General features: G+C 38.2%; 1 protein-coding gene across 4 annotated transcripts; it reads left to right on the forward strand.

The window, feature by feature from the left end:
* Positions 1–4,337: 4,337 nt before the first annotated feature.
* On the forward strand, positions 4,338–56,256 carry CUL2 (cullin 2). Of its 4 annotated transcripts, none has more exons than XM_030491648.1 (22): positions 4,338–4,422; positions 7,794–7,932; positions 14,741–14,843; positions 16,751–16,845; positions 23,535–23,640; positions 27,664–27,746; positions 30,555–30,641; positions 33,721–33,817; positions 33,912–34,022; positions 35,227–35,389; positions 36,635–36,759; positions 38,394–38,501; positions 39,693–39,752; positions 40,127–40,255; positions 40,361–40,447; positions 40,815–40,967; positions 41,357–41,434; positions 43,400–43,466; positions 44,666–44,868; positions 47,949–48,050; positions 48,856–48,972; positions 53,430–56,256. In XM_030491648.1, exons 2-22 carry the CDS (start codon positions 7,814–7,816, stop codon positions 53,559–53,561), a joined length of 2,325 nt encoding a protein of 774 aa, XP_030347508.1. In that variant the 5' UTR covers positions 4,338–4,422; positions 7,794–7,813; the 3' UTR covers positions 53,562–56,256. The 4 variants fall into 4 exon arrangements, with proteins under 4 accessions (XP_030347508.1, XP_030347499.1, XP_030347518.1 ...); XM_030491639.1 differs by lacking the exon at positions 4,338–4,422 and adding an exon at positions 4,454–4,644; XM_030491658.1 differs by lacking the exons at positions 4,338–4,422; positions 30,555–30,641 and adding an exon at positions 4,500–4,644.
* Positions 56,257–72,089: the final 15,833 nt, after the last annotated feature.

Below are 72,089 nucleotides of genomic sequence, written 5' to 3' on the forward strand. Positions count from 1 at the left end.
ATGCTCTGAGCAGGTGCGTTGGAATTATTTCTTAATGGACTGTAGGAGAACCTCTCTGTTCTTTTGGATATGGAGTCAGTGGTGTGGGAGCAACAAGCTGACTTCTGCAGCACACACAGCAGAACTCACAGCTTGCTCATCTCCAGCTCCTGCTATACCCCACTGTGTATGTTCAGGTGGTAATTCTCTGGCCAGCCTTGACAAAGAAATTTGATGAAAAGGGTGTCCAGATTTTACAAAATTTGGGGACTTAGAGATTGTTCTTTCCTAAATACTTTCAAATCTGACAACAATTTTTAAATGCCTTATGTAAAAAGTAATAATGAATATTCATGTTCTTCCTCCTAATTGTGTTTCCCTAATCGTGGTTCCTCAACTGCAGTCTTCTAGAACAGAGTGTGTAGAGGAGGTAAGGATTTGGTACCTAATGTAAAGTCAGTGGAAACTGTGAATATTCACCCTCTCAGAAAATCGGCAAATGATTCTCCCATGCCAAACACACAAAATTACTAGATTTGAAAATACCTTCCTTCCCATATCTGTGTTTCCAGTTTGCAACAGTTAACTCAGGACGATACTTCCTCATACAACAGAAATACAGAAAATATGTGCTGTGTGAAGTTTGGGTAGTGTACAGGTAAGGATGTTTTTCATCAACTGTCATCTAACTTCTGGTATCTGAGATGGTTTTGCACAATTAATACATTTGCACAGCAAGACTAAATAGCATAATTCAATTGTGCCAGCATATATCTTAATTTCTAAGAGCTTAATTTTACAAGCTTGTCACTAATGCTACCAGTAAAAAGAGCCTTCAGTCTTACAGAAAGGAAAAAGTGCCACAGATAGATACAATCTAACACTTCTTGCAGAAAATAACAAGCAATCAAAAGCTAAAAGTTACAGACACACACACCCCACAAGCAGAAGAAAGTTACAACCAGCAAAGTAGAAAAAGAAAGTTTTTATTGATTGAAAACAGAGGCAGCTGAAATGGTGTTTAAAATGTCTAGAACAAGTTAATAAAACTAATTAAAACCCAGAGAAAATTATTAACGCTTAAAGAAAAACCTGTAAGCACTGGAAATGAAATGGGCAAGGATTTGGAAAAGCAGTTACTTTGATGTGAGTTTTGCGTAATCTGAACAATGGAGAGCTTCCCAAAATAAATGTCTGTTTTCCAGAAAACTGTGTCTCCGTAGATACTTAAACTGTATACTCTAAATGGATCGGGGTTTTCAGCTTTAATAAAACATAAATATTGATGCAGAGATGTTTCTGAACAATCTCCTTAACATGCATGGGGTTTATGTAACACCTTTCACATTAACACGCTTTTAATTTTTCAGTGAAATGCTGCAGAAGCATGTGTATCATCCTTGACATTCTGTTCGTCCTGGTTAATTTTTCTGTGTCACTTAGGCACTTCCAGAAAACCTGTCCCCAATACCTCTTAAATTTGAAATGCAAATTTTCAAAGATGAAATCTAAGATTCTATTCCACTTTGACTGGAACGAAGTTGGATCAGCTATGTTTAGCAGCAGGTACTAGAGGGTCCTGAAGTCTGGCCAGTATTAAGAAATACATTCACAGCAGCCATCTGTACTCATATTTAAAGTTGATATTATTCGTGTTTTAAAACGAGACACTTAAGGTGCAGTTTATCTGAACCAGTCTCACAAGGTTTCCTTTATAACAACCCCTTGGATGCTATTTATCCCATCCTAGTGTAGAAACCTAAAATGAGGTAAATGACTTGCCTGCTTCTCTCAATATAAAAGGGGGATCTAAACTGGTTAGCTCAGCCCTAGAAAGCTACTTTGTAGATGCAGAATTATCCTATTCTAGAATGTCCTTACTGCAAAAAATACTTTTACTGAAAAAAAAATGTCACCGTAACATTGCTAACTACTTGAAGGCAAGAGTACTGAATCACCTCTGCAGTGAATGCATGGGAAAGAGATTTCTAGAAAACATTCTGGGTGTTTATCATATTTTATTTTTGCATTTTGGTGCTCTTTGGCTAAAACAGCTGTTGGTGCTGAGGACTTGATATCCACACTATATGATTTACAGAGGGTTTACTTCAGACTTGTGATCCCATGAACAGGAACAATTGATTGGCTGGAAAACCTCCTGATGTAATTGCCTGATTATTACATAATTTTGGACAACTGTCCATGTGAAGACCACTGCCAAACTGAGATCCTCAAATATTCCTATTTTTGTCAAAATTTAAGGTCAATTAGATGTGATACATTTTGAATATACATCGAATTAAGATAATTTGGAGTACCATAATTATGTAAACTTGATACCTATACATAGTTTAAAAAAGATACAGAAATATACATTAAAAAGATAGTTAAACATTTTAAGTCAGTGGTTTTATACATTAACATGCAGAAATAGATCTCTGGCTATCATCTAGGCCTGAAGAAGTTTGTTCTGGAAATTACAAGAACTCTAGAAGAATTTTGAGTCACTTTTCAGAACACAACTTAACTGTACCAGCTGTAGAGTTGCAGTGTTGCTATTTTCAGTTGGAAAGGAAAAAAAGGTGTACTTGAATAGCATGTAAAGGAGCAGAGAGGCATGAAAACTCTCGCATTGTAAGAGCAGCTGTTTGGCATTTCCATAATTAAACAAACATGTGGGCTGAAATCAAACAGAGATTTCCCTCTGGCAGGAAACATCCAAATAATAGAGGAAAAAAAAAGAAATTAGAATTATAAATGCGTTATATTTTGAGTAATGCAGCAATTATATTAGTAATAACTATACTGAATTTGGTGGGTTTTCTGAGTGACAGTTAGTTTTCCTATTGTCTCCCTTTCTCTCACATATCTGAACTTCCTAAGAGAAAAGAAAAACAAATTTAAATGGCTAAATTTATAGTGAGCTGGTTTTCAGACTTTTCTGGAAACAGATACCTTTTATGAAGGAAATAAAAAGCATGTACTTAAAAAGTAGTTTGTGTGATGTATTTGTACTCATGCACATATGGGAAAAGCAGCAAGCAGATTATATAATAGCCTAAGGAGACACTACATATTTCTTTGCAATCTAGTAGATGTCTGTCGAAGGGTCTCTGAATAGCAATCTTTACTCACAGAAGGGATACAGTTATCAAAAAGTTGTTCGGTTTGTAAGAATGGATGGGTTCAGGAGCACTAGATAATGAAGAAGCTGCCACAAGAAGATTCATGTGTGAGTTTCTGTAGCATTCCAGATGAATCCACAGTTCCTCTGGAGAGGGGGAGACGAAACAGCCTTCAGGAATCAGATGTTTCCCCTGCTCTTAGGAATCACAATAGGTACCCCTCTGCCAAACAGCTCAGAGAGCCATGGTAAATCGACAAAAAAGTTACACTTTTGCACTTAACATTTTGGGTTTACATGTTTTCTGATGTACTTCGGAACCATTCTCTCATCTGTCTGTCCCACAGTCTTTCTCCCATGAAAACTACAGACAACTTTAAAACATACACTGGGAAAAAGGCCCACATTTCCCTGCCACATGGAAGGGAGCAGACTAGGTACTGCGAGTGAGAAGTGAGCGAGCTGGGAGCGCTCCCTGAGCAGCGCATCGCTGTTAGTCGTGTCTTGGTGCAAGTCCCAAAGGCGCCCGCATCATCAGATCTAGGCCACCTCTGACACGGGAAATACGGGTGCTCAGAACACGTGAAGACACTAAACTACTTCATCTCCACAGTGATTTTACTTGGTTATTTCGAATTAAAAACTTTTTGTTGCTGTTTTCAGCCACGGAACTGAGGGCACGGCAAGGCCAGCGGCGGGACAGCGCCCCGCGGAGGCAGGTGAGCGGCCCCGGAGGGGCCGGGCTGGCCCGGCCCTGCATAGCACCGCCGCCGCCAAGAGCCCTTCCCCCTTGAGCAGGTGATGGAAGCGCGTTACTCGCAGTTGGCAGCCCGCACGGGGAGCCAGGGGCAGGCGCCGGGACGGGGACACCTCCATCTTCTGGGGAACGGGGATCTCCTCAACCGCCCCCCTGCAGACCAAGACACCCCGCGCCCGCGGAGGAGCCCCGCACAAGGCCCGGCCACCCACCGCCCGCGGCTATCTGCCCGCCGGGCCGCTGAGACTCCATTTCGGCCCGCGCGGTGCCCTGGGTTCCCCCCGCCCAGGCGGGAGGGCAGCGCGCATGCGCGGGAGGGGAACCGTCACCAGCGGAGGAGCGACGCGTGCGCGGGGACATGCGCCATGCGGCCGCGAGCCGACCCGCTGCTGGGAATTACGGCCGCCCGTGCTTGCCGTAGAGCGGGCTGTACCAAGCCCCTCTCTTCAGGCGGGGGAGCAGGGGTCGGAAAGTGACGGTGCACCGGGGCCCGTCGCCCCCCCGTCCATCGCGTCGCCGGCGGGGAGAGGGGACGGCGGCGCGCAGCGCAACAGCGCGGCGGGTGAGGAAGCGGCGCGGCCCCGCACCCTTCCCGCTGCGGCCGCACCGCACCCTGCCCCCGGCAGTGGCGGCGCCGGCGGGGAGGCGGGGCGCGAGGGGCGAGCGGCTTGGGTAATGGCAGCGCTGTGAGGACGGAGCGGGGCAGGGACCGCGGCCGCAGGGCAGGGAGCGAGGCAGGCCGGCCGGCGGGCGGGCGTCGCTGACTCGGGCCCCTTGCCGCCAGGTAACCTTTCGCGCCCGACCCGGCCGGGAGCGCCGCCGGGCCAACGGGAGGGAGCCCCGCGCCCGAGGGGGAGGCGGCGGTCTCCGTGCGCTGTGGGCGGCTGGTCCGGGTGCGCATGGGGCGCGGCGGCCCTGCCTCCTGGCCCCCTGCTCTCCGCCCCGCGGGGTCGTCCCCGCTGGGGTCCGCTGCTCCGCCCCGAGCCCCCGTCCTTCGGTGGTGCTGGTGTGGCGGCAGCGCCCTCCCCCCGCGGCGGGGCGCGGGCCGGGCCCTGCCCCGGGTCCTGCCCTGGCCCGGCGGGGAGGGCGTGGTGCGGCCTCTCCGGCGGGGCCGGTCGTCCCTCCTCGCTGCACTCTCAGCCGGTTTCGCTTTTGTTTTGGTGGGGAGGGAAGGGGGGAGCGCACGTCCCCTGCCCGCGGCTTGCGGGGGGGCCGTGGGGAGCGGGGTGCTCCCGCTGCTGCTGGGCGGACGGGGATCTGGGGGGCACGGGTGGGGCGGGCAGCGCTGTTGACATGTGAGTGCTCCTGCTTTGGGCTGTTCAACCACCACTGGCTTGTAATATTTCTCGAGATGTCTAAATAAGCTGGAAATTCGGGGTGGGTTTTGATGCTGGCCAAAACTCTGCATTTATTTGCATGAACAAATGTGTTCAGTGTGACAGCGGTGTGTTTTAAAGAACGAGGTGATGGAAGCAACATGCTTTCGTTATTCTTGTGTAAATACGTTTCAACAACGTCAGGTTACTGTAGGGCTTGTCAAACAGGTATGGTTTTCCACCCCCTGAAGAGTATAAGCCCTAAATAGGGATAGATATTTTGCTTCGCTGTAATTTTTATCACGGAGGTTGCTTGCATCAGTAGAAGACATCTAATGCTGTAAGCTGGTGAGCTTGTGCGCAACACGTGTTGAAGCACAGCAACTCCAAAACCCCACTGTCTTGCAGAAACAGTTACACTGTGGTTGGTAACATGTCTGTAAAACACATTTAGATTCATATTGGTGTGAAAGCTGTAAGAGAATGCCAAACAGCCTGCTCTGTCTTAAACTGTTTAACTCCAAAATACCTTTCTGAGTATATGGATGCATAATGATTTACATATTAATAGGTTTTGATGATACTAAGCACAGTATTACTGATTCTGTGTGATGTATGGTGGGGACGACTTTTTCTTCACCCTTCCTTCTTCCCCTCAGATATGCTTATCAGTGGCAGAATGGTTCTTTTACCTTGGAGGTACCAGGTGTGTTTAGGAGAGAATAGCCTATAACGTAACACTCAAAGAAGTATAACTTTGTTACCCAAGAATTTACAAGGATTCTTACAATTTTTGTGGACCATGATTATTTTTTTCTTGGGGTCGGCTGAAAATACTCCTGTGTTTTCCAGAAGAATAATAATATTAGAGCTTTTAGAAGACTATTGCTTGTTTTTCTTTTGCACTTCCTGGAAGTGAGCTCTACTGTTGTTTACTTCTACCGAGGTTCATGTTTCTTTGAAACATACATCAGTTTGTCTTTTTCAACTTACTTTCTTTGATGGGTATCTATTGGATTTGTCAGTTCTCACTGATTTTCTGTGTAGTAAGCTGCTACTGACATACATGGATTGAAGATTTCTTTTATTTCCAAAAGTGGTAATAACCGTGTTGCAAATATAACAGATGTTTCCACTGAGCTGTAAATGTTTATGCACCACTTTCTGAGCTTTAGTTCTCCTTAAAGAAGTTTCCTGTTCATAAAACCTGGGATAATACCACTTCCTCGATATTAGTTAGTTGCTACTCAGTTTCTTCATGAAATCAAAGCAAATGTGGCTTGGGTGATACATCCATTACATTTTAGATGGGAATTGTTGTGTTGCAGATAGAAGAAAACAACCTTCTGAATTCACAGCAGTTAAGGAGCCTGCTTAGTTAGTCAGGGTGGCATTTTGTATGCCTACAGTGTAAAAGTTGCACCTGATGTTTTTGGGGGATTTTTTTCTTCGACTGAGAAGCTATGTATCCTGCAGCTTGAGAGAACTAATCTGCCTGAGAAAATTAAAAGCCAGTAGTGGTTAACGTAGTGAGCTGGTTGCTAAATAGCGTTTTAGCATGACATTTGATCCTTTCCCTTGTAGAGGTGTGCCGCTTGTGCCTCAAGTCTGTCACTAGCTGTCTGTTTTTTGCCTTCTGACCTTGAAAACTTGGGAAGACAAATTAAAAGTCACTTGTCCATCTGTTTAAAATGGAAACATAAGTATTCTTTCAATTTTTTTATTTTATGCTTACAGTGTCGTGTTTCTGAGCAGGAATTAGACTTGCGTTGTGCATGGTATGTTGCACCATGTCCTTTCTAGATTAGGTGTATAGCACAGAGAAATAGAAACAAAGAAGAGGCCTCCACAGTTGTGTCTTTCAGGACATCTCTTTTTAAAGTACCCTTTTCCCTAGTTTTATTTCAGGAATTTAATGTTTTTCCTTCAATAAATCTCTTGCAGTATCTTTTATATGAAATTAGTAACACAGCTTCTGCATTTTCAAGCTGGGTCTTCTTCAAAAGAATTCACCATTTGTCCTGCTGCACAGTGCACTAAGCTGCACAAGCTCAGCATAATGCTCTGTGTTTAGATGTGTTTTCTTTTTGTCGTCCTGATCAAAGCTTTTGGGTTTTGTGGCTTTTTAAATATAACACCAAAAATGTCTCATGAAAGCTTGAGGTGAATGTAGGCTACAAACTGAGTGTAGTAAATTCACATACTCTGGTAATATGCTCAGTGTGTTCCTGCCCAAAGTTCTGTTGGATACAGCTGAAAGTATCTTTGTAAAAAAGTGAACAAACTACAATCTATAGGAAGGTTGTTTTCTTCACGTGACACTCTTAAATAGGCAGCTTAGTAAGGTAATGAACTTCATGGGGCATGATGTTGTTAGATTAGTCGGTGTTATAAGCTACTCGTGCAACGTTAATGTTCCATTCCATAATGTTTAAAGTAAGGGCTTGTGAGCTTGATTTTGGAGGGTGTGGAAACAGAGGTGGGTGTTCTTTGTGTTGCTGTATCATGGTGGTGCAACAGTGTGCAAAGTTTAAATTGAAAATTTCAAAGGAAACAGGTTTTTTTTTCTTTTTAAATTATTGTGCAGTGTTGTCTGACATGTTTAATTCTTCTACAGGTTAACACTAAAGCCCCACAATGTCCTTGAAACCACGAGTAGTTGACTTTGATGAAACATGGAACAAACTTCTAACAACAATTAAAGCTGTTGTTATGTTGGACTATGTTGAAAGAGCAACGTGGAATGATCGCTTCTCGTATCCTTTAAGGGAGGATCTGGCTTAATGTGTTTGCATGATGTGTTTAGCACGGAGTAGGCTTGCGTTATGTAGCAATTTCAGTGGTCTTGATCAGAAGCTCATTATAAGGTTCTATCTGTTACTAAGCTTGTGGGTCAGTGAAAACATTGAGAGGGATAGGAAATTATGTATCTTTGGGAAGTATTCTACATGAAAATCATGCTGGTAATAAAACATAAATCGGTCTGAGTTTTACTCGCTTTTAGTAGCTCTTAACCTTAGCTTTTGCTATAGCTGTTCACGTAAGTACATGCATTGAATTTCCCCAATTCTGGTGATGATTTTTTTTCTTCTATGCTTAAGTGAATGCTTAGGAGGGGAAGCATGAGAGACAGAGAATGCATACCTTTGAATTTGGGGATGTGGGGGATGGTGAGGCTGTTCTGTTGAAAGATGTCTCTCTCTGCACTTCCAAGTGTACTGTACTATATTAGCCATTTCTATAGCAAGGGTTTATAAAAAAGCCTTCTTCCTTTCCCTCCACTGTTATTGCCTCTATTCCTGACAGTTAAGCTGTGTTTAAAAATTACTACTCTTTCTAGCTGTGATCATATGTTCTTGCCGTTCAAGTCACAGCTGTACCTCTATTGTTGTAGTGAAAGGCTTGCATTTTACATGTAAAATGGACTTGTAATTTTTTACAAGATTTACGTTTCAGCGAACTACTTCTTTTAGAAGAAGTGCAACTATTTTTCCTGGGTTCAGTTGTAACAGTTACATTTCTCCTTAGTAGCTGGTGCAGTGCTGTGTTTTGGCTTTAGTCTGAGAACAACACTGATAACACACCCATGTTTTTAGTTGTCGCTAAGTAATGGTTACCCTGATCAAGGACTTTTCAGTCTCTCATACTCTGCCAGTGAGGAGAGGCACAAGAAGCCGGTAGGAAGCAGAGACAGGACACCTGACCCAAACTGGCCAAAGGGGTATTCCATACCACAGCACGTCATGCCCAGTATATGAACTGGGGGGAGTCACCCGGAAGGCCCAGATTGCTGCTCGGGTCGGGCTGGGTATCGGTTGGCGGGTGGTGAGCAATTGTGTTGTGCATCATTTGTATTTATTGTTTTCTTTTCCTTTTCTCCTCTTAGTTTTATATTCTCTCCCCTTGTTATTTCCCTTATCATTATTGTTATTGGTGGTAGCAGTAGTGGTTTTGCATTATACCTTAGTTACTGGATTGTTCTTATTTCAACCTGTGGAAGTTACATGCTTTCGATTCTCCTCCCCATCCCCCCGGGAGTGGCGGAGAGGGAAGAAAGGGGTGGAGTGAGTGAATGGCAGCGTGGTTCTGAGTTACCGGCTGGGCTTAAACCACGACACTATTCTCAGCAGTTATACTGTGCTCTGTGTCTATGCTTTCGTTAGCCATTACAGTGTGGTGAATAATTAGAGAACATTAGGAGGCTTTGCAGCTGTTCAGCAGCAATTTGACTGAGTTTGGCTTAATTGTAGGGGGAAAGAATGGTTTAGACTTATTTATTCATTTGTTAATTCTTCTGGGTGAAAAAAAGAAGCTCCTGAGAAGGTTCTTATACCTAGATTTTTACAATGTAAGCTTATTCTGTGTGCAGGAGCTAGACTTTAGGGTCTTTTCTCTTTCTGAATGTGTTACCATTTCTCTGAATTGCTTTCCTGTGTGTCTGCATTTTGTGTTTGTGCATGTGTATAAACATATAAAAGAAAAATCTAATTGCTCGTAGACCTGGTGGAGTCTTGTTCAATGGTGCAACAATCTTTAAGGAGCTATTTCGTTTTATAACCTTTTCTGGGGGCGTGGCTGTTCACCTTATCTTGGAGTGAAGTTTAAATTGCTCCAAGATTTACAGACTTTTTGAATTGTTCAGTTGTGCGCTTACGTGCTGACAAATTGTGCTGTAGTCATTCTTTCTAAGCAGTTTTTGAGGATCGCGTATTTTAGTCTTCAACAAGTGGTTAACTTTAGAGCTTAAAGCTCTAAACCTTTCATCAAGGGCACCTAAAATAGATTTAAATCTAAAAGAATAATTGAATGGGATGTTGGATTGATTCCTCTTGTCACACTGTTTCATTTAGAACTTTTTACGTGAAGGCCTTGTACACAAGTCTGCTGTTGATCCTCTTTTGGGATTTACTCCAGTTAATTGAACATCAGAAAAGGAACGCTTGTCAATAGCAGACTCGGGAAGCAGTCTTGGAAGAATCGTTTGGCATGTAATTCATAAGACCTTACTTGCTATCATCTCTAAATAATGTTCCTTGGAAAGTGGCACTATCTGTGCCTGATTTGGCACTGGCAAGAGCCTTTTAGCTTATTCTTGGTGGCTGAATGGCCTGAGGAGCTTGTGTGACTTGGAACTCCCAGCTTGAATGTTGATTGTTTGGTACTTCTGCTACCTTTAACCAAATTTATTGTTTTAACACAAGCTGTTCACTGAGTATTCAATAACTTGGTGAAACTGGCAACTCTATACAGGTTGTGAAAGCTTTTACCAGCTTAAATATATAAAGAAAACTTAATGATATGTTTTAGGAAGATGTGACATTTAAAAAATACATTGTCTTCTTCTTTGTTAGTTTTTTATTCTCTGTTAGATTCAATTTAATTGGAGTAATCAGTTTCCTAACACTACAGGGATTTTAGAGAGATGTCGTATTAACTCTGTTCTTCTTGCTGCTTAGTAAGCAGCATAAAAAGGTGACAAATTATTTGAACTGTGTGTTAATGAAATTCATAGAGGTTATTTAATTTATAGTACCACTTGTAGTCTCTCTCTAGTTGAAACAATGGTGTGGAGACAAAAGATAGGAATCCTTATTTCAGTCTGCAGCAGTGTATTCTAAAAACTGTTTGCTTTCTCTTGTGCTGCTTGAGACAGCTGAGATCATATGGTGTATGGAGACTAATAGAATTTTAGGGGTGAGAGGCTTGTGCTGGGCATGTACCATTTCTGGAACTATTTTTTGCCTCACTACTTCCCCAGAACTTGTTTGTCCGTAATACAGTGTTTTCTTTGTTACTCTGATGGTAATTTTATTGTTAAGTATAGCTTATATCTCAAACTTGAAATGCTAGAATGGCAATGAGCTGGGAACCACAACTGTGTAAGAGTTAAAATCTTCTGCAAAAGATCACTTGGAAGGCCATATGTCACTTTATTTAAACTGTGAGTCATCTTGAGCCACCTTTGTCCTTCAGGTTTCCTTTAAGTGTCTCTGCAGAAAGAAATGTTTCTGGAGTTGTTTCATTGTCTGGTAAACAAGTGACAGTTATGTCTCTCTATTTGAGATACTATTTACAATAATTTGGTTATTATGAATGCTTTGTGTAACTTTCAAGACTTTGCCTCTAAATATTCCTTAGGCTAGGGAGTGCTCTTAAAGAGGCTGATGAAGCTTGATTACAGAGTGGTAGTTCAACTGTACTTTGATAACTACCTTTTAGCGGTAGAACTTTTTTTGAGCAGATAGAACACCAGAATCTTCCTGTTGTTGTCTTGGGTTTTCCACCAACCAAATAAATAGGATGAACAGTACGCAGGGAGGAAGGTAGCCATACTGCAAAATGAAATTATCTTTGAAGTATGCAGTATTGCCACCTGCTGCTTTTTCCGTTTTTCTGGATGTTTGTTCTCCCTCCTCCAATTCCCTGTTTTACAAGGATCCAATGAGGAACCAGAAACTTATAAACATCTATCTTTAACATAAGAACCAGCCCAAAGAGAAGAAAGAGTAAATAAAATTCATGTAATCGTAATTCTTTCTGAGTCCTCAAGTGCTCTGTGAAGCAGGGGCAGAGTAACAGTCACAGAAATTTTCCAAAAGCTCTACTTTAGACTGTTAACAGAAGGTTTTGAATAGATCTTCTGTAGATACATGGTCTTAACTAGATGCTTCTTTTTCTTTTTTTCTTTTTTTTTTTTTTTTAACCCTGAGGACAATATTTGTGAGCTTTTATGGCTTGGAAGCAGTATTTTCTCATTGATGGTAATTTGCTGGTTTGGGGTTTTTTTTGTTCTTAGTTTGGAATTGCTTCAGTTTCTCATTGCTGGGTAATGCCCCTCACGTAGCAACTACTGAAGCACTTGAATCGCACAAGGCTTTTGATGTTCTCAAGACAGAGTGAAGGCCCCTAAGCAGCAGTTTGGCTTCAGCTTCCTTTGACCTTTTTCACTCTGCAAAACTATGTGCTAAACTGGAAGGACAGATGGCTTTCACCGTTAAATTACTGAGCAGTAAAGGCTGCTTCCTGATATTATTAGGGGACAGCAGCCCAGAAAAAAAAGCGCGCTTTAAGTTTATGGAGTAAAATACCAGTGATGTTTAATTCATCACTGGACAAATTCATCTTCCCTCAACAGCTTTTTTGTTTTGGTTAAGAGATTTACCGCATTTTGAACACTACACTTAAATTTGGATTCTAGACCAAAAGGTATTGTTAGATTAACAAACTAGTACAGACTGAGCAAGAATGTGAACTTTTTGTAGCAAAGCTACTTTGTAACGTGTTTTTGAGAGTCATGGTAGCTCTCTTTTGTAGACAATCCAGAGAAACTTAGTATCTAGCAAGTAGAGTCTGGAGTTGATTTTATAATTTGGTTGATACAGCAAAATGTGTCAGATGCCTGTGGAAGCGCTTCTGTGATTAAGCTGTTAGTTTAATTTCAGCAGGTGTGGAAACTAAGTGTCATATGTCAAGGAAGAATACTAGATTCGGCTTTCTTCATTTGCAAGAGTTTGACTGTTCTCTAGAGTAAGGAAAAGCAAGTTTGGAAGATGTGCATCTTCAGGAAGGAGTAGAGAGACAGTTTTAAAGTAGATTTATCACAGCTAAAACTTATTTACAGCAGTCGAGTCATCTGGACTCCTAACTGAAGGCTAGATAAACTCAGAAAAGTTTGTTTGCCGCTTTTATCGGATAAGCTGCCATTATTATTTTCTTGTGCCGTTGTGATGAAGACTGTTTCCTCTAACTTTGAAGTAAGTTGCTCTTGTAGCAGAGATCCGTAACAGTTTGGGTGATTCAGGTTGTGTAGTTGTAGATCTAAAAAGGAAAAAAAAAAAAAAAAAGTCATGTCCCCTTTGCTTGTGAGTAGCTTAAAAAAATTTCTATTTTTGGAATTTACTTTCTTACAAATACCTTATTTGCATAGTGAAGAGGCTTGCAGTCTGAATGATATTGAGGATGTATGCAACTACAGACCATCCTTAGAATGACAACATTCATTTGAGGGGGGGAATGTGTGAAAAACAATTGTTCTTTACAATCTGGTTAAGAAAACTTTTCATTCTTCACTACTAATTTAAGAGTTTGTTTTGGTATTATATTGGTCATAACTTTGTAGGTTGGTGTAATGTAATGCTAGCTACTGTTACAAAGCAGTGACTATTGCCTGTTTTATTTGTTGGGATTTCCATTTAATGCTTCTTGCCATTCCAGGGAGAACACTTGTACAGATGATATGTGTGGATGAAGAAACTGTACTTGGAATTAGACTCTGCTTGGGCTCTCTGAGATTCCAGTTGCCATGTAAAGGCTTTTTCCCATTTAGTTGTCCTACATTAGTATCTTCACTGTTTTGAATAGTACTTCTATATAAAAAATGAAACATGCTCTAGGGAGAACTGTCTGATGAAAGCTTGACACTGTTCTGTAGATGAAGCAGGTGACTTGTCAACTGTCCTTATGTCTTCTATCTCCTTTTACACAGGCATATGCTTTTTTAAGGTAGACTAGAGGAAAGCAGATCTTGTGTGTTCCCTTAATTGAAGAGCTTACCTTAAAAAGTAATCCATACTAAATCATTATTTCTAGTGTGGCTGGTTTTATAAAGTGCTTAAACTTAGTGGATAAGCATGATGTTTTAAAGTGATTTTTGGAGAACTATTTTATTTCCCACAGTTGTTCACCTCGAGCTTGACTTAATCCTTGCTTGACTTTTCTGAAAGCAAAGTTCTTAATCATAAATTCTTTTCCTGACAAAGTATCAAGTAACTTTTTTAGAACTTGATATAAGCCTTACAAACCAAAGGTGTAGCTCTGAAGATACTTCAGGGACAAAACCACCTTAAAGGCTAAAGCTGCTTCCTATTTAAGTGGGCAGGTACAACTGTTTTTCGTGGCTGTGATCTAAACAGGATTACTGAAATGGTAATTATGGTTAAAAATAAAACAAAGGTTTTATATCCACACCAGCATTGCGATGACTTAATTTCCAGTGTCCCACAAAATTGTTTTACCTGTGGAACTGGGGAGGAAATGCAGGAACACTAAATTATTTTAGACTTGGGGGAGGAAAACCTGAAGTCAGTTTCACTTTAGGTTTGTTCTGCTCCATAGCTGACTAATCACACTCAACCTAATTAGTGCTCTTTCCATTATCCAAAAAGAGTCTCAGTTTCACACTGGCTGCAGATTGAGAGGAAGAATTTTGGATGAAAACTGTTTTTTTCACTTTGAGGTAATCATATTCATAGATGGCAAATAAGTGGTAGAAGCCATGTCAACGTGGGGCTGCCAGAAGTTCCAGGATTCTAGCTCTAACATTCCTTTGCCTTCCACTACTTAAAAATTATTATCGATGCTGAAAACTTAGGAACCTGGATTCTTCACAAATCAGGACTTACACTAATTTCAGAAAATAATCCATTTTATCTTTTGTGCTCAAATGTTAAAAAAATAAAAAAATCTAAAATGAGCGTATGGAAGGAAAAAAGGTTCTGTAAATCTTAAATTTCATTGATCACTTTTCACACTTCAAGTGGATACAAACCTTGACTTCGAGCCCAGAGACATTTATGCTTTGTGTGTGGCCTATCCTGAACCTCTCGGAGAGAGACTTTATACTGAGACTAAAATTTTTTTGGAAAATCATGTACGCCATTTGCACAAGGTAATGTATACACTTAATGATGTACGTATAGGTATTGTTTGTTCTCTTCTGACTTGAGTAAGGGGTTTTGTTTGTTTTGTATGTATGAAGGTGTGCAGATTTTATGTGATTAAATTGCAAGTGACAGAGTTACAGAGATGGAATATATGTGTATCCGATATCTCAACACACGTCACACAACACAATGTAGACAATGTCTGTATGCGACACGGAAGAACTTTCTTTTTAAACCAATAATTATGGTTTATATAAAATATTAATGGGCTTGTAAAGTAAGTTCTTTTGCGCTGAAGGCTTATAATTAAACAAGTTACAGAAATGTCCTCATTTTCCAAATGTGCTGTAGTTCGTCATTAGCCTTCTGTTACAATGTAAAAGTATCTACTGTAGTAGATACCAATTGTATGTAGTCTACCAAAGAAAACTTCTGAAATATGTGGGAAATAAAATGACAAAAATGCTTGGAAGGGGAGGAAGTAATGTCAAATTATTTATTATGGCAAATAACAATACTTATATACCTGTATAGCTGTGAATTAACTTCTGTCTCATCAGCTAAGACAGCCAATTTCAACAGAATTATGATTCATTATCTGGAGTATATAGGATGGATGAACAGTGTCTCCTTGTATTTCAGTAAAAAGAGAAGTAGATTTAAACAAGATGTCCACCTGTCTCTGGTGTCTTTATAGGGAATGAAGAATTGCAGATGCTTGATAGTACTGCTGAATGGCTTGATGCTATTTTTTGAGCTTAGTTGCCTGTGTATTTTACAAGACAGACTGGATATTTTAATGTTTTGTTCCACTGGTTGAAAAGAGGATACCTCTGACACTTTGCTAGACTAAATCAGTTCACTAAAATGACAGCTTGGCCAAAAAAATCTTTTTCCTCATTTATTTAGTGAGCTGAATGAGCTCACTTAGGATAATTAGGCAGGTGTCAGCATAGTAGAAGCTGTGGGACGCAGCAGAAAGCATACATCCAGGCATCTTTTTTTTTTTTTTTTTTTTTTTTTAACTGACTGTCTACCATTTGTCTTTGAAATAATTTTGGAAAACCTTTCCAAAATTCCTACTGCAGAGGAAAGCACTCTTGAATCTGTGTTGTCTACTAGATTTCCTCTTTTACATTATTTTTTGCATAGGATTCTTTGCTGCTTGAGCCAGAGCATACTCTAGAGAGAATTCTAGTTGAATTCCTAGGATCTCATCCTCCTTCACAAATTGTACTAGTTTAAGTTGTTGAACTTATTCCTTTGAAGTAGGAATATAATTTGAGAAGTTCAGTACATCAGCAGCTTTTTAGATGATGATTTGCTTAAATTCCGAAGGATTTGGGCCTAGATTTACAGAACTTAAGACATGATTTAAGTTTGTAAATATCTGCACTTTGTTAAACTTACTTTATTCCAGGATTCTTGTTAAGTATAAGAGCTTGTCTAACCAGTAAAGCTGATTTTAAGTGGTTACACTTAGGCAACTCCTTCAGAGTGCATGTGGCTGCATGAATTTAAAATTGATCTGCATCAGAGCGGGAATAGTTATTTGAGTTGTCCCACCAGCATGAGAGTATGAACCATGCTTATTCAAGCAAGTACTTCTGTAAAGATCAATAGAAAACAATACATTATAGGGTTTGTTCTTTTTAAATGTAAAATAAAGCTGTTGTAGCTGGCTTACCAAAACTTTCGTAGTTGGTACTTCATACTACAAAATTTGTAGTATGAAGATTTGTTAGTTTCCTGGTCATTGCGACAATGTTATTTTTAAACTGCTTAAAGCTCGGGTGTGGTTTGAATTTTGAATACGTGTTTGTTATTCTAAAATGATAATCCTGTTACAACTCTATGTATGTATGCTATTTTCATACTAATTTTGGGGGGGGGTGTGTGCCTTCCTTCGCAGAGAGTTCTGGAAGCTGAAGAGCAAGTACTGGTTATGTATCACAGATATTGGGAGGAATATAGCAAAGGGGCAGACTATATGGACTGTTTATACAGGTAAGCTTTTCAAATGAGTTATTAAGCTTTTCAAATTATTACAGTGATGTGCAGCTTAAGTTGAAGAATGTTTATTAGAGAGCAGTAGCTGAATATGGGTCAGTTTTGAAGAGAACATAGTTATGGTGACAGAACACAAGAAAAAAGGAATAATGCCTCAAGCTCTTATACAGGTTTTTCTGTGCACTGCACCTTGCCACTGAAGGAATTATATAAGATGATTCCTACTGTTCTTCCATTACTAATATGTTCTACCTCTGTTTCTGATGTTGCAGTGCCAAATATGTTGGTGCTAATCAACCTGCAGTGAAGTAGCTCATAATCGTAGGTGTTCTACAAGGATGGCATTGTACTGAAGTGTCCAGTTGAACCAGCATGGTTTGTTTCAAAGCTTAGCCATGTACCTTGGCAAAAACACAGACTTCCCTTCTAGAAGAGCCTTTCAGACAAGTTTATGTGCTCTTCGGGTCCTTTCTTTTCAGGTGAATGTCTGAACTACAGGGATTGCACAGGGCATAAAAATTACTCCTTATTTCTTTTCTGAGAACTTCAGAAACTAATAGACTACAGGCGATCAGTTTTACTCATTGTTTGGTTTTGGTTTTTTTGTTTTAGAAGATTTGAGCCAAGTCTATAAATAAGAGCATAACTAACCCATGTTGTTTTTGTACTTCTACTGTTTCCTGCATCACAAATGTGTTTTGTTGCGACTAGTAATAGCTTGAGCAGATGAAACTTACCTATTCAGGAGCTGCTAGAATTATAACTGTATTGAGATGGCTTCGGATTTACTAGGATTTGAATTTTAATTCCACTCTGACTGTAGGTTGAACATTCAAGTCCCCATTATGCATGTGATACTCAGTAGGTAAATATAACTTACAAGGCACTGTTAATATTGTACTTATTTGATGGCATGATGTGAGGATTTACAAAGGATTTGAAGACCTTTACTATTATGTTAGGGAGATGTATGTGTGGTCTTGTAGAATCTATTAAATTATCACTAGCAGACTGGGAATAAATGTGATGGAATCCATCCTGGGCTTGCAAACTTTAGTTCCATAGTGTGTCACTGACTTAACTGGGAAGCTGATACAGGGCGAAAAGAAAAATCCTATTTAATGCATATGACTCTTGCTGATTCTGCTTTCTGCAACAGTTTTGCTGAGTGCTTGAGTGCTTCTGGTCATAGATCAGCAAATTAAAATATTTCTCCAGCAGTGTGAACCTGACTTTTTGTTTTATTTTTAAACAAGCTAGGGCAGTTTTTTTCCCCGCAGACAGCTATTATGCACACAAACCAACCTGTCCATAGATATAAGCTCAGTAGAGTGTCATTCATATCCGTGAAGCCAAGCTCTTAAACTCTGAAGTTATTTCATGCCAGCTCTGCCCATTGTAGCTCTTCTTCCTGCTCTGCATATGGTGTTTTGGTTCAGAAAACATACTTGTTAGGTGTTCTGTTGGAAATAATTTTACCTCAATACTATATGTTTTTCCTTTGTGTTGAAATTCCAAGTTTTGTCATATACGATCATTTACAAGTTTCTAAAGGTTTTGACTTTGTGAAAGTATGATTTTTTTTTTCCTCTTCAGTAATAAAACGTACATTGTAATGGGAACTAAAAGACCCTCTCACATGAAGGTAAGAAATAATCCAGTGCTTGGTTAGGAGGGTCATAATGACTTTCATGCACTGGACACACTTCATTAAGTGTTATGTCACTTTTTTGTTTTCTGAGAGAATGTTTTGGGTGAAAGTACTTCTGAAGACTTTTTTATAAAACAGTTCTAGTTCTTTTCTTACTTGCACACCTGCTCTCAAAAAAGTACCATAGATTAGTCGACTCTGTTGCATCCCAGGATCTAATTTGTATAATTCTTCTAGCAATGAAAACTGATTAATCTTTACAGCAAGTAATCTTAATGTTGTTTTTAAATAGACTCCTTTAAAATTTAAATAGACTCACAGCTGTGCTTCTACCTTGATAGGTAATATTTGCAATGCTACTAGAATGTGACATGCTTTCCTTTTGAGCAAAATGTATAAAATTCAAGACCAATTGTGACTGGCAATAGAGTCAATGTTTTCTTTCTTTCGTGTTGATTTTAGTTTGGGGTTTTTTTACCCACCCCCGCACTTGCATTTTACTAGGAAAACAAGTTTGGATTAATTTTGAAAACTTAAATCCTATACATGCTTGACTAAACCAGGGTGATAAAACTGATGGACTAAGGAACACTTCATATTAAAAAAACTTCTTCAGTTTTTGTTAGTTCTGATAATAAAAGCAATAGATAAAAACAATGCAGGACATGGAGGCTTATCAGTGTCTTGGTGCTGTAGGTGTTTTAATGGGTAATTGTACTTGTAAAACATCTGGTTTGTGTACCTTTATTTCAAATAACCTGGAGAGTTTTCTTTTTTTTTTTTGTTTTTTTAACAGCTGAAGTTTTAAAATCTGCTCATAATAAAATCCAGAAAAGTAAACACACAGTGCAACTTTTGCTTTGTTCCATTTTGTGTGGGTTTTTTTTTTTTTTTCCCAAAACACTTGTAATAATGCTAACATATTAATGTATAGTAATTTTTAGTCCTTTCGGCTAATTTTACTTCCCTTTATTTTTGTACTTTTTATGTGAGACATCTTCCTTCTCTTTCAGGATTAAACTTCAGCCAGTTTTGTCATGATTGGAGTAAATTGTATTCTGATTCTAATAATATCAACAGTAAACTGTAACACAGTTCAAACTGATAATAGTTCCAGTCCTCTTCTCCACTTCCCTTTTTTCTAAGTGTTAAGAAGCTCCGGGTCTTAATCTTGTGTACTAATTATGTAACAATAAATGTGGTGAAGATTTAAACAAGAAGTGCCATCAACGTTTGAGATCCAACGTTAACAATATTTTCTACTGAAACTTCTTCCATGGATAGAACTGTCTTCATTTTAGGCTACAGTATTTGGTAGCTGTGGGAGATTTACTTCCATATCAGCTATTTTTTATTGGTCTCATCATTTTGATACAGCTGTTGGGTTAATAAGGTTTTAGTATCTGCAGTGCTTCATAATGAAATGTCTTTCATTTATTAGCTAATCTTCAAATTGTGGTAAATTACTTTAACCCTATTTTACAGATCTGTAAACCAGTGAGTAATCTGTGTTTTAAGAGTGAATCAGAACAGATACTGAATTATGAAAACTTCCAGTGCAGAGCACTTGTGTGTGCATGCTACTAGACACGTTGAAGCATTCTGCTTGTATAAAGCACAGTGGGTTTGGTGCTTTTAATATAGCTCTTGTGAAGTTGCCATTGCATGTTTTCATGGAAACATTAGCAAAAGTAGGTGTGAACGAACTCTGAAGGGCATCCATTTCAACCTTGTGCTCAGAGTAGGGCTAGTTTCAACAGTTAAACCAGGTTGCTTAAGGTTTTGTTGAGTCAAATTCTGAACTCCTCCAAGAACAGAAGTTTTGCTGCCTTTGTGAGCAGCCTGTTTTAGTGCTTGATTACTCATTCTAAGAAATTTCCCTATATGTCTGTTTGGAATTTGTCATGCTGCAGCTTGTGTCCATTGTTTCTTGTATTTTCTCTGTGCTCCTCTGAGGAGCTTATCTTCATCTTCTGAATGTCTCATGCTTTGCACTGTAATGTACCCATTTATCTCTTCATGTAGTTGCATATGCTTTCTGTAGCTTGCAAAGCAATTTAATTGTGCGAGTTGAAGAAAATCTCAAAAACCAAACTGAATGCTGCTGAAAACTAACTCTAATAATCCTAGCTAATTAGTTACTTTTTGTAATTGCCTCCTATACATCAGTGAAGTGGATGATATTGCCACATACTGTCTATCCATTTCTTTGTCCTTGAGCACTTGCAGTGGCGTGTCAAAATCGTTAGAAGCATTCTCTCGGTGCAATTTTCAGAAAGCAATTTCCTTAGCACTTCAGGTTTATTCCTGTATACGGTTCTGCTAGACCCACGTGCCATTTTGGGGATCAGTGTAGCAGTCTGACTGTGAGTGGAGAAGTGAATGGGGGGGGACCAAAAAGGGTGGTTATGCAGAAGTTTATCTTTGGAGAGCTTTCAGAGGAGGAAAAAAATCTGAATAGAGGGTGTCAACCCTTTTTAGTTAAAGAAATATGGTACTTCTGGACATACAGATAAACACATGTTGCTTTGTGGTATCATATCATGGATGGACAAAGGCTTAAAGGACGTAAATTCTTTTGGCTTTATCATGGTGCATGTAAGAAAATAACCAGGAGCTGACTTGAGATAGATACGCTTTTAGGTTTATTACATTCAAGCTAAATTTCACAATGTCTATTTTGCTAACACTAATATTTGTTTCTTATCCAGGAGTGTGTAATTCAAACTACTGAAAACAAGTAAAACATTACAAGAAAAAAAACTCTAGTCCATCTGACAAGGCTTTTGAAATCCGACCCCTCAAGGACACTGTGGGCTATTGAGATGTGTAACATTGCTTTGGGAATGTGGTCACTGTGTCTAGAACAGTAACCTGTGGTTAAAGTCTTATTCTTGGTTGATCTAAAAGTACCGAATACTTGAAAGTTACCAAGTAACCTGTCCCAAATAATTAGCTACCCTTCTAATTCTTAACTTTTTTCTTTTTGCAGTTTTTTTCTTTGCTAAATACCTTGTAAAAGAACTTATCCTTTTATTTTGCTGCATTATCAAGTCCCTTATCCTTGAAACAAATTGCCCACAAAAATATTCATGTACCAGACATTTTCCTGATACTGTTAGTTTTAGATGGAACACTGCCTTTCAGTATTCTGCTGTAAAGTAGGTATTTGTTTTGAACGAGTATTGTAACAGTCTTCTAAATTCCAAACTTTTTAGCTTCTTTCTGGAGTGGAAGCTTGATGGGTGTGTTTTGAGGTGTAGGTACCAAAAGGTATATGGCTTTGCTAATAGCATGAAAAGAAACAAACCTCAACTTTCTTATCTTGTTGCCATTTTCCTCATCAGATAGTAAAGCATAAGCTCACACAGGTGTGCTTTCAAGTAATTGGGCCTGAGCTGTGTGATCAGACATTTCATTTTATCTCAAAAGTAGCAAGAGTCAGTGGGCAGTTTCTGGTATTATCAATTCAGGACCAACTCTTGTCTTCAGAGTAAGTTACAGATGAACCTTGTGGATTGTCTTCTAAAAGTAAGAAATACAGATAAAGTATTTGAAGTAGTTATTCAAGGTGAAAAATGGTTTATGACTTCAGTGGAGAACATGATTTGAGATTATACTGTTTGCACATGCTTCGCAGTTATTTGCTTGTGCTTCATTCTAGAAGTTGATGGTGAAAGTAGGATAAGGGGAGAGGAAATGTGGGCAAATTTGGTTTTGAGGCAGAGTGTGGTGAAGCTCTTGCCAGCAGTGTTTCTGACTGCCTACTTCTTGCCACCCCCTTTTTGCTTTGGCTACCTGATCTAGGTTAGATTTGTTTATTTACTTGTGGCTATGTTAGTTTTAAGATGAATTAGTTGCCCGATCTGGATTTGCTGAGAAGGCATGTACTGATGGAAGAGAGAGGGTGTGAATGAGGAAAGCATAGGGCTTTCCTTTTTAGTAAGCTTAACAGGGAAAAGCAGAATGGTGGCTGCTGCCTTTGTTCACTGGGGGGAGATGAGAAGTATCGTTAAGGAGCATGCCTAAGGCTTGTGTTCCAGCTATTTGGGTGTCCACGCAAGTTGGTCGTGAAATGGCAGGCCTATAGTCTTCTACACAGACTCGCATCTACAATTTATGGTGGTTATTGATGGTAGCAGAGTAGTTTAAAGTACTATGTAAGACTCTGGATCTGAAAGTAGGCTAGTCAGCTGTATTCCAGCTTGTCACCACTGCACAAGTCTTCCTTCGTTGGACTCTGTTCATTTTTAAACTGAAATTGTATTTCTTCTAAGGGAATACTGAGAATTAAGAGGGATGTTTTATCAGGTCTTGCACAGAAACCATTTTCTGTTCTTTATAAAAACTATACATGCAATAGTAAATACTAAATTAAAGCATTTATAACATTCTTTTTTATAACTGTTAATTAAAACAATTTCTCCAAATTCTTCTCTTTAAAATTTGTAATACAGCGGTTTGCTAGTTATTCTGACCTGAGTAAGGGATCCTAACTGACAAATATTGGCCCTGTAAAAATTGACACTATCTTTGTGTGTTAGTCTCAGAGAAATGCAAAACAGTAAACATTATAGGTAGAAGTAAATACATGTTTACCTAAAAATAGCTGATGCTTGGCAATATTTTTCTATCATTAAAACTAAACAAACTATTATCACTCTAGTACTAGTCAACTGTTCAGAATTTAGCAGTTACTTTGCATGTATGTGTATGAGTAATGTGGTAGTGTATGTTGAAAAGTTGAATTTTTACACAAATATATTGCACACCAAGAAAGTGCTGACAGTGGTCCCTCATGCTACTGTTGGGTATCTCAATTACTAACGTCGTACTATTTTAGTATGATGTAAGGTCTTTGAAATTGAAGCAATTTGTATTTTAAGAATTTCCTACATATAGCAATGGCATTGGTTAAAATAGGTTATCTTTTGTGACTTGGAACACATTCCATGATTCCAAATTTATTAAAAAAGGTAAAACCCTACAAGCTTAATTTTTGCCCGTTTTGATTTGAATATCTTTATTTCTATAGGTACCTCAACACACAGTTTATTAAGAAGAACAAATTGACTGAAGCTGATCTTCAGTATGGTTATGGAGGGGTGGATATGAATGAGCCATTGATGGAAATAGGAGAGGTAAGTATCTCTGAAAGTAGGAGTGGATATAAACTGTATTCAGAAGTGCTATATGTCCAGCTTTGTCCTTTTAAATTTGACTTTTCTGGGTCACAGAATCTGAATAGTTAATACAGTAGAAGATATAAGCACTGAACCCTTTGTAAAATGAGATTACAGTTTTGATGTAGAAAAATATAGTGATGGGGGCAAATATGAAAACTACTGGAGGGCTTCGGTTTAAAATGTGATAATAGATATCACTTTGCAGAAAAAGTATGGTTTATTAAGTGATGCTACTATCTAGAAAATATTTTGAAGAAGCACTGCTTTTGTTTTTGGAAACCCTTGAAATACTACTTTTAGGCTTCTGTTTCTTGATGTCACAAAATGTAACAGCTTTTTTGGAGATTAGTCTTCTGTACATCTTCTTTTCTAAGGCAAGCTGTTTTGTACTCTGTTCTAGCAACTTGGGTAGGCATTTTGAAAGAAAAACTAGACTTAAAAAGGCTGACAAGCTGGGGGGTGGACTGAAAAAAAACACCAGAAATATGATGTACTTTAAGTCAAGGCAGTTCAGGAATGAAAATTCTTCTCTCAGCTACCTGTGTCCTTTCCAAGGCTTGCTAGTCAGTGGCGTCTGTAAAGGCTTATCAGAGCTTGAAAGTACATATTGCTGCACAGTTTGTGATATCTCAAAATGGCATAAATGTTATTCCTTATTTCCTCAGACAGAGTTTTAGCCGAGCCTGTTTCCACAGTTGTCAAAGGTAGTCTTTTTAGCTCTATGTGAATCACTGTTAGTTCATCTGCTTTGGGGGCTGGGAATAGGTCTAGGCTTGTGCTTGGTGCTGTGTGATGCTGTTGTGTAATGAATTCTTCCCCTGTTTCAATGTGCTGCTCCATTCTGAGGTATCACCTGAAGGACAGTAGTGGCAGCTTTTGTCCATAGTTTTCTGCCCTACGATATATTTACCAAAGAACAGCAAAATAATTCAACTTTTTTTAGGTATTTCGTTTCCCTCATGTAGACGGAATCTTAAGGAAGGACAATGACTCGCACTTTTCTTCAAGCTTCCCAGCAGTCGTTTCTAGGATGGCGCATCCCTAGCTTATCACTTGGGCAGCTTATGGGGAGGGTCAAGGTTCTCAAACTGTAGCTGGCAGCCTTTGGGTTTTGATGAAGATGTTCAGATGATGATGTCTACGAATTCTACTAATGAGTTTTTCATTATTTCACTCACCAAGACTCCTTTTCTCTTTAACAAATACTGTCTTTGTAATTGGTAGTAGTGGGAGGTGAATTTTGGATCTTGAGAGTGTAAAGATAATCTCTCTTCATTACTGGTGTAAGATTAGGTTTATGGCAGTTACTCCTTTGCCCAGAAAAGGCATGGAGGCTTGAGTGCTACACTCAAGTAGTTTAATGCATTGAATTGCAGCACTGGTTTTGGTGAATTCATTGCCCCAGAAATAAAAGTAGTTCACATTTCTTAACCTGCAAGGCACTCACCAAGTTTATCAAGTCTTTGTTTTGAAAGCATTTTCTCTTTCATAACGGTTTCTGTTTAGGTTTCTATGTTTTATTCTTTGGATTGCACTAGCAGCTTTGATAAAGGTCTTTATAAAGCGATGAACAGTTGAAATAATGGAATTATTATTTATCCCTCTTTAGATGACTGAGATGATTTGTCCTTTATCTACCCAACAGCAAACATGTTTCTTTTATATATGAGTCTCTTTGGTCTCAGCATGAAGTTATTTCAGCAAGAAATAATGCCCAGTGTTTGTAGAAGCAGAACTGTACTCTCTATGTACTGAAGCTTGTGTCCCAGCATCACTCCTGTCTGTTAATAAAACCTCGTGAGCTTTTCAGTAATCTTAAACAAGTACATGCTTGCTTAGTTTTTCTGGGGTGTGTAATGGTAGGTATGTACAAGACGCCCGAGTTGTGTATGTGATGTATATGGGCATGGCGTCAAACAGTTTAGCATCCTGATAAGCATTCCAGACACTCAGTAATTGTTGTATTAGGAAAAATACAGGATGAGATCAGTTGATGAAAGTAGTGTGTCAGTGCTTGCAAGAGATTTAATTTTTTTTGTGTCTCTGTTACGAATGCATGGTGAAGGGTGCTGCTTTTCTGAGTTGGGCTCCTATCACCGATTTTGGACTTCTGAGTTTTCAATGACTCTGAGAGCCCTGATCTAGAAGGTAGTTAAGATGGGCTTTCTAATCCCGCACCCTCACCTGCCCCCCAACTCCCCAAACCAGATTCTGGAAAATGGAAGAAACTGTCATGTGCTTTATTGTCAATCTAGGTTGAGAAGTAAGATCAGTCCCTCTCTTCAAGGAGGAAAAGTCTCTTGAACTAGTACATCAAGTTGCTGGGTTGACCTGTCTGTAGTTTATTTGACAAGAAAATTCCAGTTGGCAGCTTGAAGCTGTTTCACATTGATCCCTCTCGTAATTGAGAGGGACCATGATGCTAGAGACTGCATTTCAGAGACCACGCTGCAAAAGAGAGTTACCTGAGGCAGTCCCCTTTACCTCATGGTCACAAGACACATCAGTCCTTTTTGTTTGTTTGTTTGTGTGGTGGTGTGTTGGTTTGGTTTCGTGGTTTGTTGTTTTTTGGGGTTTTCTCCAGAACTGTTTTATTTCAGCATTGTTTGGATGAATTCCTGTCTTAGGGAAACTGTTTTCCTCTAACTGTTCTGCTGGTGCTGTCCACAAGGCAAGACAGTGAAAATCACTCCTTTTTTGATTTGTACACAGACTTTTAGCTCTTCTTGGAACCTGCTGCTGCAGTTGGGTCAGCTTTACCTCCCAGACTTCTTTACACTGTATTACAGCATGGGTGCTGGATAGCTGTGATAGAGCAAGTTCATTTGTCTGCTCTTCGAAAGAAAGATTCATTTCACAAGGTGGATCAGCTTGGATATCTAGTTAATAGATAGATGCCTACTTTCACTTAAGACATACCTGATCAATATTTTCATCTTTACAGCTGAGGTTCTGTTAGTTGTGTCAAAGCTTTCTTAGCAGTAATATTCCCTCTGTCATTACTGGTTTTGGTAATTTCACTTTTTCCCAGTCTACTATTCACTGGTAGGTTTTTTTTATAGGTCTCAGACATGTGTGGGTATTCGCCCCATATGAGGGACCACATTATCTCCTTTGGGCTTTAAATCTGTTTTTAACTTAAGTGTAAAAACTCCTTTGAACGATTGCAGTTGTATTTTCAAAAATGGTATGTTTTGGAAGCAATTACTTCAACCACAAAAGTTTGAGATATTTCGGTCCATTTGATTGGTGAGGTGACCTATCCCTAATATGAAAGTGATTTGAATTCCATGAAAGTCAAATATTAGCTTGCAGCACTTTGCCTAAGGTGTATGCATCTTAGTTTGGAGATGCTCTCTGTTGGATATAGGAGTTCTATATCTTCTACTCTGACCTCTAACAAATCGGCTAAGAGACCCTCCCTTTTGGCAGCTGAGGTGTATTTTGCTATCATTTTTAGAAATAGTGGTGTCTGCACACATTCAAACACTTCAGGTAGAAAGGCATGTTACTTACCTATTACTGTGCAGATGTTTTGTTTATATGCACACTCAAAACCTGTCCTCATAACCAATTTGCTTATGGTCCTTATGTGCATTTGATAATCCTTGGTAGAGTGGAATCAAGGAATAAGTGAATCAGTCCTATTAGATGCATAGGAATAATGCAGATTGGGAAGCATGCATTCAGACACTGCCTGACTAGAAATTCTGTCTGATGCTGCTAATGTACCGATCTGTGCGATCTTCATCCAAATGCACTCAGATGTTCTAGAAGAAAAATGCTAAAATAATATATTGCAAATTGCGTGTGTGAGGCAAACAAAATAATTTAGAAATGAGAAAGAAGAGGATATCTAACAATTTAATTTTTGATATCCTGAATGAGAGTTATATCATCTTTGGTTTGGGTTTGGGGTTTTTTGAGGGTGTTTATTGGCATTTTTTGTTGATGTAAACTTGCGTTGTCTCCTGACAGCTAGCTCTTGATATGTGGAGAAAATTAATGATTGAGCCACTACAGGCTATCCTTATCCGAATGCTCCTCCGAGAAATAAAAAAGTGAGTACTTGTCTGTTTTTCACTTTTACACAATGTGGGGTTATTGCACTTTTTTACTTTGAAAAGCCTGGGGACTTTGAACAAATTCTTTTATGTTTTTGTTTGTTTGTTTTTCAAAGATAACTCCTCGCCCGATGATGATGTTCTATCAGCTTTTCTCATTATAGCTACATATCTGTGGTTTGCATGTGTAGAAGAAGACTCTGAAAATAGTTAATTTGCTGTAATCTAAGGGTAGTGATCTTTAATGTTTCAGCAACCCTTCTAATCGATGAAATTGAGAAGTAGTTAGAATAGTTCTTCAGGTACCATAGGATGCCTTTTGCTGTTTTCTCCACCTGTGCTGACTGCTTATGGATTCTGTGCTGTTAGTAAACCTAAGGATCAGGACTTGGAGAAAAATTTGCCAAAGCTAGAAAAGCTATGTTGCTTGGCATGGGACCCAAAATGATTCTTGCTTATCTGCCAAGAAGACTTAAGCTTCTGTGTTTCTGTGGTTCAGATGAGTGACTTCACTTAACATTGTTGGTACTTTACTGGAATGAAATTGAAATAATTTTTTTGCGCTTGGAGGGAATTTACTATTTTATTTCTGAAGACTTCTGTTACTTTAAAGCAAAGACCCTGGTAGTTACAGGGCTTGGGGCTTTGTATGGTTTGATTTAAAACTCTTATGCTATTTAACTATTCAAGGATCTTTTTATTTATGAATAAATGGAAATTTTGAAATATACTATAGACCTTGTGTGTAGTTGTAAGTTCCATCAGTTTCTACACTTTTACTGTTGCTCAGAGTAGCTGTGGAGTTGCCTAATGGCTGGAGTCTTTTTGAGTGATTGCATGCCTGACTCAGGTGACCAGACTAATGTAGGTAATTTGAGCAAGGCAATTTGGCTGACTGAGGTTCCTTGACATGCACTTGGTCAGAAAAAAAGCTGTATTTATAAGACATTCAAGAACTGATTTTATTACTACAATTTTATTTTTCCTTCCTGAATCAGAAGACATGAGTAAGACAAAGTAACTGACATGATATCTCTGTCTGATGGTATTTCTGAAGCCAGAAAGTATTTATTTGCTTGTAGTTGTTGACTCATATTTGCTTTGTAACGAATGCTAATACTGATTTATCCAGATGTTTACTATAACAATTTATTTTTATTAAATGAAGAATCTCTAATACATGGTGAAGAAAATGCTGCTTTGGTACATCAAGCACAGTGACACTGGAGACTCATTTTAGTCAATCTGTATATTTCATTGGTGGGTGGGAGTAGAAATCTGTGTTAAAGCCTTTTTCAACAGACATCTGATGCCTCTTAAAAGTAATGGTATGTATTTACCTTGAGGCTGACTGCAGATCTCAGAAGGGTATTTAGATCAAGACTGTTACTGGCTCTGTGGAGCATTAGATCTTTAGAGTGTAAGAAATTGACTTTATTTGTTATTAAACCATTTGGAAAGTTTTAAATAAAACGTGAGTCTGGATTCCATCCCCCACCACCACCCTTGGTTATTAAGGATTCTTCTGTGTGATCTCAAAGAAGTTAATTCAACTCTGTTTCTCAAAATACACATCTAACAATTCATATTGAGTTTGTTCTAGCCACTGTGATCTGCATATCATGCAACAAATTATATGAGACAGAACTTATAATAGCTGTTCTTCCTAGCGTCATGAAATGTAGGGCTTGCTATTGGTACTCTGAGGATGGCCTTTGCAGGTAATGGGTGTATGGGCTTGTTGCTGTTCTTTGCTGTGATTCTACTGGTCAATAGAGTTTGTAAGAGGCAATTTTGAAGACACTGCTGCAAATGACTGTTAAACGTATTGTAACATTGAGTTCAGCAATTCAGGAATTAAACAAGGTCTTTGAAGAGATGAGTATTGATAAGTTACATCTGGCGGAGGTGCAAGAATATGCATGGGAAGAATATTACCTAAATTTAATAAAATTACTAATACATCTATATACTTAAACTTCTCGAGTAGATGCCTTCTGAAGTGTAGTACTTAAGTGTGTGCATGGTGTAGTTTGTAAAAATGTTTAAAAAAAAAAAAAAAACCGACCAAAAAACCAAACCTTAAATAGATGGGACAGTTGAACTCCTTATGACCAGAAGATTTTTTCATAGTATGTAATGATATGTAGAATTGATAACCAACATCGTAGTCAACTGGTTGCATATAGAAGTATGTTTATTACTGTACTGGAAAAGGTAGAGGGAGCAGAGCCACAAACTTTGCTTTCGGGTTTTATTTATCAATGTATTTAAGAAGTATTTTAAAAAGACAACTTCTGACAAATCTTGAGCATATCAACTTTTTAGAAGCTATAAACTTGTGCAATACACTATACATTACAATGGAATAAAATAAATCAAACTTTCTTGGTACATAAAAATAAGTAAATACAAGTAGTGACTTGTGGTTCAGCTGAACAAGATGGCTAAACTGATCTAAGAGTTTGCTGATGCCAAAAAGGAGCAGGCTGTGCTCTTCTGCCTTTCTTGTGCTGAATTTGGTGCTCATCTAGTCCCTTAGTGAACCAGCTCAACTGCTAATATGACTGGAAACTGTCTTGAGTATTATTTCTCCCAGATTGGCATGGTGAGTCAGTTGAGCAAAGAACTAGATGAGTGCTAAAGCAGTGCAAGAGAGAGAGGGCTCTGGCTGAGAAAAAGGGAGCAGAATTAGCCCCTTTGAACAACAGAGAACTGTTAAATCCTTTAAGCCTGTCTTGTCTGACTGCACTCCTCTTAATACAGAGTTCTGAATATAACACACTTTCTTCCCCCTCCCTCTAGCCCAAGCACTCCTCCTACAAGGCAAGCTGAATCTCAACTTACGCATTTTTGTTTCAACACAACAGGAAGCCGTCAAGATCTTGAATTGTGAGAAAATTCATCTATGAAATTCTTAAACAGAAATAATTTGGAAATTATTCAGGTGCTATCTCAAATGACATGAGTGCTTAGTACAGACTAACCAGGAGAGGCTTCTTTACTAAAGATAAACTAACACGTCCTAACTAACTGAACCTGTTCCTGTCTAAGCTGATACATTATTTACACTATTTGTTTGAAAGGAAAGGTATTGGAAGTTAGCTTTTTATAAAGTGTTTGAAACAGGCTCTTCAGTTCACAGTAAATTCTATAGTTAGTTGGTCTCAATAGGCCATTGGGCTGACACAGCAGAGCAGTTCTTTTCAATGGTGGAACCTTCTTTTAATGAGTACAGTATTTATTATTGTACTTTTAAATAGGTTCTATGGGGGCTATAGCAGTGCACTGCAATACATGTTAAATTTCGACTGTTAGCTTTATTCTTGAGATAGGAACAAGGTGGAGTTAATATAAACCAGCACAACTTTCTTGACTTTGTGTTTTGTAGCTTTCTCCATTTCTTTTGAAAAAAAACCTCATCATCATCATTCAGCTTAGGGAAACTTGCATTTCTAGTGTTTTATCTGTTTGTCCAGATTCCGCACCAAACATCATCCCTCCCTTCTACCCTCTCAAGATGATCTGTGACATCCCTGCCGCAAACTGCGTGCAGCTGCTCCATAGCTGTATGCATCCAAATTGGCTTGCTCACTACTGCCAAGAAAGAATATATACCTTTAATAGACTTCCACCTTGGCAGGATCAGTTATTTCTCTCCTTTTAGTTTGGTGGATGCTTTTACTGCTACAACTTGAATGAAAATTGCTCTCAAAACTTCTTTCAAATTTTGTTGAAACTAGCCATTTACATTACAAATTCTTGGGAGCAGAGTACCATTGGTGTAAAAAAAAAAAAACCAACAACAAAACAACCCACAAACCCTGAAGATGCTGCCAGAGCAGGCAAAGCTCGTTCCATACTGTGTTTCTTCTCATTTATTGCCTTCATGCTATTAGATCTCTGGTTGGAAAGCCTGTCTCCCCCCTTGCAGCTTTTCCATGGAGCATCTACCTCCTTCACTTTTAAAGATTTTTTTCTAATGGTACGTTGACCTTTGAATCCGCTGGGCCAGACCTTTGCTGCCCTCTTTCCTCCTGCATCTGCAGGGGGAAAGTCTGTGAAGTGGCCTGTGGACCAGGCAGAGGGGATCTGGGTCTTCATCTGTTATTACAGTAATGCTTCTTGTGTTTGTGTCACCAGTATCTTTCTACATCCAAACCCCCATATACATATATCCCAACCCCAGGTGGACTGGACTGTCTCTTGACAGAGCTGTCAAGCTTTGTAATATGCTGAACTTTTGTTTACTTGGCTTTCCACACTCAAGGACATCCTGCTGTGTTCACCAGCTGCATGCATCCTGCAGCTGAATGTGCTCCTGGGCCTCCCAGGGTGGAGCTGAGTCCTGGCCCTGCTGTGGTATTTCAGTTCTTACCTTCTGTGGCATGCTGCTGCCTCTGCCGTTGTATAACCAGACCCAGCAGAGGGACATTGGCAAGAGTGCAGGGTGTGATTATATGTACGTAAACCCAGATTTAGTCCATTGGTTCAGCTACCAGAACCACAGGAAACCTTCCTGTCCCCCTGGGGGAAATCAGACCATCCCCTCTAAAGCAGTTACCCATTAGGTCAGCTCATTTGTAACAGGTGACCAGCCGTGTAAACCATACAGTAACTGCTTCTGATCTGTTTAGAGTGCTAGGTTTTTCCACCCATCATGAGTATACAGTAGTATTTAAAAGCAATGCACATTATTAACAGTGTTGTGAACACATGACTATGTTCTGGTGTGTGTAATATGCTAACTGCTGGTGTGGCTGTCCTGGTAAACCTCCCTAGCTCATGCTCTTGGGCATTCTCTAGAGGTTTTATCAATTCCAAACCAAAATGAATAAAATTTGCAAAATTATTTCTCCCCCATTCCACCCCAGCCTAGATGGGTATATGGTAATGTTTGGGTGTGAAGCATTTTTGCTGGCTTTACCTTTTTTTTTTCCTTTCAATTTTTTTAAATCATTCATATAAATGACTTTCCTATATCAACATAAGTTTCTAACAGAGAACTCATTTTGTCTTTTCAGTGCAATCTGGGTAAAATTAAAGTTCTTATTCTATATACATGTATATATGTGTACATATGTATTTTAAAAAGGAAAACCTTTGAAATTATAACTGCTGATGCTTAAGTGTAAATACACCTTTGTAAATCATATTTTAGTATTACTTAACACCTGAGGAGCTAAGGAGTATTTTTTACTTCTTTGTAAAGTGTATGTGAAAGGTGGTCATGTTTTAAGTAAGTCGCTGCTGCTGCTGCTCTAAGTCCGGGTCGATTATTTCCTGTCTTTGCAAAGGAATGAACACTAATGGTTTTAGTATGCGAAACACTTGTTTTGATTACTTTTGTTTTCAACTGAATGAGACTAAAGATAATATTTTCTTGACTTGAACTTGCTCATTTGAAGCTAAGAACTTGACTGAAAAATGTAAGGTTTTCCTTTTCAAATGTATGATTAACAATTGCGATGATGCTCCAAGTACGTTATTTGTTCCACTTGACAACTATGTGTTGAATAGTAGATATTCAGAAAACAAAATAGCATGCTGCTTGCTGTGATGCTGGCAAAAATTATTATTGGTTGGTTGGTTTGGTTTTTTTTTGGCAGGGGCAGGAGTGTGAAGGTAGTCTATTTTATAAATGCTACAAATACAAGATAGAACTTAATGTAACTTTTAAAGTACTTGCTTAGAGTATGTCATTTGGAATACTTCTATCCAGAGCAAAGACTTGGAAATTTCATGACCTGCAAATGCTTTTGAACAGTTTATGAATTGCTATCTCAACAATTTAGATGTATAGGAGAAAAATGAGTGCTTTTTCTTTTAAGATTAATCTTCTTCAATTTTGCCAATTTAAGCAGAGGAATTTACTGGAAAAATGCGTTCATCCAATTTTATTTCATTTGGCTATCAGATAAGTTGCACTAGATACCCGCATTCTCATGAGTGTTCGCTTTACCTATTTCAGTGATCGCTGTGGAGAAGACCCAAACCAGAAAGTAATCCATGGGGTTATTAACTCCTTTGTTCATGTTGAACAGTATAAGAAAAAATTCCCCCTAAAGGTAGATATAAATTTCTGATTTATGTTTTTAATTTTGAATTTTAACCTAGTATATGCATTATTTGTCCTTTAAAAAAAAAAAATCTCCCTTTTAGTTTTATCAGGAAATTTTTGAGTGTCCTTTTCTGAATGAAACAGGGGAGTATTATAAACAAGAAGCTTCAAATTTATTGCAAGAGTCAAATTGCTCACAATACATGGAGAAGGTAAGAGATTCTTCTGTACACATGCAATAACTAAAATCTAATGTTATCAACTTACTGATTATACATGTTTTCCTATACAGTTCCCATAGTTCTTTGTTGTATGCTTTCATGCAGTTTAAACTGTACTTTTTAGTGGCATGGTTAACCTGAGTATAAACTACAAACCTTGCCTATGGATGGACTGTCAGTTTTAAAATATTTCAGAATAAATTATAAATCAATATCATGAAAAGTAAAAAAAAAAACAAAACCAAAGCAAAACCCAAAGCATGTATCAGGTTGATGAGTATTGTTTCCTCACTTCCTTGTTTTCCTTCTGTTTGTAGTAGCATGAGTTCTAGCAATATAATGGTTAGAGAAAATTACATGATAGAGTTGTTATAGAGCATTGTTAAAAATTACATACTCTGAGGTGGATTTTCTTTTGTTTCGCTTTGTGGTGTATGAAGTCAGGTTGTGGTTAAATTGCTTGTAATTCTTATACCTTGCTCGTGAAAGCAAAGATTAATGCAAGACTAGGAGTCAGTCCTCAGTGCTGTGCTGTCCACACTAACAAGATAAGAAGAGAAGGCTGTGAGATTGCTTTCAACCACAAAGAACATAAGCTAATAGTTGCACACCTGAGGTGAAATTCAGGAACAGGCTAAGACTTCAGCTAAACCAAAAGAAATGCAGATTCAGTTTATCTGTCATTAGCAGCTGCCCTTCTCTCCCTAGGCTTCCCTCACCTTCACTGGATATAAGTACTTTTATGTCGATATTCATATGACTTTTTTTATGTTAATGCCTATTTCCTTCATTGAAGATATGAAGAAAGCTTTTATTAATAGCTCAGGTGGACTCCTACACCTTTTGAGTAGATGTTTACATACAAGCACTTGAGTTTGGAACAGTGAAGTGACTCTTACAATCATATAATTAGGTGTTGTGGTAAAACTTTCTCAGGAGGAGTAGGAAGTGTGTTAGGAGAAACTGGGAAGGACAAAGTTGAAGGGAAAAAGAAGTTTTGAGAACTACTGAGTGCTGTGTTAGACAGCCTGATTCAAAAGAGCAAATTTAATTTTTCAGCATCCTGGACAAGTTCTTCTTTAAAGTGCGTTACTTATTTGTGTGATCATTCTACGTACGTGTATTGCTGTATATTCATGGTTCTATATGGGTTGTTAGTCTTTCATCAGCTCTCAGTTTACAAACTTTTTTGTAGGTTTTAGGTAGATTAAAAGATGAAGAAATGCGGTGTCGGAAATACTTGCATCCCAGCTCATATGGCAAAGTAATTCATGAATGCCAACAGAGAATGGTAGCTGATCACTTGCAGTTTCTACATGCAGAATGTCACAATATTATCAGACAAGAGAAAAGAAGTGGTAAGTCTCAATGGTCACAAAAAGTGTGAAATGGTTTTTGTTTTCTTCTTTTAGCATTGCTTTTTGCTATCTTTATGCAGTGACCTTCGGTGTGCTGAAGCATTTTCAACTAGTACTAGTACTGTTACTTGTGTAGAAAGCCCAGTTAAAGCCTGAGTGACATTTTTCTTTTACCATATAATACATTCTCATTCTTCCAAATACCTAATCAATACCTTCTTTTTACTGTTAACAACCCTTCTTTCGGCCGATACTCTTTCTCTTTCCTTGTCTTAGTTGGCTTAAAAACACATTGAAGTCCTGTGTCCTGTAGGATTGATCATATTTTATGCTTGTGTCTTCATTTGTAAAACAATGGCTCTGTCTTTACAGATTCTTCATCATCATAATCAGTCACGATTATAAAATCTTTTGGCTTCTTTTCATAGCCACTTTTTATTGTCCTAAATCTTTTGTGACCTTTCTTCCCAGTTCCTTTTTACAAAAGGAGATGCTCTTATAGTTATATTCCCTGCCTGACTAAAAAAAAATTTGCTTCTTGATGACTACATGCCTTTTATCCTTGAAAGAATGCTTATTCTTGCATGGAAGATGGTATCCATTGTGTGAAACAAGTTATTTTTCACAGTCAAACTCAATTTGTTTCCAATAATAGTGTTCAGTTTCCAGAGAGTTTGGCAAATTAGATCAGAGCTTGGATCCTTAAAAAAAAAAAAAAAAAATCATAAAAAAAGCAGTTGCTTATTTACAGCTTTTCTAACCTGAGAAAAATTTCAAGCCACACCACTGGAGGAAAACAAAATGTCAAGAAGTTACCTAAATTAATTATAGTCAGCTGCTGCTAAGGGAGATTTAGGGAAGCCAAGGATTAAAATAATCTGGCACAATACTTTTCCATGCTACCCCACTCCTCTTGAAGTTTCTCCTAAGTAAGCAGAATTGGACGAGTGAGGTTGTCACAATGGCAGTACTCAGTAGATACTGATATTAGCGCTACTATTTCCCTTTTTGCTTCTATCAGTGATCCAGTGTATGTTCATTTTTTTTCCTTTTTTCTTTTCCTTTTTTTTCCCCTTTTTTTTTTCCTTCCTTTTTTTTCCCTTTTTTTTTTTTTTTTCTTTTTTTTTCAGGACAGTTGGTCTTGTTTCAGTCTTTGGAAAGTTCTATGTGAAATGATGGTACTATATTAAGTGTTGATTTTTAGTGTTTCTAAGCATATACTGTAAAAATGTATCTCTGTTACAGACATGGCAAATATGTATACTCTACTTCGTGCTGTGTCAAGTGGTTTACCTCATATGATTCAGGAACTACAAAACCATATCCATGATGAGGGCCTTAGAGCAACCAGCAATCTTTCTCAGGAAAATGTGAGTTTCCTCAGGCAGCTGAAATGATCTGTTTGATTAACATTCCTGATGAAATGTTTACCCTTTTCTTTTTAGTCTATTCTGTTTTGATTTTTTTAATTTTATCTATATGAAATTGGTTTGGAACATGATGGATAAATTGTAACTTCTAATCAGCACGCTTAGCTGTGCGACACATACCTATCCTGGGAGTTGGTTGTTGCGATCTAACCAGAAGCAACTACAGCTAGAGATATCTCACTGTTGTTTGTTTAATGCTCTCATGGCAAGTAGGTCCTTTTGTTCTGTGTATGTTGGTTTTTGTTTTGGTTTTTTTTTTTTTTCCCTGAATTTCTCTAAGTCAGTGGCATTTGCTGTTCTGGTATGTTAGGAACCAATGATTCCTTTTAGTTTAATTACATGTTATTTATAAAGACTTGACATCATTTCCTCGTTTCAGTTTGGTGTTTTTCACTAATAGCTTTTTAGTCTCATATTTTCATGTAATTTCTGAAAATACTGTAGCTTAATTATTTTACTAAAGCGTGTTACACTTTTTTCAGTTCATATGTATTTAAATTACTCTATTCCATTTTTGTTCCTCCAGCATTGCTGCTCAGAAACAAACAAGCTTTCATCTGGCATTATGTTTGTACATGTGTACATCTTGCTGTCTAGATCTGTGCTCACTTTCAGATGCTGACTTTAGCCGCCCAGTGTTTTTGTCTATAATAATAAATAGATACAAACTGTTGTAAATTCACTCTTTTATTGAGTGCACAGGAGTTCTTACTCTTCCGTGACTCCTGTGTGCATACTGAAAATGGGCTGAAGTCTTCAGTAGTATATTTTGCTTTCAAATGATTTGTAAGTTTATTGAGTTTATTCTTTCAAACTAAAAGTATCTACATAGGGAAATGAATGCAGAGCCATAAGGGCAATGCAGATTCATAGCCTTATGTAGATAAATTTAAAATATGAAATACTTGCTGCACTGTGTGGATTAAGTACTTCGTCACCAAAACATTTTTCAGGTGTGACCTGAGAATGCACTTGGGCAGTCATGTGATACAGCCAGTGCATTGCACCCTGTTGGTTTGCTGCCTGCCAGCTTGTCTGCATAGGGGCTTCTCTGAGTCATATTGGTCATTTTTATACAAAAGGTTATGCTGAAATGTGACACACTAAATTTGATCGGTAACTATCCTACATAAGAAAATTCAAAGGGTTCATCCAGATTTTCGGACTCTGAAGTTAGTGTGTAGGAGAAGCAGCAGTTTACTTATTTCAGAAGCTTTTTGGCTTGATTGCTGTATTTCACAGAATCACAGACTCATTAGTTACATGTTAGTGTTAATGATTTTTGAAAGGGCTAATAAAAGGATTTTGGGGTATGATGGCAAAGATTAGGCAGCATGAGAACAGTATAGACTCAAATGTCTATACTAAAGAGCCGTAGACTATTTCCAAAACGTGCTCAATCACATAGTGTAAGAGGACAATGCAGAATCAATCCTCTCAAATGCTTAATCACTATGATTTTACTTTTATCAAAAGAAATAATTAGGAAAAAATGTACAACTAATGTAGATATATTTGTGTGTAGATAATACTTTTCACATTAACTTGCTTTCTGTTTTCTCTACCTTTTTTAGATGCCAACTCAGTTTGTGGAGTCAGTTTTGGAAGTACATAGTAAATTTGTTCAACTCATCAACACTGTTTTGAATGGTGATCAGCACTTTATGAGTGCCCTTGACAAGGTAAATTACATAAAAAAAACATTGGAAAACAAAATGTGGGACCCTGTTTTAGCCTAACCAAAATTCTTCAGGGCATCAACACATGTTCAAACATGGAGTTCTAATGCAGTTTTTCTAGTTTTGAAATTTAATGGAACAAAAGACAAGCCAGTGTTAGGGGAAAAAATATGTACAAAGGAAACCACTTTAATACTTAAATATGTTCTGAACAAAAGACCTTTCTTTTCATCATAATTCAAAACACAGAAATGGAGCTGAACCTTTTAATGTAAATGTAAGTGCTGGTAATAAATAGACAAACTGAGTGTTTTGGCCAGTTTGATAACACTTCCATGCGTTTGAACTTGAATTTACTTGCTGCCATAATGTTCTAAGTCTGAATGCTGTTAGTATTACTTACATAGAGGCTTTGTTCAGACTTTTCAAGTTGACTACAAAGAATATCTGGAGACTTACATTACTTCAGTCACTATCACAGTAGTATAACTTCTTCCAGGAGAGGTCTGCACTTGAAGTTAAGTAAGCCTGTTTAGGGAAAGAGGCTTGCTGCTCTTTTCTGTGAAATGCATACCCATGAAGGTATTTAATATAACACTTCTAATTGTTATTATCATCTGCATAGCATGCCTAATAATAACTATTATTATTTTGAGGGATTGAGTGGCTCCTCCTTAAAAAAACATACATTGTATCTAATCCATTTATTTCATTTTCCACTCTTTCCCATATATCCTTGCATCTTTTTCCTAGCAAGTGCACTTACTTTCCTACCTATAATTTCCTGTCTAAGGATGCGTGCATACATTTCATTGTTCCTTTGTGGTGTTTACAGTAATTGGAGTTTGTAGGTAGGGTCATAGTCTAAGATTTGATAATTTTCAGCCAAGGTCGGTCTGGAAAGACATGGTGATGAAGACGCCAGTAATAATATCAATAGTGGTTATCCATCTGTATTTGTGATTTTGAGAAGATAATTGTTTATTATTTTAAAACAAATACTTACTTCAGTACCCTAATAGTTTTGCATCTCAATTGCAATTAATGTCATGTACCAGAAGGTGGAGTAACATGAGATTGCCAACGACATTTGCTGGCACATATGGAATGTACTTTTCCCTTGAATACATCAATTCTTCATTTCTTTCTTTTTTTTTTTTTTCCCCCCCCTCTTTTCTCTGTCTTTCTATATAGGCTTTGACATCAGTAGTTAACTATAGGGAGCCCAAGTCGATCTGCAAAGCACCTGAGTTGGTAAGTGATACATAGTGGAAAGTAATACATTTTAATACTGTCAAATGGATTGGCATAGAGTCCATCACGAGTATCCATTTCTCACGCTAGTTAACCTCAGGTGTGTATTTCAGTAGTAAGGAATAATTAACACGCACACACTTGTGGGTGTGCGGAATTGGTGCAGTTGTAATTTTTGGTACAGAATTTGTATTTTCTGTGGTTGTAGTATGTATTGTTCTATGAATACAGCCCTTGTAATAGAACATGAGGCTGTAGACTGTGACTTACTTCATGTTTTAACTGTTGTGTAAAGCTTGGAATACCTTGGCATACATTTCTTCTCAGGCTTGACAAGTAGGTTTGTGTTTGTTTTTTCTTTTTTTTAACTTGAGCTGGCCAAGTACTGTGACAACTTGTTGAAGAAATCAGCAAAGGGAATGACAGAGAATGAAGTAGAAGACAAACTTACAAGTTTCATTACTGTTTTCAAATACATTGATGACAAAGATGTATTCCAAAAGGTAACGTTTAATACTCAATAAACATTAAAATGTTACATTTAAAGTATACTTGAAGAATGTGGTTATGATTTTAAAAATCTTCATGTCTGATTTCTTTTTATCTAGTTCTATGCCAGAATGTTGGCAAAAAGATTAATTCATGGTTTGTCTATGTCCATGGATTCTGAAGAAGCCATGATTAACAAACTAAAGGTAATGTAATATTCTAATGCAGAATAAACTAACGTAGCAGCATGTAATGTTGAGAGGAAGCAGCAGAGGGTGCCAGAGATAATTGAGCAGTTAATAGATCTTGTTTCCAATAGCTGAAAGGAAAAATTAATTTCTTAGTAGTCTGTGAAAGATATACAGCTAAGTATCAGCAAGGCATTTGAGATTTTTATGAGGTTTCAGGTATTTTTAAGTGTGTTCAAATAATTGATAGTTATGTTTAAAGAAGTACCAAGGACCTTCATAAACTATCTCTATCTTTCGATTTTATAAAGTTGTTCACATAAGTGTATAGAAAGCCAAACTGAACAGTTTTCAGTGTAAAACCTGTTACAATGTTTCTTCACAGCAAGCCTGCGGTTATGAATTTACCAGCAAGCTCCATCGAATGTATACAGACATGAGTGTTAGTGCTGATCTCAACAATAAATTCAACAACTTTATCAAAAACCAGGACACGATTATAGATTTGGGAATTAGTTTTCAGATATACGTTCTACAGGTACTAATGTATGTTTATTACTATTGAGTTATTTGTACTTAATTTTTATATTTTGATAACAAGTGAACCATTTTCCATGAAATATACTTCTATACTTCTCTTATGGAAACTGACACTTTGTGATTTTTGTGGCATAATTAATTTTCCTAGTGTTTCTTATTAGAATCAACCCAATGGTACACTAAAGAGTAATGACATAAAATGCCTTGTGTTCTTGTCTTGAATTAATACCTCAGTGGGGCACGCATAATGAGCAGTAAAAATTCTGGTGTAAATTGATAGTCCTATGCCATAACATATACTATAGAACTGTTTACTAGTGTTATTTTTTTTGTAGTGTATATATTGTATGGAAATGTTAATACTTTTATTTTTCCTGGTACCTTTAGGCTGGTGCATGGCCTCTAACTCAGGCTCCTTCTTCTACGTTTGCAATTCCTCAGGAACTGGAAAAAAGTGTACAGATGGTAGGTTAGTAGGAGGCTTCTTGTAAACATGTGGAAAATGTAAAATAACTCTAAATAAAAGATCATCAGTCTAACAGAGAAAAACCTGAACTGCTTCATTTTGTTTGTAAATCGTGGCTATCTTGTTTCCAGTCCATATGAAGTCTGGAAGGGTCGTCCAAATGATACACTGAATTTATGTATGTATTTGCATAGCTTTTCTTTATTTTTCACATCTGTCTTCTACACTTCATGATTGTTGAGGGAGATACTATTAAATACAATCAAATGAACTGGTTGATTCTTACTTTTGAAACCAATTCCTAATATTTAGGTGAAAGAAGATTTTGTTTCTAATACTAAATTGGAACAGATTTAATAGCAGATGAAAATGCAGATACTGGTTTCTTGTCTTGTATTTCGTAGGAGCCATTCAAAATTGAGCTTTGTGCAAAACTTCTTTAAAGCTAATGTCACAAATTCTGAAAGTAGTAAAGGTTTTACTTTGGCCAAATGTTCTCTTTTTATGTGATGATTACTGCTTTGTGGAGGTGGAATATTTTATTACTTTTCGTTATTGTGCTCTAAATGTTACTTCTGCAATGTTTGTGTTAAAATACAGAATGTGTGTTGATCTTTGCTGAAGTGTATTCAATAGTGAAATACATTTTAGGTAATTAAAAATTTATATTATTTGATATAACAGATTTTTAAAGCAGTTTTTATAACTGAAATTGATCTCTAATGTAAATTAGAATGAGAAATGTCTGTTTCTGCAGTGAAGGAGCTTTTTAATGCATTGCTACTAAATATTCGAATTATTTATTCTGCTTTTATTTCCACTGTATTAAGTGGCACTTGGTTTTAGCAATATAATGTTTTCCAAGCCATACTGTGGGACCCACAGAAGGTGATTGATTGTATTTTGCTGTTCTTTGTGAGCTTAAAGTAGGAGCATTGTCAGTCATGCCTCAGTTGGAAAATTGTTACAGACTTGCATACCAGAAGCAGCTCAGAGTCTGGGTTGTTTGCCTAACTTTACTGTTTGTTTAAAGGAGCAATTCATGTGTCGCCTATCTAGAATTAATGCTCTAAATTATACTTCTAATTCCCTAAGGAAACAGAACATGACCTTAGGGAGTCTTTGAAAAATTGACAATGTCTGTCTGCTGTCAAATTTGATCATTTGACCCATGAAGAGAGAGTTCTCTCAGTATTCTGGCCACGATATACAAAGAGGAAAAAAATATTTTGCAGTTGCACTGGAAAGCACCTCTGTATCTGGGCAAATTGTTCAGCAGCTTTTTCAGGCTCCAAGACTACTGGAGCTTCCTGTAAATGTGGATTTATTTGAATGGTATACAAATACTTGTTTTCATACTATGTAAGCTTGTGGGTGGAGAAACACCTGAATTTTCAGGAGGTCAGAAGTCCCCCTTTTTGGATTTTTCTTCAATGTTCAATTTGCCAGACCAAATCAGAGTAAACCAAATTGATGTGTACACAGGAATTTCTGGATTGATTTTAAATAAGATATCAAAGCCATGGAATATAGAATGATTTCACCAAGGTGAAAAAATAAAAATACACTTGTTTTTAAGTGGAGTTGGAAGGAACAGAATAATAAAACCCTACAAGATTGATTGCTAAAACCTCTTAGAAATTCTTTGAAGTTCAGGAGAGTTGATACTTCTTGGAACACTGTTTAACTACAGTATTTTATACTTTGAAAGTATGAGTGTGTCAACAATCTTTTTGATTTAGTGATCAAGTGATATGTTAATATGTTTGAGCATTTCAGTAAATGACTGATGTTTAGTCATCACCCATCTTCTAAAGGAAAATGCTGTCAAGAATTGATCTGCAATGTTTGCATCCAGTATGGTGAACATAAAACCAGTATTTCTTCCCTTGGGTGGTAGTGTGATAATAAGCTGTTGTAAGTAGTTATATGTGTGACTAATTGAAGTTCATTTTGTTTTGCAGTTTGAATTATTTTACAGTCAGCATTTTAGTGGAAGGAAGCTTACTTGGTTACATTATCTTTGTACAGGTAAAAATAAGTGCTTTGCTAAACTTACGCTCAATACAGGTGGCAGTTGTTTGTTAAAAGTCCCTTTCAAATGGCAGCAGACTTTGGAATTGGAACATTATGTTGCATATAAAGTCAACTGACTTATTTTGCATTAGAAATTATTATTTGCTGCTTAGTATTTCCAAAATTTGTTTTTTTGTAAACTTGCATATGTAATCTGTGATTTATTAAGTCCAAGTAAAACTAGAATTGTACATTCTTAACTACAAAACACTACTGAAAAACTGCTGAGTTAATAATAATTGCCTTGGAATTGTTTTCTGTAGCATCAGATGTCCTTTAGCTGAATATTAAATAATTTTAAGAATGCATATTATGCTATTTTACTCAGATATGTAAGTAAAGTACATATATATTTAGTTATGTTTATATTTGCTATATAGAAATACGTGTTTAAAAACATCATAGAAGAGATATATAAAATTGTAGCTTAGTTTAGTAAGTATCAGTCAATTATATTTTATTTCAGGTGCTTTCAATATCAGGTTTTAACGACTGATCACCACAACATATTACATGAAGGAGAAAACCAGGATAGCATACAACCATATAATGTAATGAAAATTTAGTTCTGAGAATAGAAGTTTGCTATTAACTCACACTCACCTTCACACAGAAAATATAAATCTGCTTTCAGGCAGATTTCTTCAGAGCTTTTTGCTTTTTCTGTTTTTCTTTTTTTCTTTTTTTTAGGAATGGACATAATATAAGAATATTGTGGGAGAAAAATGTAGTGGACACGTCTTTTATTTTGTTTTAAATCTTAGGTTGGAACAACTTCTGTGTAATCACTATTCTGTGATTCTGTGTAAGCTATTACTAATTGAAGTTGATGTGTTGAGGCTATTTGGAATTTCCTTTTTTTTTCTCTACTGTAAATTATATTGCATTATTAAAATTCAACACTGTAGGTTTCTTTTTTTATTGAAAACACTTTTGTTCTAGTATTCATAAAAAAAGAGGAGTTTTTGTTACAGACCACATTCTATACATCTGAATTCACAACATCAGTTTGCATTGTCCCATTCTAAGTGTTCAGTGCATACTTAGGTGTGAATTGAATGTTTGGAAATGTAGGAGGAGCTCTCATAGTTGGGCTTCAGATGACTTTTCAGCACATTCCATCAGTTTATAAAATACTATTTGTATCATTACAGGTGAAGTAAAAATGAATTATTTGTGCAAACCTTATGTAGCCATGGTCACAACATACCAAATGGCAGTGTTGCTTGCCTTCAACAACAGTGAAACTGTCAGTTACAAGGAGCTTCAGGACAGTACACAAATGAATGAGAAGGAACTGACAAAAACCATCAAATCCTTGCTTGATGTCAAAATGATCAACCATGACTCAGACAAGGTATGCAGTAATGAAAAGTTTAAACTTTTCGATCTTGTGATTCTAATACTTGTTGAGGTTGGTTTTTGGGGGGTTTTTTTAGTATAAAAGAATCTATTGTTTGCTTTTTTTTTCCTAAACTGTATTATTGATCCTTATGTACATCCTTATGAACAATTATAAATCTGTATTTATGAGGAAGTAGACTTACCTGTAACATGTAGGTTTTCTATGCCTGTGACAGCATGGTATGCTGAAAAGGTAATAATTCTAGGAGTGGTAATTGTTTCTGTTGCATTTCATCCGTATGGCTTTAAACTCACTGCTGTTGGAGGGGAATACTCTTTGAATACACCACTTTCAAAGTTGTACTGCATCATGGAAAGGAGCCTGAGTAGTGAACCAAAGAGTCTTAGAGACATCCTAAAAAAAAAATGCTGTGGGATTAAGAGACTGAAAGTAAATGGCAACCATGTTCTTCTGTGCTGACAGATTAACAGGGGGAGGAAGGAGGAGGAAAGAGAGAAAGGAGGGTTTGTGTGAGAGGATTTTTGCTGCAATTTGCCAAACTCATCCCATGAGTTTCATGGAATTCCAGTAATATCTGAGCTTTGTTTGTGGTTAAGGCAATGGTTGATACAGGTTCTGTTTCTGGCTCTGCCTCATGCTTCTGTATGACCTACATGAAACCACTTACCCTTTTTCTCATACAGCGGAGGGCACACATGTCTGTCATGTAAGAAACGCTGCGGAAGTGCCCGCGCATGCCACAAATTTTAGCATGAGTTTCCAGCTAGCCCAGCATGCATGTTACCCAGACAGCATCAGGCAGAAGAAGCTGAGATAAGCTGTTCACTTACGAGAAGAAATCCAAAGCTGCTCTGATAGCTGCTTTTTTTTTTAACCAGGAAAATATTAGAAAATGAAAAGTGAGATCACAAGGAAGATCTGATGCTTGGCTGAAGCATAGGACAGGCTTCCAATATCTAGAAATGAGCTCAGGTTGGAACAGTGGCTGGGAAGATGTCTGTTAAACCATGGGTGAAATATAGAACTGGGAGCTATTACAGAAAACAGTGAGGTTTTTTCATAATCTTAGAAAGTTGCCCATTATTTAAAGGCTTTGCATTTATTTATGTCTGTTGTAAAAGTTTCTTTAAGCTTATGTCATTGAAGCGTGAATGGCATGGCTTTCCAATACTTTTACCTTTTAGTGTTTACCACTGCATTTTCTGGTTCTTTAACTTCCAGGCTATTGTATTCAAAAATCTCTGCTAATTCTGTTTGCTTTGCACTCTGTCCAGCAATGTGAAAGCAGATCTGTAGACAGTCTATCAGCTTACTTGCTGAATAAGCCAGTGAACTTCAGTGGCTTAAGCAGTGAAATTAAATATGCTAACTTCTCTTTACCTGTATCTGAGCCACACAGAAAAGTACAGTTTATTAGATGTTGTAGTTTGCTTTTGGTTGGTGGTTGTTTTTTTGGTTTTGGTTTTTTGGTTTTTTTGGGTTTTTTTTTCCAAAAGAGGGAAAAGAAAAGAAAACATTAGAGTCATGCTTTTTGAGTTCATGCACACCACAATTTATTTTGGTTTATATTCAACCATGTCAGCAGAAAAATGCTAAAATTAATGTTGGTTTGTGTTTTTTTTAAAGCTGTTGATCTTTGCCCTCTCATGTTAAATTTTCTGTACCATGCTTGGATATTATAAAATATTATAATACAGAATATAAAATTAGAATTAATATTGGTTTGAATATATATTTAGATAAATATTGACTGTGTTTACTAAAGTATTTGCACTTGAGTTTTGGCAAGATTCCAGAGTCTGAGAAGACCACTAACTTTATTCTGCTGGAAACTGGATTTACTTGTCGTGGTTTAAGGCCAGCCAGTAACTCAGCACCACACAGCCATTCGCTCACATCCTCCCTTCCCCCCTCCCCCAGTCAGGATGAGGAGAATCGAAAGAATATAAACCCCATGGGTTAAGATAAGAACAGTCCAGTAACTAAAGTATAATATAAACCTACTACCACTAATGATAAGGGAAACAACATGGGGAGAGAATAGAAAACTGAAAGGGGAAAAGGAAAAGAAAACAATAAACACAAGTGATGCCCAATACAATTGCTCGCCAACCGATACCCAGCCCAACCCGAGCAGCGATCTGGGCCTTCCAGGTGACTCCCCCCAGTTCATATACTGGGCATGACGTGCTGTGGTATGGAATACCGCTTTGGCTACTTTGGGTCAGGTGTCCTGTCTCTGCTTCCTACCGGCTTCTTGTGCCCCTTGTCACTGGTGGAGCATGAGACTGAAAAGTCCTTGGTCAGCGTAAGCATTACTTAGCGACAACTAAAACATCAGTGTGTTATCATTGTTGTCAGACTAAAGCCAAAACCCAGCACTGCACCAGCTACTAGGAAGGAGGAAAAAAATAACTGCTACAGCTGAAACCAGGACACTTGGTAGAGATTCTTGCTTGGAAACTGCAAAGATTGGTTGAATGTAAAGCTGTTTGGGCTTCAGGGAATAGTTGCCATTTATTGAAAGAATTGGACTTTTACATGTGGAAAAGAGTTGAGATAGGAAAAAGAAATAGAAATGTAGAGATAGGTGCAGAACTGTACAAGTTGCAGTTTATCAACTGTATCTGCTATAACATAATAAAATGCTTAGATGTTTTTCTTTAAGTTCTGGAAGGCAACATTAGTAATAGTTATGAAAGCAACAGCTCTCTCTTGAGGTTCTGCTGTAAATAAATGCAAATCCTACTTTCTTTGCAGGAAGAAAATGAGTTTAAATGGAAACCGAATGCAACTAAGCTGTTGAAGTATTAAAACAGAAATTGCTTTAATCATATTGTTTAACAAAATTCACATATGTCAGAGTTCTTTATAGTTAAAATAGACTTGATTTCTAGGTTAGTTAAACCGTAGCTTAAAAAACTGACCTGGTTCAAGTGGCATTTTAGAATTTCCAGCTACAGATCTGAAATCGTTTATGTGTATGCAATCCCCTAACTGTGATTTTTCAAAGTAAGTTGTTATTGTTTTCTGGTTCCATTCCTGATTTTTAAAAAGATTCTTTATTGCAGGAAGACATAGAGGCAGAGTCTACTTTTTCATTAAATATGAGCTTCAGCAGTAAACGAACAAAATTTAAAATCACTACATCGATGCAGAAAGACACGCCACAGGCAAGTGTTCTTTGGTGTTCTGAGTTTGAACAGCTTAGGGAAGGTATCGAATTTATTCTATTGGTTTGGTGTAAGCAGATGTAAGAATTCCTGTGTAAGATTTCAATTTAAAGCTTAAGCAGTGTTTGGTCTTTTTTTTTTTTTGTACTTAAAATATAGGCAGGAGAAGATAGTATAGGAAATAAAAAAGGGGAAGAAAAAGTTAAACAAGAACTGTTCTTCTTGTACCAAGTAGGATTGACATTTAGTTTGTCTTATCTAATTAGACTTTTTTTGTTGGTTGTGTTTATAAAAGCAACTTATTCCAGGAACAGCAGAACCAATCAACTCTGTTTTCCTATGGTTTTGTGTCCTTTGGCAACTAAAATTAACTCTAATTTTAATAATCTGCGTTACCTCTGTATCTCATAAGACAAAGGATTTTGTACAAGAGGTGTACGTGCTGCCAAACTCAATACTTTATAATAAATTCTGCCTGCCTTTCTCCCGAGCAAAAACACTGGTTTGGATGTATCTCTCCTACCTCCCTGACTTTCATGAAACCTGGTATTCTTCATATATGGAAGTACTTTACTTGGAATTGAACTTCACCTAGATTTTTATATTAATTCACCACTTTTAATAAAGTAAAAAGTATACATTCAAGATATTTTTATGAAGTGTTTATTGATTTAGTGTGAGGTGTCCCTGCCCATGGTAGGGGGGTTGGAACTAGACTCATCTTAAAGTCCTTTCCAACCCTAACTATTCTCTGATTCTATGATCTTACTGTATTTTAAGCATTACTGTTGTTCCTATATTGCAGGAGATGGAGCAGACCAGAAGTGCTGTAGATGAAGACAGAAAAATGTATCTTCAAGCTGCTATAGTCCGTATCATGAAAGCACGTAAAGTGTTGCGGCATAATGCTCTTATTCAGGAGGTAAGATAAAATGTTCTTTTTAAGCATGATGTCATTAAAATCTTCAGGATAGTTGTGTAGAACATGTGACCAGAAAACATTCCCATGACAGAACTGGTACCCCAGTGAAATTAGTGAGAATTTTATTGGAGTCTGCTTTGAACTGGAGCACTACCTGTGATCCCCCAGTCTTGTAAACGTGTCTTAGCACTGAAGCAGCAAGTGCCCCTGCGCTTGCTCTTTCCTGTTGGCTGGTTCTATGCCGACAGATGTTCTATCCTGTAAGAATCATTGCCAGAGCCGTAGGTTTGATTGAAAACCTGAGTATGGATAGTCTACATATGGAATTTCCACACAAGAATGTAGGCGATTTTGAGCTCTAATTGTGATTATTTTTTATTTTTTTTTCTAATTCATGTCTTAAATTTTAAAAGTTATCTGAATATGGAGACATGCACTTCTTAATCTCCCTTTTCCATTAAGCAGTAGGGTTATCTAGATTTTTTAGATTCTAGGTTAATGATCTGTGAACTATCACAGATTGGCTGGGAAGGAAGTGCTATTTCTTTCGGTTTTCTCCCACTTTCCCATCTGTGCTAGTTGCCTGCCTAACTGTATTTCTTATTCCAACCTAACCTTTGCTCCTACCAACCAGTTCCCAGTTTTAGTTTTCTCAGTGTTGCAAGACATTCATTCTCCAGTTTAATTCATTCTTATGTTTCCTGAGCCTTGCTTGGAGAGCCTCAGAGTGTGCTGGTGAGAGGGGGAATAAAGATTCCTGCTGTATTCAACCATTTTGAGCATGTAGGTGGAGAAGCATTCAGTCATTCTGAGATCTGCTGTGTGCTTTCTGTCTTGTGGGGATGGAGGAAAGAGTTTACCACACCCGCCACTTAATTTTTATTTCCTAAGAAAAAGGCAGCTGCAGAGAGCTAGGCCCGGAACTTGCAATGTGAGGCATCTTAAAGGTTTTGGATATTGAAATACTGCTTGTACACAGATACCCTGAAAGCTTAATTTAAGAAATCTGATTTTGAATATCTAAAAGATGAGGCAGTGTAGGTCCCAATTATTCTCAAAATCTTTGGTTATTTTGGTTTCCTGTTTCTGAAATCATCCATGCAATTATGATGAAATCCTGTAGAGTTTACAGCTAGAAGATGGTAGGCAAGACCTGTTTCATCCTTGAAAATACTTTTTTCTCCCTACTCTCGAATTCTTAGAAAAAGTTTTCAAAGTGTACTTTGCTTGAGATCAGTTTATAAGGGTGGAATGTTTAGAAACAATCCTTTCTGGTTACTACTTCCTTTGTTTAACTCAAGGGGCACTATCTGACATGCCTCTGCTGCATTTTTCTCTTGCACAATAATATCATCTAGTAACATCAGGAGCTTTTTGTTGTTTTGCAGGAAAGGTGGAAATTTTGGTTGTTACTTGGTTAAAAACTAAGTAGAGAGTAAAACTAGTGCTTCATTTATCTATTACCAGCCACATCCACCTTTTTTTTTTTTTTTTTACCTTTGCTGTTAACTAAATTTCTAACACTTTTGAAAAATCATATCCTTTATCATTTAGTCTTTAGCTCTCAATTTTGAATACTACTTACATTTTAGATGGATTAGAGAATTTAAAACTGAAGGCTAGGCTTCTAAATAATTGATATCTATTCTGCAGTGTAGTGTGGGGACCTGATGTAGCCTTAAATGAGCAATTGTGAAACCTCAAGCAATAAGAAGCAGTACAAAAATCCAATAGCATTAATTTTCTCTTCTTTTTTGCACTCTGAATTAATTTGTGCCAGTCTTCATGCTGCCTCAGCTAAACTGCTACTGGAACCTGAGCTTGATTCTTTAAAATGTTAGATGTCTTCTCTACAGTTTGTGATACAGATATACTTCTTAGGCACTTCAGAAATTATTGCCAGATTTTAGAGCAATTTGTGGGGACACAAGTTTTTGTATAATCTATGCTTAAATACAAAGATGAAAATCCCAGGTTAAGTGGAAGTTTATGTCTGCACTGAGCTCAGTAACTTGTTTTGCTTCATGTTGTATGAATAACGCCAAACTGCCATGTGCTTCTGAGTTGAACATGGTCAGTTTTCTTACTAGACTGACCTTTATTAAAAAAATTAGGTACTATCACTTCCTTTTTCTACCCTGTTAACCTTGTAGTAAGATTTGATTTACTGTCAAGAGCCTTTTTATTTCTTAGTGATTATTAGTGATATTGTTACTAATTATGGTGAGATCGATACTTTTATCATGATGTTTATATACTTATATATAATGTATTCACTTAAAATTTCTAGTCTTATTTCTTGAAGATTAGGAATGAATCTTTTGAAAGGAAGTCTGGTTACTATGAATGGTTAATGTTTTCTCACCTCATTAAGATTTCTTTCTGACATATAAAGGCAGTATTATATTGTTGTTATAGATATGATTAAAAGACTCCTAGCCTTAATGTAGTTAGCTCTAATTCTAGCAGTTAGACTACAGAACCACACATTTCATTTAGGGTAAAGTGTCCAAGAAAATACTCAAGGCTCTTGGTAGACCTGTATATGTCAGCATGTTGTCTTTGCTGAATTGTTAATTGTGTTAGATATGCCCTGTTAGTTTTACTTTTAGCTCCATGCTGTAGTATTTTGCAGGACAAGGTAGCTTTTCCCTTAAGATGAGTAAGGTCAGTGGGAGTAGTGGAGGGGAAAGTTCAATGCAGTCATTCCCAGAAAATGTTTTATTCTGACCATCAGGTATTTGTATCTTTCTTATTTGTATTATCTTTGATAAAACAAAACAAAACCTTACCAATACAAAATTCTATCTTTTGTTCTCTCTGTCCTAAGTAAATACATGAAGTATGATGATGACAATCAGTATGAGTGTAGGGCTGAAGTTAAGTGAAATCTGAGCAGATCTATTAGCTTGTTAGCAGCAAGTTTCTTCTCATTTGTACTGCTGTGGAACATACCAGACTCTTGGCTGCTAGCCCAACAAAACTCGCTCGTTTGAGCTTTTTGTTTGCTTTGTTGGGTGAGCTCTACCTGGTGAGTGCTGTTGGCTCACAGAGGGCTCCCGCAAGCTGGGACAGCTGGGACAAAGCCAACCATGAAAAGTGGTAAAGAAAACACGGAATCTAGCTGAAATAAAAATCACTTCCTATACAGAACAAATGAGAAACTACAAGCAAAATATATTCTGACACTTGATTAGTAAGATCTTTGGTTTGAAAAATTGTCTAAGTTAATAGAAATGCATATTCTGTTACTACACATCATTTCCTCCTTGTCTCTACAAGAGAACAGGCAAAACTGAAAACTATGAAGAGACATCTGAAGTTTTGCCTGCAGTGGCAGTTTCTTCCACAATGCATATGTAGATTTTTATTCCCCCCCCCCCAACTTTTTCCTGTATGTATTACAAAGTTCCAGCCAGATGAAACTCGCCAAATCACAGGTCTGTCTTCAGTGAACAGCAAGAAGTTTGTCTTGATTGTCTCAAATTGTCTAGGAAAGGAGGTCAGTGGTAGGGAACTCCATTTACTCCTTCTGGGCAGCTGAGCAATTCAAGTGACTTCCAGGACCAGGTATAGAGCACTTCATGGGCTGGAACTTCAACAAAACACAGCAAATCCAGCTCACATCTCATATCCTGGCAGCTGCAGAAGCAATGAAGTAGTGTAATTTTACAAAAATAATTACTACTTGAGCTGTGTCTTCTGTGATGAAAAGTGTTGTTAGGGCTTTTCAGCAAATTTCCTGAGAAAGTGTTAGTTTTTTTCCTTGCGAATTTGATTGTCTAGTGCAGTAGAATCTCAGAGGATAGGTTGCATTTTTAATATCTTTAAACTGTGCTATTCAGGATAAGCTCTTATAGTCAGATTTTAGGGTAATTTGCTATGTACCTGCTTTATATGTCTCCCAAACATGTTTTTTTAATGATATAAAGAAAACACAGGTTTCACAAATCTTTATTAAATGAAAATGTCTTCTCTAACTTTTTATAATAACAAAAGTGGTGATGGACGAGGAGAAAATTGTGTTCAACTTTAGAGGTAGTTTTGAAAAATACAATCAAATGAAATTTAACCATTCAGAATTTTAAAAAATTATGAAAACTAAAATGAACACATTCTCCAGGCATTCAATTTCCAAGTAAGACTGCCGTGACCCAAACAAAATTTGCAAGTCTGTAAATGCTCCAGAACAATGAAAGTACATAAACAGAAGTAAAAGGGACCAAGTCTAGGAAAAGAAGTCAGTTACCAAAGCCAGCATGGAAAGGCACATACAGTTTTACAAAATTTTCACTTTGCTTAAACTGTGATAATAGTGAAGTGTGTTAATATTAGATTAATTTTTAACCTGAATATCTATCTATAAATGTATCAAATTTGCCTTTAGTGAATATTTCTATAGCATTTATAACTGTCAGAAATAAAAATAACAGAAACCCTATGTCTTTCTCTTGCAGGTAATTAGCCAATCAAGGGCTAGGTTTAACCCAAGTATCAGCATGATTAAGAAGTGTATTGAAGTTCTGATAGACAAACAGTACATAGAGCGAAGCCAGGCCTCTGCAGACGAATACAGTTATGTAGCATGATGTTGCTATCCTGCAGGTATGATTGTAAGGAGATCATTGCTGTCACTGTTTGGTGTGTTCCTGTGGGAAGAGGCAGGCCTGTGCCTCTATATTGGTCACTTGGCAGCCCCTGTTTTTCTGCTGTTTACAACATCACCAGTGCCATGTCATGAGCGTCAATGAAAATGCCTATAGATATTTCAAGCTCATGTCATTATGACATTTCTTAAACTTTACTAAAAGAATGAGTGAAGTATTGCTGAAATGTGGAAAATTGGTTGGGTACCATGCTTTTCCCCCCCCCCCCCCCCCCTCCCCCCCCTCCTCCCTTTCACGTTTGCAGTTGATGTTTTTTAATGTATCTTAAGACAAAGTTAAAAAAAAAAAAAAAAAAGAAAAGAAAAAACCTAAATATTGTAATATGACAGATAACCTAATAATTGTATCTACATTAAAATGTAAAAAAAATGACGAACATGATACTGCTGCTTGTCAAATAAAAAAATAAAGTTATATAATGTGTCTGGAATGATTGTAGAAATGGATATAGCATTAATGTCTGTAAATATTATTCAGACTTGGACGAGTGAAAATAATGTTATGTGTTTGGGTTTTGGATAACCTCAGAAGTAGATCTGAAGTAAGAACTAATTTATATAAAACTGAATACAAGGTTTGTTATGTTTGATGTGATTATAAAAAAAAAAAAAATATTTATGGTGAAGTGCACATCTTGTTTTCTTGAGATTAGGGTAATTTACATTCTTAGCGCCTGAAGGCCTGCTCTGTGTCTGTTAATCTCACACTGTAGGAATATGTTACAAGAGAAAATAAACAGGCGTTCGGGGGGATTTCAGTAGTGTGGTGCACAAAGAGTTAGGAATGGTTATCATGAACATCAAAGATATAGTTCAGTGGCTTGTGAAACCACCCTGATAATGGGAAAGAATATAGCAGACAGGCAATTGAAAAAAGTTGTTTCACTAATGCATTGGGTAGAAACACTGTGTGGATAGGTACCTATGTTTGTTTCCTCATAAGCCCATACTGTGTTTTTCTTTTCTGTTTTTTTCACTCCTGACTTATATAGTTTTGTTTATCATATTTTGTTTTCCTCTGCCCCAATTGCATTTCTAGCTATTTGGACAGACAAGAAATTCATGGGCTGTTCCACGTCATGTGTTTCTCATCAGGGGTGGCATGGTGACTGATCACCCTCAAATAGGCGAAGTATCACTTTAAAAGGTCCTAACTCTACTAGTGAAAGTAATTGGAGTTTAAAGAGCAGTGAGAGTGTGAACACACTGAATGTCTGCTGCAGAAAAGAGCTTCCTCATGGCTATGCCTGCAATTGTCATTGACAGGATTTAAATGTTCTATTTTTGCCAAATTTTATTAGTGTGCATATAAAAATATATATATGTAGATATATATTATTTGCAATATTTTTTTAGATTGTGTGGTATTTCATCACCTACTAAAAGTCCACAGATCCCAAAGTAATTTTAAAGGAAAAAGCCCTCTGGTGGGAGCTTTTTCCTTCTTTCTTTTTCTAGCTTTTCGCTATATGAAAGGTTTCTCTCTGACTCTCAGACTGTTGCTGTCTCTTATTTCTTATGCGGCATCACATTCATATGTTATCTGGAGGGTACAGTAAACTTTCTGTGTTTATCTAGGAAATGAATCAAGAAGTGTTAATATGTTTTCCTTACGTGACTTTTGGTGAGGGTGAATAATGGGCAATAAACAATGAAGGGCACTAAACGTTTCTTCTGTATTTATGCTATTTTATCTCACAATGCTAAGATCTAGATTTTTCAAATGGATTTATGTCTTAAAGAACTGGGGTTTTTAACTGATCATAATATGGTGCAGTAGGTCATTGTCTAAAGTGGTAGTTCAGAGTTGTGTTGGGAGACATCAAAGGTGCTTGTAGTGTAAGTGTAATAAACAGGAGACACATTAGCATAGCATAGGTTTTGATGGGAGTGACTTTTAATCTATTTCAGTGTGAAGCATTTCTGTGCTTTATAAAAAGGAATTCATTACTTCTTACAACAAAAAACAAATAGAGAGAATATTCTATGACACGATAGAAAAAAATATTGCCTGAAAATTGAATCATCAAATCCTTTCTCCAGAAAACAAACTAACAGTGACACCAAAGCTTTTGGAAGCAAATGTGTTTTATCTTGTAACTTGTGTATGAGTCAACAGATTTTAAGCTTGTTTCTTCATAAAAGCATTAATAAAAGCTTTATTTAAATACAGATTGCAGTAGCAAAATTTTGAGACTGAGGTTTAACAGTCTTTTAACAGATTTAGTTTCAGAATCACTTCACAGACAAAACAAAAACTTTACTCCTCTTGCCCAAATGTGTAAGGTTTTAGCATTACCTTATCTGTGAATTTTTGCATACCTAAACCATCAAAAGTACTATTTTGCTTTTTAGATAAGCATGCTGCTGAGTTGAGACATGTTTAGCAAGTTAAAAACGTTCATATATTTCAGTGCAGTTGGCATCCCCAGACAATGTCTTTCATAATTACACACAAACTCAGTCTTTTCAGTGCCTCTTGGGAAACATGGCTATAGCTGGGGAACATTTTGCATTCTCCTTTATAACTCACACCTTCCCCCTAAGGAAAAAAAGTAGTGCAGAGATTCAGCCCTCTCCAGCTGGGTTAGGTCACTGAAGTCATTGCTGGCACACAATGATGCCGTTTATAGTGTAGTGCTACAACCTGGCAACTCAATACATCTGGCAAGTTACCATTTAAAAGTACAAAATGCTAATGGGTATTAACAGGAGGGGCAAGTTGTAAAAAGAGAAGACATCCAAAAATGCTGTGCATTTTTAATTTTTTACTAGAAGAAACTGGTATAATTGTATAGATGTTTTTATTCGTTATAAGCCCATTGACATATATGACCTGCTAGTTTCCTGGGAGCCACATGGCTGACTCTGGAAACATATGGATTTCATACATCTCATACATTTATAATATCAAAATGCGTTTTACCTCTAGTATTGTTATTGATGATTCTTATGCTAACTGAAAATATATTTCTATGATGATTTGTGTTCAGATTGCTTATCTTATTCTAGGAAACAAAAATGTGTACCTTTATTTATGCGTGTTCATACATACAGGGCTGCTGGAGCTATGAAAGGTACTCAAATCACCACACCATGAAAAACAGTCTTCAAAGTGGAGAGTATCGTTACTTTTTAAGAAACCGTTCAATGAGTATGGCACTTTTCCAAATATGGAGCAAAGTACAGAAATTGGGCAAAGGAAAAATACATTTTATAAGCTGATACCTTTCAGCTATGCTTAGAAAGCTATTTCTTATACTTAAAGTCCATTGTAAAAGCAAGTCTTGCAACATAGTATTGATTCTTGAGCAGAATAAATTCTTCGTACTTTAGGGCAAATACGTTAGGACTGTCCATACTTTACAAATATGGTAAGTACCTAGAGTTAATTAATCTAAGGTATTACAATCTATAAAAACATATTTTTCAAAGCAATTGTTCTTGCACTGAGTATTTTCTCTTATTACAAATCTGAAGTCATCCTTACTTGCCTACAGTAAGTTTTACTGCACTTCCTAGCTGATAACAAAGCAGAGGTTTTGCAAGTTTTCAGGCAAAAGAGGAAGGATCAAAACATTGCTTGGGTGTAGTAATTTTAAAACAATGCAAGACTTTGCTAAGTCCAAGTGTGTGTGTGTGTGTGTGTGTGTGTAGTTTTAAAGAAGGAGGGTAAACAGGTATGACAGTAAAAGTAACTAGACACATGTAGCTTGGACATGGATTTCTTACTATCTCCCTTCTGTGGAATTCACAATTACATCAATAAGGGGAGAAAATAACAGCCCGCAAAAGGAAAGAAGGGCACATGCCGCTTGGCCTCCCTTGAGAAGTAATAGAGTTGTATTTTTGTGTTTATCTTTGAATAGTTTTAACATTCATATGTTAATTAACAAGATTACTCTTTAGTTCAGTGTTGATGATTACTTGTCACCTATTTGAGGAAGAAGTGTGCTGGAGTATTCAAAGCAGTAATGCGTTTGACATAGCCATGTGTTGGTGCTGCTCCCAACAACCGTCCCAGGAGCATGCAGCATAAGACTGCATGAAAACTCCCTTAATCTGCCCAGTAAGTCTACTCTCACATATGCATCTGAGAAGTGAAGGACTCTCAGCCTCAGGAGTAGTACTAAGCAAGTCAAAAGGTATTGTTAGTCACTTCTAAAACAGTTCTAGTAGTTTAGAGAATTACTTCCACCATCCATTTCTACACCCTCTTTATGACCCTGTGACTGAAAGCTGTCGATGATCTAAGCAAAACTGAAATGCTCACTTGATTGCTTTGGCTGGAGTAACGCACAGCTTGCATTAACTCCACAAGAAGTTCCTCCTGCTCAGGTGGCGAAAGTGATGGGTGTGTGTATTACTAGTCTATGACAATATCAAGTAAAACTTTTACACGTGAACCACTGGTGAACTTGCTGTAGATGAATCCTTTCTAGAGCTTCTGGTCTAGCCTGAAATCTCCACTGGTACTTTATACTGAGAAGCATTATACTAACTTTGTGTGTCCTTCCACTCTTCCACTGAGATAAATCATACACTAGCGTTTCTCTAAATACTGCTCTCCTAATCTTCTTTGATGTAGTGTTCTATACCAGGAACAGAAAATAATGTAATTTGGGACTGCAGAAGGTAAAGTAGGATGGGTGAAACATTTCTCAATGTCTGTATAGCCAAGGGCACCAATTCTTTCAGACTGGCTCTTCTTCAACCAGAAGTTAGATCTATTAGTGTTTACAGGAGCAGTAGATACATAAGGAGGTTGTTAGCTGTGTTTTCATCTGAAAGAGGCCTGTTCTTAGCATAATCATTGAAAGGTAAACACCGCAATTACCTCCTTTTTGTGGAAGCTGGTGGTTCTGATGTGCATCAATCTCCTTTTCCAGCAGCTGTGGACAGTAGCAGTGTAGTTGCCAACAGTTATTAAAGATGAGTGGTTTGAGGACCGTTTTGAATCTTGGCAGATTGCTGTTGCCTGTCTTTTATTGTTGGGTATATCATCAATAACTTACTAGGTATGTATGATAAGAAGTGTAATACTTGGGTAGTTTTTCATATCATGTTGAACAGTTTTGGTTCAGTTTCATAAGATATGCTTGGGCTGCTTTCTTAAAAACCTCTATGCATAGGTCCATTTTCCTTTCTTCTTTCCAGCCACCAGCTTAATAGAATTCATGGTTGTCAAAACTTGAGTTTGAAAGAATAACAAAAAATATACCTGAAACTGATATTATCTGGATATTTGAAGCCAGTTCAGAATGTTTTGTGGGATTTGTTTTAAGTAACGCCAGGCATTTGGCTCCTTCAGAGTGGTGAGATACGTGGAGTGAGGTGCCACCAGAACTAATAAAGAAGACACTGTCAGTGGAAGGGTGTGAATGGTCTACTGGCTCTTACGCTTTGGAAATTGACCTAGTGTGTCTGTGTGCACAGGCTCTAGCACATCACACCTTCTCTTTAGGGTTTGTTCTGTTTTAAAGAGAGGGCATAAGCACTGATGCCAGTGGGCATTCAAGAAACGAGAGGCCTGGCTTCTTTGAGCCTGTCTTCGTTCTTTCCTTGACCAGGAGAGTGCCCTAGTCTTAACCAATAAGGCAAGCACAGCCTACTGCCTCTCTTGGAGGTGTACAAATTCTAGTTATCTTGAAGGTAAATCAAGTCAAAAGGATGAACTCTTACCTGCTTCCCAAGGCTTTTGTGTATTTTTCATTGCAATGTTCGAGGGAGTAAAAACCGATAATTGGGGCAAGGAATGTGTAACTTAGTCATGAAGTGTGCCTGTGGGAGCTGGAGCTGTGGGTGGTGGATATGGGTTCCAGTCAGTGTGTTGGTACACTAATGATGAGCCATCTGCTTTCTCAGTGCAGGAGGAAAGCAGCATTGCCCAGAATTCTGGATGCAAACTTCATCCTCTGTGTTTATTGACATCCATAATAGACTTAAGTGGTAGCTAGTAATCTAGTTACAGGTAATGAATAAGTGAGCACTTAAGTTTAGGGGTCATATCACCACCTGGAGACTCAGAAAGACTTGGAAATTAGGCTTTCAGGACTACCTTTTTGGATCTGCACATATGTTCTGCCTGACTGCCATCTAAAGCCATGAAAGTGAGTCATGTGAACCTCACCTGTAGCCTCATCTCAGCGATTCCAGGTGAAATTCTCCTCTCCCTTCCCCCAAGTGGGTGTCTGCTGCCACATGTTTTAGTGTACTGGTAATGGTGTATCTAAGCCTCACTGAAGCCTCAAATTAGGTGGGTCTACATCTATTCCCTAAAAGGGAACAGATGTACACCTACAAAGCATGCGCTGCTTAAAATCTGAGTCATGGCTGTGAATCAGAGATGTGCCCGTTGCAGCTGGTGAAAGATTTGGGAAGATGTAACATTGCTGTTGAGAACTAGCAGTTGTCTCATTTTGGGCTAAGGAAAACTTCCATCTGCATGAAAGTAGACTGTAGCCTTAAGAAACCTCTGTCCATTGAGAAGACTTCACAAATTAGTACCTGTCATCCATTGTTGAGTAAAGTAATGGAGAAATTGTACTAGTTGCTCCTTGGCTCTCTTTCCTCAAGGCAGCAGCCTTGCCTATTCTGGATGCCTTCCCTCTTTCTAAGGACTGGGCATTTAATTTTTAAAAATGTGTGTTTTAAAAGGCATGTATGTAGTTTGGCAGATAGAATGGAAGAGAAATTGAGCTTGTGTCACTGAGTGAGACTGGTATTAACTTAGTGGGAAAGGGCAAGTGGGAACATGTATTTAGGTCCTGAGCGCCAGCCTGGCAGTTGGGGCAAAAGTGTGGGGTTTTGCATGTGGACCGACAGACCCTCTTTATTCTTTCCCACACCCAGGCACAACCTTTGAAATGCAGACTTGACAGGGAGAGCTGGAATATCTGCTCCTTCCCTTCCTGGTGCAGCTCCTCTGAGCATAAGGGCTACATGTCTGGACAAGCCTTGCTTTGCCAACCGGTTCATGGGGAAAGGCAGTGCGGTCGCCTGCTCACAGGGGAGGAAATGCTGGGAACGAGGCGGGCAGAAGGTGCCATGTTAGTGGCGGCACACTGCGGCCATGGGGATTTGTGGGTGGCAAAGGAGGGAGTGATCTGCATAGACTTGATTCTAATAGAGGGACAAAGATCATAAACTGTGTGTATAAAATGCCAAGAAACATGGGATAAGGTTCTTAATAGTGTATTATCTGAGGTAGCTTGGGAAACTGTATGTTATATGGGTCATATGCAATGACAAAGATGAAAATGTCAGGTAAAGAGGTAAAGTGAATGCTACATGAACATATTTGCCTTTTTTTTTTTTTTTTTAATTGGTGTTGGTTTCTAGGTCTTTTTGTTAAATAAGACACAGAGTTTGGAAAATTAGGGCTATCAAGAGGCTCTCTGTGGGATGTTTAAATCACATGTCCTGCTGATGCAGGACTCAGGGCTTTGCATCTCCCTGAATTTCCTTCCATGCTGTCTAAGATGGCCATTGAGTTGTTCCCCATCTGTAACAGTGGTTGGCTGGCTGAGCTCCAGGCACAGTGAAGATGTTTCTCTTTGCAAAAGCTGTTCTTGCCATGTACATCTTCTCACTGCCATACACTCTTCCTTCTTGCCATACACTTAACCAGGTTTTCTGCAGGAGTTTGCCATTGGTCATGGCTGGTTTTAACACCAATTATAAAGCTAAAAATCACATCAAGTCCTGTCCATGCAGACTAGAGTTTTGATACCATTCCTATAGAGCACTGCAAACCATCGATTGCTGTTTCATGTACTGGAGAGGAATATCTTGAATTAACTTCTTTTGTCCTTAGAAATCCTTACGGGGTTATTTTATTCATTTTTGCATGTATAAAATGCTTGTGAAAACTTCCAATTATCTACATCCTAGTTAAGAGTGTGGACAACATAAATGCAACCTCCTTTTCAAACCATCATCTGCAGTGATGGAGGAAGCAACCATGATGGGATGTCTTTGTATTCATCCTCTGCTGCAGGCTACAAAGACTTTCAGAGATTGTAGAGTAGTTACATTCAATAACAACTGCTCTAAAATCACTATTTGTAAGAGAAGCTGCAGCAGGGAAGGGAGAGATCCTTCCACTGTTTTATTTTCACACAGTGGGATTGTTGTATAATCAACAGAATATTTGGTTGATTGGGAAAATTTGGGGAAGGTGGCAGAAAGCTATCAAACCTGCTTGGGGCAGTTACTGCGAGTGTGCTGACCTCATCTTCCCTGGAGCCACTCGCAGGATGTTATTCCCCTGCTAGATCTGCAGGAGCATTACTCTTAATCACAGCTCTATGGAAACGTGGGTACTTTCCTTAAAGTGTATTGTTGTAGCAGAATCTCTGCTGCTTTTAAAGGCATTCCAGCGCTGGTGACCGTGGGGAGAGCAGACCAGAGTGTGACAATACATTCAGCTGAAAAGGTCAAATACTGGGATGACAAATATGAAGAAATTAAAATGGATTGCTTCTCCTTTGGTAGTGTGATGATGTTTTAGGTGCCTGAGCCTGTTCTTACAGCAGAGGCCCCACTGCAGCCTTCTGCCAGCAGAGGTAGCTACGGGAGCTGAGCTGGGCAGAGGCGCTGGCTCTCTCCTCCCTGTCCTCACCGCGTCCCCTGTAGTTTCCTCCTGGCTGCTAGGATTCGACTGGTCCCAAAGCCAGTTTCCCACGGCAGCAGCATCCAGTATGTTTTAACAGCATGTTTTAGGAAAGGAAATACTCTTCACTGTGGAGCCAGTATTTAGCAGATGCTTTAGAGAAGGGAACTATCTGTGAGGTCCAACAGGGAGAACAGGAGAGCTTAGAGAGCACAGGTCATAAAGAATCAGTGAAACTTATGCATACACACTTGGGAGCTGGGAAGATATAACCCAGCTGATGCCATGCTCTTATGATTTTGGGGGTGGGATTGAAAGTTAGGACTCTGCCTGAGATGCATTTCTGCTGAGACAGCTGCAACTGTTTAGCAAATTTGGGTGGGAGGGTAAAAAGGGAAAGATGGTTTGCATCTCAACTAAATGCCTTTTCTGAGTAAGAATATCATGTCTTGGAGAAAAAAGTACCTTGTTTTTCCACTAGAATTCACCTGAGTGGAGATGACTATTGATCCTGTAGGAAGAGGAAACCTGCAGCTCTTGAAAGGTATTGATCCTCCTCTTGCCAAGACAGAGAAGGGCTGAGAAGGAAGATGGGTGTGAAGTTGTTTTTGTAGCCGAATGGGTTCTAAGGCGGCAGGGAAAAATACAGTTTGGGGATTTAAGGGTGTATGAAATAGAGGGACAGACACAGAGCTAGTGGTAGAGAAATAGTTTCTGTGTTTCGAAGTGTGGTGCATTCAGTCCAGGTTGGTAGAAACCCCTAACTTAGAGGTCTTTAGCTGGGCAGTTTGTAAGCACAAGAACAGGTTCAAATTAGAAACCGCATGTTTGATTCCCCGTAATTTACTACTTAATATCCTTTATCCTTGAGTTCCCGTCAGCTGTTTCCTCAATTCCAAGCCTTCTTCCTGTGAGTTTTGTGTGGAGTATCTGATGGTATGAGTTTTTAAAGCCTTGTTGAAAATAAAGGGCTCCTCAGTTGAGGATGCTGAGTGTGGGTGAAATGTGGGATCTAAACTTAGTTTGGGGAAGAATCTAGAAATAGCAAAAGCAATGAGAGCTCCAGGTGCAGATACAAAACTTTCTTTCCAAACTTGTGGATATGGGTTAGCAGTGTTGTGTGTGAGTCCCGAGTGTACCAGACAGAATGGGAGAAGCCCCAAAGCAGAGGAACAGACTGTGAATGGAGCCAGGGAATCTATACCTGCCTTTTCTTTTGAAACGCACTACAATAAATCATCATGGGTGGGAGAAAATATGACAGTAGAAAATAGATATAATAAATCCTGTCATTAGGAGGTTAGTGCTGTATTGCTTAATGCCTCCTTACTGTTTTGAGGTTCCTGGCTGAAAGCTGTTTGCTTTTTCTTTAATGTCTTTATGGGCTTGGAGGGTTTTTTCCTATTTTTATGGCAGAAACAAATACTAAGAAATAACTTTTAGCTGTCTGGATCTAGTAATCTGGTTGGAATGCATAAGACAACATTGTGGTGAGGAAGTTGAAAAAAATTGTTACGAATTTATGTTACGAATTCTTGTTTTCATAGATTCATCTGCATTTTCAGCACACTAGCTGAAATAACTTGCTGCATTTGCCTTGGCAGGGGGTTGGACTAGGTGATGTCCAGAAGTGCCTTCCAACCCTAATGCTTCTGTGCTTTTGATTGTCAGCTTGGTAAGGCATATTGACCATTATCTACACAAAATGTACTTAGCTACAGGATTCCTGCTTGTGTGAAGGAGAGATTAAATAAGTATGGTTAGGCAATGTGACCCTCTGATGGCATTATGAGCCTTTTGTGTCTAAAGCTGAGGCCTAATCATTAAACTTTCAGATAGAACATGGGCTGTTTATTTTGCAAATGTCCTTTGTTTTGTTTTTGCCAGGGAGAGGAAACATGACTTTAATGCTGTCTGATAATATCTGAGTTCATAGAACATTAATGCTTGAGATCTGAAGTAGAAAGAGTTACAACTTTAGAAATTAATTAAATATAAAATCCATTTAGTCAAGATGTGCGTTCTTCAAACTTAAATAAATAGATCTCTGTTTCTTCGAAACATTGAAGACCATGGTCCACCTAGAGTAAAGTTCAGATTTTGCTGAGAAGTTCTGGAGTTGCTTGTGGCCGGTTAATTATGTAGATTTTTTAGGTAATAAACATCATTGTGTTGGAACAATTTTTAGTTACAAGTTTGAACTGTGGATTGCCCTTTTCTTTAAATGTTAGTTATTTCTACTGATGGGAACTTAAGATATGTGTGTACAGAAGTAGAGCCAAGAAGGGATCCTGGTGGGTTGGTCACTGCTGTAGAAGTGGGGAGGCCTGAATGTACGCTTTGGCTCTCAGGTGATGTCTTTTGCTCCACTTGAAACAGTCGTTGAAGAAATCATAGAATCATATATGTTGGAAATGACCTTTAAGATCGTTAAGTCCACCTATAAGCCTAAGACTACCAAGTCCTCAACGAACCCTTGTCCCTAAAACCCAGGAACACATGGAATTAAGCAATTTTGGGTACACACCGTGGTGGACAATGCTGTGGATCTGGAGAAGTACAGAAGCTCATTTGGGAGCAGGAGCCAAGAAATGGGTGTGCTTGCTTTATGGCCTGGTGGGGTCCTGAATTCCTTTGTGCTCAGCAGGGTGGCTTCAGTAGCAGGAGTGGAGAGGGCTCGCTCCCAGTTTAACCTGTAGCTAGGTGCCCCTAAGAGGCTGCTTTGAATTACCTTGGGCTTAGGGAATAGAACCTGGGTCTTCTCCTTCCTGGGTGTATGGTCTAACACCAGACTATTAAGTAAAAAGGTTAGGTAAGAAGGCTGCTGCCTTCCTTTGGCTCTATTTTAAAAGGAAGTATCTGCCACCAGTGCACTTCATGGGGCACCTAATCTTGTTGCATGCTCTGAGAAAAACCCTTTAGACTGAGTCCCTCGGGGAACTTGAGGAGATTCTGGAGCCTGCTCAGGCTGCAGTGCTGAGCTGTTCAGCCCTGTTGAGTCTGAGGCAGTTCTGGGCACACAGAGGTGAGACACCACCTATCTGGAACGTCTGGAAATCAAAATAAGTAGAGTGCCTCTATGTATGAACTTTTAGGATCACAGTTTTTGTCACTATTTGGTTTAGCTTGATAATATGGTATTTTAATGTTGAATAAACCTTGGCCTAATAAAGTCAATCCCCATCTCTGTGAGAAGCAGAGATTTTAATTTTCTTTCTTGATAACATGTGACAAAGGTTTTGAACAAATTTTCCTGGGGAGCCCCGCTGCTGGATTAGTTCAATCAATTCAATCAGAGTGTGCAAAACACAAATCCTAGGTAGAGCTGAACTACAAAGCGGAGATTTTTACAATGCTAAATAGAGTGAAAGCACCAGGGGAAAAATACCTGAAATCCTCTTATATGATTATTGAAACAAAAGCACACACATGAAACCGGCAAAGTCTTAGACTGGGGTAGTACAGAGAACTGGCAAGGGAACAGCCTGTTCTAGTTGGATGCTTTATTTGATGTTAGTTGGAAGCTGTAACAAGGCAAATGTTTCAGGACTCCTTGTAGGTCTCTGCGTGAGCCGACCATGAATGCGTTGGCCACTTTCTCCTTCTACCACACTCCTGATACCAGCTACCCTGCACCTCCTTGTACTCTCGCTCTCTAGTCACTCATTCTCTTCCTCCCTTCAGGTTCTTTCCCTTCAGGTTCTTAAGAATCTTCATGCTCATCTCTTCTTCCTGTCCCTTACCCACTGAACTTCTCAGCCTTTCCACCTGGACACACTTTTTCACCTACAGTTGCACCCATGCCTGTGCTATGGATTCCCCTCAGTTAGCATACCCTCTTGTGCACCTTGTTTGTTTGCACTGGCCTTCTGTGCATGCGTGCATGTAGCACTACGAAGAGACAGTGATACTCGCATCTTTGCTAGAGTCTAGTCAGTGCTAGCATTAGTGCAAACTTTTAGAAATAGATTAAAAAGCCTTAAGGAGTGCAACCTCAGGTTCTGGCTTCTCACGTTCTAGCAGCTCTTCAGTGGCACCTGCATCCCATTTCAGCAAAACGATAACATACAGTAGCAGTAGGTCCCCCAGCAGGAGACTAGATTGCTGAAGTTACATGAAGCTGGCTGAGAATACCAGGTGGGACAGCACAGAGTTTACATTTCAGGCTGTTCCAATTAATGTTAATCTCATTTTCACTGCTGTGTATGGAACCTTACAAGTGAGGAATGACTTTAATTACGGGTAAATTGCATCTAGTTCATGGGGCTGAGGCCAGCGATTATATTCAGAAGACATAATGAAATAAACATGCATAAAATTACATGAGAAAATTAAAGCCTGTGTGAGAGGAGCTAAAGGGAAAATAGGGAGCATGAAGCTGAATGGCACAATGAATACCATTGGATTTGCCAGGCCAGGTTCTTATGCATTCTCTTTAGCAAACAGAAACACATAAGGGGATGAGAGAATTTGACCTACAGGCTTTAATCCAAAAGCTTATTAGGCAAATCACAAAGATTTGATAAGAAAAATCTACCAGATACTGCAGTATGTATGACCTTGCTCTGCTGGTCCTGGGTACCTGCTGGTGGCTTGGAGCATAGTGGCAACTCCCAAGTGTCTTTACTTCTTAGGATGTTTCCATCAGATCATCCTTGAAGTCCCTTCCAACCTGATATTCTGTGATTTATAATTTCTTTTGACTGAGATGTTGGGGCAGAACATCCACAGAGCTTTGAGGAGCTTTGTTCTTTGTCCTTTGCAGATATTAAATACAGCAAGATCAAAAAGAAATTAGATTATTTGTCTTAAATAAAATTACACTTGTTTGTGTCTTTCTAAATAAGCTGCAGAATAGTTGCAGTTGGTTTATAGCACTCAATTATTTTCTAAATCTCTGCTGAAAGCACAGGGCTTCTGGTTTAATGATTTAGGTTTTGTTTCACTGTGTAGGCAGTATATAATCATAAGCTTTTTTGCGTTTAATAGACTTTGAAACTCGATGTGTAGGAATTGTTAAAATTTTTATTTGTTGAATTAATATATCCTTTTATCTGGATAAAATTTCCATTATTTTAACAGCATATATAATCCTTTTTGATGTTATGAGTTGTTTAGAAGTCTACAGTGTAAATGGTTGCACCTGAGATACTCATCATCTGTTTTCCTATAGTGAATAGCAAAAAGTAGGTACTTTATAGTTTCCTCTGAGCTACTCTGGCTCCTTTCAGAGAAGAAACGCTCCGGAGATGCTGTTGATGCTATTGACTGGTTCTCTACCAACTGTGAGAGGAATTTTGAATTATAAGGTTACACATAGATACCCACATTTATGTAGGTGAATGCTGTGCTTGGATCTTGGCCATGAGGAATGCTATGAGGGGAAAACAAGTCTGGGCCCAAAGCTTGCCAGAAAAAGACCTTGCAATTTCTCTCTCTTGAATTTGGGAATATTGAGAGTTTGGACAAGACCTGGGAGCAGCTGTGGGAAATCAATTACTCGGGATACTGTAAGAAGAGGGGGCTTCATGTGATTGACTTTGGTCATAGAGGTTGGATGTCTAGGAAGAGGAGGCCAGGCTGACAGACACAACTTGTTCCTCACAGGTTAAAGTCAGTAATCATGAGGCTCAGGCTGCTGGTGCATCAATTACTGCAAGATAAAGCTCTGTTCTTTGAGCTAAAGGAATAATGCAACTAGGATGAGACAGTTAAAGAAAAAGTGACACCCGCTGTGCCAGACGCAGCGTAGCCACGCTTTGAAAACCTGCCCAACCAAACTTTGTTGTGGCAAAGAGCCACCATATTGTACCTGCCCATGGCTCTGAAGTGGGAAGGACAGCTTTGCAGACAGAAATTAGGGAAGAGGTGGGAGCAGAGGAGAACATGACAAAGGTCATAGCTGTGGATGGTGTGGAAACAATGAGTAGGGAGAGTTCACTGTTTCTTTTCATTAAAAAACTGTGGGACATCAAGTGAAGCTAGCAGGAGTCAGGGTAAAACCAATAAATAACAAAATGAAGTGGATTTTCATAGAATGGTTAATGGAGTGGTTAGACTCTTTGCCTAAAGGATGTTGTGACTGCTAAAAGTTCCTGTGGCTCAGGAGCAGACAGGACAAGTTAATGGAAATCTGTTAGGGGCTACTAATACAAAGAGGCCACATCCAGCCCAAGAAGTCGGTGAAAATGGCTGGAGACAGAGAATACTGGCAGAAGTACAATATGTTCTTGCACTGTTCTTAAACTGTGTTTTGGGCTAATGCTTAAGGAGACAAGATAGTGGTTAGATGCACCTTTGTGCTGACTTTTGCAACCACTCTTGCATGTTCTTTCACTTCCAGGAAACATTTTAATCTTCCTTAAGTCAGTAGCTTTTTTTTCCAGAGCAACCTTGCATGTTCATCATAGTACAGAGCCATGTTTTATTTTCCTATCATGTTATAATAGTGATTTGTTTTGTTGGCTTTATTCATTTTTATTTTTAAAATGAGATCTCAGGGGAACAAAACTAATAAAATATATAAAAAACACCCAAAGTTTTATTTATGCCAAAGCACTTCTGGGAGATCTGGTTTTGTACTTTAGAAGGTGCAAAAGCAAATTTAACATGCTGAGGTCAGACTTTCATCCAGTTTTCCAGAATAAGCTACAAAGCTGTTTGCAACACTGCTACAAAGCAATGTGTGCATCTACAGCCTTCAGCTTTCTGTCTCCTGTCCTGCCTACTAGGACTCTTGCTGCTATTTCCATGAGGAAGACAGGGTGGTGGAGCAAGGAGATGATTGTAGGCTCATGGAAAGTGAGGGCACAGCTACAGCACATTGCTCAGTCTGGAGGAAGAATCTGTCAAATCAGTATCTGTTTTCACAATAGGAAGAGCTGAATTGAAAGATCTGGTTTTAATATTCCTGAGTATGCCATGTAGTTGTCATTATGCAACTACAATTGTATAATCCTGGGCAACAGTCTCAAAACCAAACTGTTTCTGAATGTCCTGATTTAAACCCACATTACAGGGATGTTGGGTGCTCACAGAAAGCACTGCAGTCGCTGGGATGTATATTTTGAACATGCAAATGTTCTACCAAGATCAAAGTTCACTGACGAGTGAGATGCTCAGGATCTTTGGTCAGGAATATAAAAGCTGACATACTCTCAGCAGTTTTGGCTTCCGTCTTCCTGTGCCTCACATACTCGCTATGAAACGGGATAATGGTGTCTGCTCAGCTTGGAGTTATTGAGAGGAAAAGCACTGAGATGCTGTAGTAAAAGGCCCGTAAAATTTTCAGAAACTTGCACCTGGTGCAAAGGCTGGGCAATGTGCTAGAAGTAAGGCTTGGGACTGCACACTGAGTATTTAGTGAGTCAATAAGCAGGAATCCTAGGAGAAGATCACCATGTGGTTGTGCACTCTACCTGCATTTGTCTTTGTGATGGTACAGGTACATTTTCTTGACTCTGTCACCTTTACAGAGTGGAGATTGTATGGACATTTGAAAAAGGCACCAACTTTCCCATGGGCATGTATACAGACAGGGCTTTGCTCAGTGAAGCCTTTAGGGATTTTAAATACCTCTTTAATGTGAGTGATGATGCTCATACGATTGCAATGATAATGCATTGCTTTTAGCAGCAAGGGGAGCTGTATAAATGCTTAGGCAGCATAAGCACCATCCAAATCAGAAAGAAATAAACCACAAAAAGGCAACCTAAACATATACTTGTTTTGAGTTAAAAGTTATCCTTGAAGAGTGCAATGAACCTGTGTCCTTGGTGGCAGCAGGTCATAACATATTGGTGATTATTGGTACCTTGAGAAATTACCCCCTATGTAAGGGAGGTTTCAGAAGAGCGTGTATGTTAAACTGTTATGTTATTGCCTGCTAGCACTTTTCTACACTTACTCCCACATGTAATGTTATATTGCTCAGTCTGGAAGTCAGGGAAGGAGAAGCAAAGACATCTGCAAAACCGAACTGCTGTCTTGGAAAGCAAATGTTTATTTTTCCCGTTGGAGAACAATTTCTGCCTGGTCAGAAGTAGATGCCAAAGTTAGCAGTGAATGTGTAGGGTGATCTGATTAATCTTCAGAGGAAAGTACCTTCAGCGTGACAGCAGAAAGCCAAGGTGAAAATTGAGGCTAGCCCCTGATGTCGAGAACCAAGAGCTGTTTCCAGTACTGATGCTTTGCCAGTGTCCTCCCAGCAGGAATATAAAAGCCTCCAGGTGATGAGGGGTGAGAAGTTTATGCAGGTTGTAGCTCCAATCTGCATGTGTAAAGCTCCCATTTATGTTATTTGCTCTTGCACAGTGCTTAGTTTGTACATACTGAACCAATTATCTATAAATTCCTGAAATTAGCTTTCAAGAAGATCTGGCTCATCTTTTTTTCTGTCAAAAATAGACACGAGGCATGGTTAAGTCAGCTGAATGTGTTACTGGAAGGATTGGTTTGGAATGAATCCAAACTTCTGAAGAAGAGTGAAAAAAAGACCCTTTTTTCCAAGCTGATCTTCCAGCAACAGCAGTATGGATCAATATGCTAGAAAGTTTCTATTAATCTTCATAACTTTTGGACTGCTATTTTTCCTCATGTTGAAGTAGCAATCAATGAGACCTGTTTGTAGATGCTGTGTACACTATAGACCCAACTTCACACTCTTTTCCCCTCTTTGAGGTACCTGGGGAGGAGCGTGGACTTGATACCCAGTGATTTAACAAATGCCATTATCACCTCATGAGACCTGCCTGTATCCTGCAGAGCTCTTACTTTCTCACAGACTTTGTTATTCCTCAGACAATTATATCAGACAAGTTGACATAACAAAAACTGATTTAAATCCAAGAAATGAGATTCCTCGGTCCACTGCGCACTCAACTTAATTCCTCTTCACCATCCACCCCCTACTTTTGTGTCTTATGTTCTCATTCTGCTGCACAGGCCAACAGGCTGAGGTTCAAGCTCAGTCCAAAAAAAATACACATCAGCTATTCCTAAAAAATACCTCGCAAACCTGCTTAAGCAGGGCCCTACGATCTCAGTAGGATTATCACTGAGATATGGGGTATTCCTCTAGGCTGAAGTGATGCAATCTAGTCCAGGGACATCAGGCTTCTTTGATCCACATCTTTTGGTCAAGTGCTTTTCTATCTGAAGTGTGTCCTGCTCACCAACTCACGAAGCACACACCTCACCAACACAAGCTTGGCACCAGGCAACATCTGGGGCTGACCCTTCAGAGACAGTTTGGATTAGCAGAGTCTGATATTTCATTCTTTGAGAAAGGTGGTGAGTGTTGTCTGACTTTGTACAAGGGAAAACAAGCTGTACTTAAAGGCAAACCAAGATACTCTCTGTGCTCTAAAAAAACAAAGCAACACAAAAACAATCTCTGAAAGCACTACAGTAAACAAATGAGAGATACAGCAGATAAGGCGTAGTAGGGCAACCCTCATGTGGGAGATCAGACCTCTTTGATATAGTCAGACAAACAAACCATAAAACCTGTCTGCAGTTAGGGAGTACAGGTTCAGTGATTACTCAAAAATATTTAGTATTTGAATTCTCTCTCCTACTGTCATTCTGCTTATACATCACTGTGAAGCCTCAGAAGTCATAAAATGATCCTACATCAAATGCAAATGAAAAGCAGAAGGTGCTGTAATTTACCCACTCCCACTGCCATCATGCTGCATGAGATAATCCTGAATTCCTCAGCAGAGACCCTGAAGCTTGCAGTTCCTCGGATCTGATGATCTTGATACCCTGCAAAGAATTACTGAAAATATTCCAATTTCAAGATTTGTGATTAATTTGAAAGTAGGCACAGTTGCC

Source organism: Strigops habroptila, chromosome 1 (assembly GCF_004027225.2).
Source record: "Strigops habroptila isolate Jane chromosome 1, bStrHab1.2.pri, whole genome shotgun sequence".
In the NCBI taxonomy this organism is placed as follows: domain Eukaryota; kingdom Metazoa; phylum Chordata; class Aves; order Psittaciformes; family Psittacidae; genus Strigops; species Strigops habroptila.

Excerpts from the sequence above, each read along its gene's own strand:
- CUL2 (XM_030491648.1), top strand. The coding sequence starts at position 7,814 with ATGTCCTTGAAACCACGAGTAGTTGACTTTGATGAAACATGGAACAAA. Across the intron at positions 23,641-27,663 it reads CATTGATGGAAATAGGAGAG|CTAGCTCTTGATATGTGGAG; the intron begins GTAAGTATCTCT and ends GTCTCCTGACAG. Across the intron at positions 40,256-40,360 it reads ACAAAGATGTATTCCAAAAG|TTCTATGCCAGAATGTTGGC; the intron begins GTAACGTTTAAT and ends CTTTTTATCTAG.